Here is a 72089-nt window from a genome sequence, read left to right as displayed (position 1 = left end):
CGGCGATTATGCCATTTCTCGTAAGAAAGAATTCATCTTCTTCATCATCGTCATAAACTCTTCATTTTTAATTGATTTGACAAATTAGATGGATCCATAATTAATGCTGCAGGTGGGGCTTGTGGGTATGGTTCTCTAACCACAAGTTTCAGTAACGGAATGGTCGCTGCTGCTTCTCCTTCCATCTACAAAAAAGGAGCTGGCTGTGGTTCCTGTTTTAATGTGGGTCTGGTGTTTCCCCATTTCCTATATTTGGGTTGGGTAGGGCTTGGATTGATTGTTTTGGTTAATTTGTTTGTGTAGATAAGTTGCAAGAACGCCACTCTGTGTAGTAAACAGGGGACGAAGGTGATAGTGACAGATCTCAACAATGACAAAAACACAGATTTTGTCCTTACCCGTAGTGCTTTTGTCGCCATGGCTAACAAGGGCAAAGAGCGCGATATTCTCCGTCAGGGTATTCTCGATGTCCAATACAGAAGGTTTGAAATCAATCCATTTGACCTGTTTTTTTTTTTTGGTTTTTAATACTTGGTAATAACATACAAAAACCTGGTGTGTATTATTATTTGATGGGAACAGAATACCATGTGAATACAAGAACAAGAACTTGACAATCAATGTGGATGAGAGTAGCCATAGGCCAAGCTATCTCGCCCTCAAATTCATCTTTCAAGGCGGTCAGACAGAGATTGTCGAAGTTGACGTGGCTCAGGTGACTTGAATTGATTCATTCGTTCATGATTTGATTTGAACATAAATATAAATGTGAAATTGGTTGGTTATGCAGGTTGGTTCTTTGGACTGGAGTAGTTTGAACCGGCGAGGCAACGATGCGGTGTGGGCGACGAGCAGAGTCCCAAGCGGCGCATTGCAAATGAGAATGGTGGTGACCTCAGGGTTCGACGGGAAGTGGATTTATACGAAACATAGTGTTCTTCCGGCGAACTGGACACCGGGATCCATGTACGATTCCGGCCTTCAAATAACGGAAATAGCTCGGGAAGGATGCTCACCTTGCGATGAAGAACAAATCTGAAGATGAATATCACCAAACATTAATAATTATTAAGTACAACAACCAGTAAAATTAAAGAGAGGATTTGTCTGATATATTTCTTCTTTTCTGTAAGCTGAAAACACATCATATATAATAATAACATCATTGATTGATGAAGCACCATTATCATCACTAAATTACTGTTTAGTTTGTTTGATTTGGGTTGAAAGTTGAACATACAATAATACCTCAAATATATTATTTATTAATGATGAACAATATTACAATCAATTGTAAAAAAAGAATCATTTGCATTCAATTCAAGCAATAAGATTCGGCCAGAGGAAGGATAGAAGAAATTAATGCCCCTCTCTTTTCTTTTTCAAATTAATAGTCACTCTTTATTATTTAAATATATGTATTTATATTTTTAAAATATATAATAAATATTTATTATTTTAAAATAATATAATTAAAATTGTATTTATAAAATTTATTAATTCTTATCATTTTAGTGTTAGAATTTTATTTTTAAAAAATAATATAATAAATTAGTTTAAATTATGTATTTATAATTTATAAGATAAATCCATTAGTAATTTTAAAATATACATAATAATGAGAAAGAATTTCTAGATGAAAAACGTTTTGCTAAGTGTTTAAGAAAAAAAAGGACAATTATCTTTTTGTCTTTTTAAAGTTTAAGATGTTACACTGGTAAAAATTCGACCTTTACCGACGGTTTTTACCGAAGGTTTTATAAAACTCTCCTAAATACTTCCGAGAGGAACAAATCTTTCGGTATTAAAAATAGATTCCGAGAGGGGTGTAAAACTTTCGGTTTTACTAATTAGTACCGGAAGTTCTTTGTAGAACTTTCGGTTTTTACCTTCCCAAAACCACAAATAATTGTAAGTGTTGGATGTGGGTTAATTGTGAAGGTTTTTAAAAAAACCTTCGGTTTTGCAATTCCTAAGATTTTTAATTGCGAAGGTTATTCAAAGAACTTTTGGTTTTACCTTTTCTGAAATTCTTTGTTGCGAAGGTTTTCCAATAACCTTCGGTTTTGACTTACCCCAAAAAAATGAAAAATAATTCTATGTTTGGTGATGGTTATTTCCGAAGGTTTTTCAATAAACCTTCGGTTTTGACTAATATCAAAACCGAAAGTAATATGAAAACCTTCGGTAACTACCTCTATAAATACAAACTCTAACCCTTCTCTTTTTCATTCGACTCTCTCCTTTCTCTCTCTTCCGCGCCGCAGCCGCCTCCTCCACCGCCTCTTCTCTTCTTTGTCTTCTCGCGTTCAGGTTAGATTGATTTGTTTTTTTTTGTTGTTTATTATTAGATTTAGATTTCTTATAATGTAGTTTATATTATCTAGATTTAGGCTAGTTTAGATTATTTGTTTGGTAGTTTGATTTAGATTTGTTATTGTTTAGATTAGATTTAGGTTAGTTTGTTAAACATATATGATTTTGTTAGATTTATTATTGTGTTTGATTTAAGTTATATTAGATTTAGGTTATGGTTATTTTGTTTAATTAATATATATATATATATATATATATATATATGAAATGCATTTAGGATGGGTGAGTCTTGGCATAATCTTCGGCGTACACCGGAGAAACTATCTCGGTATTACCAGAATTTGCTAGCACAAACAGAAATTGCGGCACGTGAGGAAGAGGTGAGAAATATGACGCTGGAAATGGAGCAAATCCGATTGAGGGATGTGGAAAGAGGCCAATTGCTGTGTGAAATTAAAGCGGACAGGGCTAAAATGACACAGAAATTGGAGAATCACATCAACTTGAATTGTTGAGGAGTCGACAGAATCAACCACCCCCTCCTCCCCCATCTAATAATTTCTAGATTATATCGTTTGATTAATTATGTGTTTTCTTTTCCGTACGAACGATGACATTTTGATGTCTTTTGTTTTCATAATTATGAATTATTATTATTATCTTTGGTTTGGTTTTTAATATGTTGTTCATGAATTATTTTCTTTTAGTTTGCTTTTCACCTTTTTTTAAAACAGCATGGCCAAAACCGAAGGTTTTCAATTAAACCTTCGGTTTTGACACTTGTTTAAAAAAACAGAACAAATTCTAAGTGTTGGGAAGGGTCAAAACCGAAGATTTTCAAATGAACCTTCGGTTTTGACCATTGTTTACAAAAACAGAAAAAATCCAAATATGGGTAAGGGTAACAACCGAAGATTTATTTGAAAACCTTCGGTTTTGACCCTTGTTTAAAAAAACAGAAAAATTCCAAATATGAGTAAGGGTAAAACCGAAGGTTTATTTGAAAACCTTCGGTTTTGACCCTTATTTAAAAAAAATAGAAAAAATTCTAAGTATGGGTAAGGGTAAAAATCGAAGGTTTATTTGAAAACCTTCGGTTTTGACCCTTGTTTAAAAAAAACAGAAAAAATTCTAAGTATGGGTAAGGGTAAAAACCGAAGATTTATTTGAAAACCTTCAGTTTTGACCCTTGTTTAAAAAAAACAGAAAAATTCTAAGTATGGGTAAAGGTCAAAACCGAAGGTTTATTTGAAAACCTTCGGTTTTGACCCTTGTTTAAAAAAAATCAGAAAAATTCTAAGTATGAGTAAGGGTCAAAACCGAAGGTTTTCAAATGAACCTTCGGTTTTGACCCTTGTTTAAGAAAAATCAGAAAAAAAATTCTAAGTATGGGTAAGGGTGAAAACCGAAGGTTTATTTGAAAACCTTCGGTTTTGACCCTTGTTTAAAAAAAACAGAAAATTTTCTAAGTGTTGGGAAGGGTCAAAACCGAAGGTTTATTTGAAAACCTTTGGTTTTGACCTTTGTTTAAAAAAAGCAGAAAATTTTCTAAGTGCTGGGAAGGGTAAAAACCGAAGGTTTTCAAATGAACCTTCAGTTTTGACCCTTGTTTAAAAAAACAGAAAAAATTCTAAGTGTTGGGAAGGGTCAAAACCGAAGGTTTTCAAATGAATCTTCGGTTTTGTCCCTTCCCAAAAACATTCTGTTTAAGGTCAGGACCAAGAGGTTTATTCAAAACTTTCGATGAAACCCATTAAAACCGAAAGTTATATTATTAACTTTCGGTGTTACCACTTCATAATTTGGAAAATTAATTGTTTTTTCACCTACTAATCTAGACTCCAAAATAATCTAATCAAGTGTGTGTTGTTTTTTAAAAATTAATATTGTGTTTAATGTTAAAATGTTTATGATTGTGTTTGATTATATAAAGAAGTGTATATATATGTTTGTGTTTGATGATCACATGAATATGTATAAAGTTTGATCATATGGATTACGTAATGTTTTAAGGTTATCAAATGTGTTAAATTAATGTTGTTCAAGGTCATTAGAAGATTAAAAATCAATTAATTTAACAATTTGTGAAATGGTAATTCCGAGAGTTTAGAGTAAAATTTTCGGAAATACCCATAAAAACCGAAAGTTTTACTATTAACTCTCGGAATTACTATTTCACAAATTGTTATATTAATTGGTTTTCTACCTTCCAATCTAGACTCCTAACTAATATTATCAAGTGTGTGTTTTATTTTAAAATTTTAGATTGTGTTTAATGTTAAAATGTTCATGAATGTGTTTGATCATATAGAGAAGTGTATATGAATGTTTATGTAGGATTATCTTATGTATTTGTGTAATGTTTGATCATATGGATTGAAAAATATTTTAAGGATATCAAATGTCTTAAATTAATGTTGTTCAACGTTATTAGAAAGTGAGAAACCAAATAATTTAACAATTTGTAATGTTCTAAAACCGAAAGTTAAATATATAACTTTCGAAAATATGCATAAAAACCGACAGATATACCAAAACCTCTCGGTTTTGTGTATTTAAATTTAATTGTGTAAATGTTAAAAAATAATCAAAACCGAGAGTTATATGAAAACTTTCGGAATTTAAACAATAAAAAACCGAGAGTTTTCATATAACTCTCGGAATTCATTTTGTTAATAAAAACCGAGGGTTATATGAAAACTCTCGGAATTAATTAAATAAAAACCGAGAGTTTTCATATAACTCTCAGGAATCACATATTTAATTAAAAAAAACCTTCTTTCTCTCTTCCCCGTTTCTTTTCCCTAATCACTCTCTCTCCCCGTCGCTTCTTTTCGTCAGCGCTGCCAACAAGAAGACGACGACGCCTCCCGCCATCCGACGACTCCCTCCGGCTAAAGAAGACGACGCCTCCCGTAGAAGACAACACCACCAATACGCCGCCCTCTTGAAGCCGCCAACGCCTTTACGGTTGAAGATCTGCCGCGGATCCGGTTGTAGATCTGCCGCCGTGCCTCCGCCGCTCTCCGCCGCGCCTCAGCCGTGCCTCCGCCGTCCGTCTAATTAAAGGTCAGTTTAAAGCTTTTAGGTTTATTTAGATATATTAGTGTTATACAGGTTAGATTTTAGGGTTAATTTTTAGGAATTGTTAGATTTAGTTTTATTAATGTTATTATTGAATCTGATTGAATCAATTCAACTTGGTATGATTGAATTTGTTTGAATGATTGATTTCCTGAAGTATTAGATTATTATTATAAGTGTGTTTAGGAAAGTTATGTTATTGTTTTAAATTTATCTTCTTTATTAGTATTTGATTGAGATTAGGTTTTAATTCTATAAATAGGGTCATAGTTCCTTGATGATCGAATGCTTGATAAATATGAAGGAAGTTTATCTAAGTATTGATTAATGTTATATATGTTAGATTTGGTTTGGAATTGTTAAATTTAGGTTGATTAATGTTATATATGGTTTTGTTTGATTTATGTTAGGATTATGGTTTGATTTGGTTTGATTTTGGTTTGATTTAGGTTGATTAATGTTATATATATTTTTGTTTGATTTATGTTAGATTGGTTTGATTTTGGTTTGATTTAGGTTAGAAGTTGTTTAATTTAGGTTTTTGTTTTGATTTTGGTTTGATTGAGGTTTTATTGTAGTTTGTTTTTGGTTATATTGAGTTTGATTTATGTACAATATGTTATATATTGAGTTTGATTATATTTATTGTTATTAGGTTTCATCCACCGTCTATTGAAGATCGTCGAGCTTCCTCCACCTACAGCCGCCTCCTCCACCGTCGCCGCGCCTCTCCACTGTCGTCGCCGGCACAACTGCTAAATAAGGTAAGTTTTAAATGTTTTTAATAATATTAGAATTATATTATTATGTTGTTAGGATTATATTGGATTTTAGTTATGAATTGAATCACGTTGATTATGTTGAATTATATTTAATTATGTTAGATTTGGTTTATGTATGAATGCATTAGATTTTAGGTTAGAATTAAATTGTTCTGATTGAATTTTAGGTATAAATTGAATTGTGTATGATTGAAATAGTGTTGGATTAGATTTGATTTTAAGTTAGATTTTGTTTATGTATGAATGGATTAGATTTTAGGTTAGAATTGCATTGTTTTGATTAGATTGGATTTTAGGTATTAATTGTGTATGATTGAAATAGTGTTGGATTATATTTGATTTTAAGTTAGATTTGGTTTATGTATGAATAAATTATATTTTAGGTTAGAATTGAATTGTTTGGATTAGATTGGATTTTAGGTATAAATTGAATTGTTTGAATTGTGTATGATTGAAATAGTGTTGGATTAGATTTGATTTTATGTTAGATTTGGTTTATGTATGAATAAATTATATTTTAGGTTAGAATTGCATTGTTTTGATTAGATTGGATTTTAGGTATGAATTATGTATGATTGAAATATTGTTGGATTAGATTTGATTTTAGGTTAGATTTATTATAAGATAAATATAAGTCTAATTAAGTAAATAATAATGCGGGTTGTTTTCCATTTTATTAGAAATATGGAAGTACACGATAAAAGCTGGATGACCTAACGTCGAGATCATCCAGATTACGAGAAAGGTGTTGACAAATTCCTCGAGTTTGCTGTTAGGAGTACATCCCGAAAAACCGTGAAATGTCCTTGCATGAAATGCTTGAACACGCCGATTATGGAAATAGACGAAGTGAAGACTCACCTCATCATTTATGGAATAAATGTTCATTATGAGTACTGGTATTTTCATGGAGAAAAGAGGCGTACTACTCAAGTGGTTAATGACGATGTCGATGAAGATGCCGATGACTTCGATGATGATGATGATGATGATGATGATGATGATGATGATGATCAGTCGGAGGATGCCGTGTCGGAAATCAACGATGCGAGACCGGAGATGAATAATATAGTTAATGAAGAGGTCAATGAAGAACGTTATATGCACGAATTTATAAACGATATATTCTCCAACGTTAATGAGGTCCCGAACAACCATGAACCAGTCGAAGATGTGCATAGATTTTATAAATTGTTTGATGATTGCAAACGGCCATTGTATGAAGGTGCTCGAATAACGAAATCATCAACACTACTGAAACTACTTCACATAAAAAATGTATGTCAATGGACAAATTCTTCTTTCGATATGTTGCTGCGTCTGTTTAAAGACTACATATTACCGATTGACGCTCAATTGCCAAACTCATACTACGAAAGTAAAAAATTCATTACTGATATCGGGCTTAAATATGACAAGATAGACGCATGTAAGAACAACTGTATGCTATTTTGGAAAGATGACAAAAATGAAGATTTTTGCAGAGTTTGCGGTCTTTCAAGATGGAAAGTCGACCAAACAAGTGGGGTAGTTCGAGAGAAGCAAAATGGGAAATTCATTCCAAAAAGGTGTTGAGATATTTAATACCAAGACAGCAAAGACTATACATATCCTCAAAAACGGCTCCAATGATGAGATGACATAAAGAAGGAAGAGTTGATAGTGATACGTTGAAACATCCCGCTGATTCCTTAACTTGGAAAACGTTTGATGAAAATTATAAAGATTTTACGTCGGAATCTCGAAACGTAAGACTAGGTTTATCAAACGATGGATTTCAATCATTTGCAAATGGGAAAAAATCATATAGTGTTTGGCCGGTTATTCTCGTTCCTTATAATGTGTCACCCACTACTTGTATGGATTCTAGCAATTTTATTTTATCTATGTTAATTCCGGGTCCAAAGAGTCTTGGAGATGCAATTGACATATTTTTCCAGCCATTGATCGACGAGTTGACTGAACTGTGGCAAACTGGTGTGAAAACGTTTGATGCACACAGCTCGCAATACTTTAACATGCGAGCGACGTTGTTGTGAACCATTAACGACTTTTCCGCCTACGCGAATTTATCAGGCTGGAGTACGAAAGGTAAATTCGCTTGTCCTTGTTGTAACAACGACACGGTATCTCTTCGATTGGTTCATGGTTCCAAACAATGTTACATGGGTCATAGACGCTTCCTTCAACCAAAGCACAAATACAGAAGGGATAAAGAGTCGTTTGATGGTCGAACTGATTATAGAGAGCCCCCTAGATTGTTAACGGGGCAAGAAAGTTACGAGCAAGCGCGAGACCTAGAAGACATAATTCTTAGTACGAATCTGAGCAAGAAAACCAAGATATATCATGAAACGCGGGGAGACAATTGGAACAAACTTAGCATTTTCTTCCTTTTGCCTTATTAGAAATCACTATTATTGAGACATAATTTGGATGTGATGCATATTGAGAAAAATATTTGTGATAGCGTGTTGGGAACAATAATGAATGTGAAAGAGAAGACTAAGGATGGTCCTAAAGCCCGTAAAGACTTACAACTCTTAGCCATAAAATCATGGTTACATCCTATAAATGATGAAGGAGTTGTTCATTATCCAGAAGCGCCTTTCACTTTGACATCCGAAAATAAAAAACATCTTTGTAACTTCTTGAAGATCTCAAGTTGCCTGATGGTTTTTGCTCAAATATCGGCGGTTGTGTAAATTTGAAGAGAAAAAGATTTCAGGATTAAAGAGTCATGATTGTCACATTTTATTGGAATATCTTATTCCTTTAACAACCCGTGGATTACCTCTAGATAATGTGTATGATGCGTTAGTAAATTTGTCTCGTTTCTTTCGGTTGTTGTGCTTCAAATAGTTGATTCAAGAGGACCTCGAACAATTGTACATGGATATTACATTGACACTTTGCAAATTTGAAATGATTTTTCCGCTGTCAATCTTCGACATCATGATGCATCTCCCGGTTCACTTGTCATTTGAGGCTTTGCTTGGGGGACCTGTTCAGTATCGATGGATGTATCCGTTTGAACATTACATGGGTACAATGAAAAGATATTTGCGGAATAATAACCACTCCGAAGCCTCTATAAGCGAGAGCTATCTTGTTAATGAGAGTATTAGTTTATGTGCCAGGTATATGGAGGAAGAAGAGCAAGAAAATGCACAAGCTGAAATCTCAGGCATTTCAATATTTGCATTGTTGGAAGACCTATCTAACGGAAAAATATACAACTTGGATTATATCGATCGAGTGACAGCTCATTCTTACATTTTGAAAAATTGCCCCGAAGTAGAACCTTTTTACATGTAAGATTCTATGTTGCTGTTACTGATTAGCATTAAAGAGTGTGCTATTTAATATTCGATCTATTTGCAAAGATTATATGCAGTATTGCAATAACAACGAGTCCAGTGGAGAAACTTTTGCCGCCTATTTCAAGCATCGAGTGAGTAAATTATAAACCATATATCCTAACTCTTTTTATTCATTTTAACAACTTCATTTCGGGTATATATATAGGTCGCCCATTCAGCAGAATTTAACAACATATCAAGAGACCTCAAGATCTTAGGAGAAGGTCCAAGTATGTACTCGTCTATGTATGTTTGGTGTAAAGTAAACGGATACAAATTCTGTACAGAAAAACACGACGAATGTTTGACCACTCAAAATAGTGGGGTGGTTGTTGAGGGGTACAACGGGTCTGAAACTATGTCATACTACGGAGTTTTAACGGATATAATCGAAATACAATACTTTTCTCACAAACGAGTTGTTTTATTCAAGTGTAAGTGGTTTAATACACACTCGGGGGAACTAGGAGTAAAAGTGGATAAATATGGCTTCGTAAGTGTAAATGTAAACCGAATTTTGAAAACCCAAAGTCAAGACTCGTATATATTGGCGAGTCAAGCAAAACAAGTATTCTACGCCCCTGATATGTCAGCCCGACCCTGTTGGAAGATTGTGACAAAAATAAAATCACGGTTTACAAACATATAGTTCAGATTAATTAATTAGGTAGATTTATATTTTTACTTTATATTCGTTCTTATTACTACTTTATTTCAATTATTCGCTCATTTATTAATGGTATGCATTAAGAATGTCTGAAGGTCGTAAAGAAACTTGGAAGAGTATGAGGAAAACACCCAGCAAATTGTTAAAGCCATACCAGAACTTATTTGCCTAATCAGAGAACTTAAGGCTCCGAGGATCGTCTTCTAGAGACGAACCACCTATTGATGTGGTCCCGATAGCTACTGCTCCCCCAACAGACGAGGATGTTGAGGCTACGGAGGCCGAAGAGTTTATAGAGAGCACATTTGCTGATATGGTGGATGACGATGAGGCTGAAGACGAGGGTCTCGAGGAGCCTAACGAGGAGGATGATGAGGAGGAGCACGGTTCCACTCCCAACCCATCATCGATAGGTAACTTGTTTACAAATTAGTTATTGTTTGAATTGATTCACATATCTAATTATGAATTTGATAATTTTGAAGAATCTTCTGCCCGCAAGAGACGGGGGAAGAACAAGAATATTGCGATATCTAAGAGGGTAGTGGGGACAAGGATTCCTCTTACTTTTAGAGAGGTAGATGGGATGTCAGGCGGTGCTGACGTGGGAAGAACACGGTGGTCTAGACATGTGGGGTCGATTATCCGGGACCCCGCAGCCGTCTCACACCGTCTTCTAAAGTGGAAGGCATTAAGTGCGGACCAATTGGATTCACTTTGGACTGCTATCAAGGTAATAATTATTACTTAATTATACATTATTCATTAAATAATTATTTTTAACATTTGAATGTTTTTATTTTCAGGATCCGTTCGAAGCTACTAATTGTTTTATTGATTCATTTCGAAAGACCGGATTGGGACACGCCAAGCAGATATGGGATAGATGGTGGTCGGATTTGAACAACTCATATATCTGCGTCCACAAAGGAGACGAGGCGGCGTTACTGGCTAATCCTCCACCAGACTACGATCGAGATGATTGGGAGTTTGTGTGTCGCAACCATTTCTTCACGGAAAAATTTAAGGCGCGGTTTCATAATTCAAATAAAAGTTGATATTAATTAATCTAACTTCATTTTTTATTTCAAATACAGTAAAACAGTCGTACAAATATAATTAACAGGAAGAAGCTGAAATTCCCACATCATACGGGAAGTAGACCATTTGCACAAATTGAAGAAGAATTGGTAAATACATTGTTTGTAATAACTTAATCTAAAGATTGTTATTAATTATATAAATCATTTATTTCAACAGACGATTGAAATGGGACGGGCACCGCCTGTTATTGAAGTATTCAAGAGGACCCGTACCCCAAAACCGACAAAAGAAAACCCAACACCCGTCCCGGACGAACACGTGCAAGAGAAAATTGTAAGTGAATTGAATATGCCTAGTTTTTTATTATAGAAATTATACTTTATTTCAATTGTGCAGGTTGATATGGAGGAGGTTCTTAGTAACGAACCTGAAATATCTAATTTTGAATTGACGAAGAGGGTGTTTGGACAACAAAAACACGGGGGAGTGTTCGGAATGGGATCAGGCGTCCGACCCACACACTTTCGTGAGGATCGTCGAAGTGGAAACAGTTCACAACAAAACAATGAGCGATGTATGAAGAGAATCAAAGAATGACGCTCAAGCTGGAGGAACTGGAGAAGAGGGATGAAGAAAGAATGCGCACAATTCAAGAAATGCAAGCGGAAAAAGAAGAAATTGTGACAAGAATGGAGAGGGAGAAGTTAGAAATGAATGCAAGAATGGAGAGAATCGAATTGTTTATGAGGCAACAACCACCTCCTCCCCCCACAAGCTAATTCTAGTACGTTTTCATTGGTTGTTTCGATTCAAAACATGTTTTCATTAGTAGTTGTTTCGATTTGAATTTATAACAGATTGTTCGGATAATTAGTTTGGTTGTGAATTTTGTAATGATAATGATCATTTAATGTATGTGTCATTTCTTTTATTATTGATATATTGGTTTGGCTGAACAGGTTTTGGTTGTGAGCAAAATAATCAGCATATTTTTAAAATTTTACACGAAAAAACCGAAAGTAATATTGAAATCTTTCGGTTTTCCTCAAATGGAAAAACCGAGAGTTATATGAAAACTTTCGATTTTTTCATTAGAAGAAAACCGAGAGTTAATTAGAAAACTCTCGGTTTTTCCCGTAGAAGTATAACCAAAAGTTTTCTAATTAACTCTCGGTTTTTCCATTTGAGGAAAACCGAGAGTTAATTAGAAAACTTTCGGTTTTTCCCTCATGAGTAAAACCGAAAGTTTTCTAATTAATTTTCGGTTTTAAAAATGAAGAAAACCGAGAGTTAATTAGAAAACTTTCAGTTTTACTCATAAAGGAAAAACCGAAAGTTTTCTAATAAACTCTCGGTTTTTTATTTCAAGAAACCCGAGAGTTAATTGAAAAACCTTCGGTTTTTTCCTAAGGAGTAAAACCGAGAGTTATTTGTAAAACTTTCGGTTTTTCTCTTAGTGGAAAAACCGAAAGTTTTTCAATTAACTTTCGGTTTTACTCTAGGGTATCTAAACCGAAAACTTTACGATATCTCTCGGTAAATGCCCAATTGTTTTTAACGAAAGAGTCAATACCGAGTGATGGCGAGAGTTACCAAAACTTTCGGTAATGTGTCTATATCGAAAGTTATAGGGTCAAAACCGAGAGTTTTTACTCTCGTTTTTTACCTCTTTTTCACCAGTGTTAGAAGAGATTCTAGTAGATAATCTAGAGTTTGTGCAGTCACATTATCGTTTAAATAAGTTGCGATTATGAAGATTTTTATAATAGAACTACTGCTATATTTAATGTTTAATGCAAAAATTAAGACTGAAATTCCTTAATGAAGAGTTTTGATATAACGAATAAAATAAGATCGTTATTTTAACATTTGTAGGGACAAAGTTGGATCAAAAGTGGCCTGCCAGACTTTACTATTTTCTGAACATTAACGAATTGGGGTACCACAGTTTCCGACAACAAATAGAACATTTATTTTAGGTTTGATGATTTATTTGGGTATAATCACTTTCTTCCTTTGTGTCTTTTGGTTAAGTTGCATGAAATTTCTATTTAATTTCGTCCTCTTCATTTCTATCACGTTTTTGTTAGATTAGCATCTTTGATATTTTGATTATTGTTTACTTTACAAATAACTTTTCAGTTGAACCGTCTATTATATTTATATGAATTTTATTTTTTTGAGAACAATTTATTTTAACCATATATATTTTTTTATGTTTATTTCCATGATATATTGCTTCTACAGGCTAGTAATATTAATGTCATCCGGACTAAGCCTTCCCTAAAGAGTGTTTGGCCATGAGTTCTTGATAAATGTGAGTGTAGTTCTTTTTATTCTTAAATCCTATAATTTAACTACTCTATTGTTTTTTTAAATCTTAGTTTCAATTAAGATAGGAATACATGAAGATGATCAAGATGAGGGAAATCACTTGGGAATATGGTTGAACCACATCATTTAATGAACATATTTGGATGTATAGAATTGGGCATAGGGTTTTGAGACCCAATTTTATGTGCCTCAATGTTAGGTACGAAAAGGAAGGAAGATATGTGCGATTATTTGTTGGATTCAAAAAAGCATAAAATCACATAATGGTGAAGATGTCAATCAAATTGTATTATTACGGAAATGTCAACTAAATCACCACGAGATCATATAATGGTAAAGATATCAAAGATATCACATTATCTTTACCCTAATTATGAATTATAAGATCTTATATATATATATTATAAACGAGAAGAGAGTGAGATTATAAACGTAGAACAAATAGGGAGAGTTATAGTTTGTAATCTTTAATATAACTCTATTGAATCAATTCTCCGAAAGTAAGACGTAAGAAATTGTTGGTCCAAGCGGCGCATTGCAAATGAGAATGGAGGTGACCTCAGGGTTCGACGGGAAGTGGATTTATACGAAACATAGTGTTCTTCCAGCGAAATGGACACCGGGATACATGTACGATTCCGGCCTTCAAAAACGGAAATAGCTCAGGAAGGATGCTCACCTTGCGATGAAGAACAAATCTGAAGATGATCACCAAACATTAATAATTATTAAGTACAACAACTACTAGTAAAATTAAAGAGAGGATTTGTCTGATATATTTCTTCTTTTTTATAAGTTGAAAACACATCATATATAATAATAACACCAATGATGAAGCACCATTATCATCACTAAATTACTGTTTGGTTTGGGTTGAAAGTTGAACATACAATAATACCTCAAATATATATATATTATTTATTAAAGAGAGGATTTGTCTGATATATTTCTTCTTTTTTGTAAGCTGAAAACACATCATATATAATAATAACATCATTGATGAAGCACTATTATTCTCAGAATTGAAATTGGGACTGTGGTAAACGTTTGCATGTCCTGCCAGGGACGGATCCAGGATTTCGAACTGGGGTGGGCTTGAAAAAAAATTTAGGGTGGCTTAAAATAATAACAAGAAAATTTTGAAAAAAACAAGTATAAAAAAGTAATGTTTTACCATTTCTTTAATAATTAGATAAAAAACAATAAATTACATTAAATTTTTTAAAGAAATTAAGGGTAATGTCATATTTTTACCGTAAAAAAAAATTTCGGGGTGGGCTTCAGCTCACCCGAGCTCCTACATAGATTCGTCCCTGTGTCCTGCTAGTCTTTGCATAGTGTTACCTACCACAAAAAAGAGTCGTTTCTAATGATATTCAAATAAACAGTTCATCCTTCATCTTTTATATGAAGATGATCGAGACATTCTATATGAAATGCAGATAAAATGGTAGAGGATGATGAATCAATGGAATATCGGCCAAAATGACATTTACTTACCTCTTGGGTTGTCCAAGCCGGAGGACCAGCAAAAGTGAGAAGTTTCCCATTGATCTTCTCGTTTCTTAAAGCTATTTATGTCAATTGAGCTATATCCTAGAAATAGAAAAGGTGGAGATGATGCCTAAATATATATCATACATGCATTTGTTGTATAATCAAATCATCACTATTTTCTTATTTCAGCAAAAAAGACATGTCTGGTCAGCAAAAAGACTTGTTTGAGTAGGCTATGCGGGTAGGCACATTTGTTCCCACACATATTTTTCTTCTAGTATGGGGACGACATACTGCCTAAATTATATGCCTAAATTAAGGATCATACAAAGATAATGGAGATCATTTGTATTTGTAAATGTTAATGCTACTTCTTTACAACTTTGAAGACTAGAGGAAATCTCAAGAATTAATAAACAATCATGAACAAGGTAATAAAATTACAACAAAATATGCATACATAATCGTCAACACTTAGGCAAAAATCACCAAGCTAAAATTTATTTTTATCTCAAAGTAAAAATTTATTAATATTTTGAGTCAACTAAATATAAATTCATTATCAATATTAAATTAATTAAATATAATTAATACTTTATAAAATAAAATAAATAAAATTTTTAAAGAAATAATATAATAAATTAGTTTAAATCATGTATTTATAATTTATAAGTTGAAATCCATTAGTAATTTTAAAATATACAAAATAAGAAAGAACTTCTAGATGAAAAACATTTGTCGAATTAAGCTACGAGTTTCACAAAAAAATGACAATTACAGTAAAAACTCGATAAATTAATACTCGATTATTTAATAAACTCTCTAAAATAATATTTTTTGCCGGTCCCGACTCGGGATAGGGTGCTAAATTAATAATTCGCTAAGATTATAAGATAATACATTTTTGATAATTTCTTTAGACCTCATATAAAATATAAATTAATAATTCCTTATATATAGCATATTATATGAATGATTTATCACGATTTCTTGAAAAATGACTCAATTGTCTTTTTTTTGTTGAAATCAATTTCCCCTTGAATGTCGTCTCTAATTTTCATTAGCATGGTAAGAACTTCTGGTGTTGTTTTCTCATAGCTCAACAAGAAATTGTTCAATGTGATTGTCATTTTAATAGCTTCGTTTCGCGAAGGGGTTCAATTGTAGAACTTTCATCATCTTTTTCATCGATATCATCTTTATTAATTCCAATAATGCTTTCAATAATTTCTTCATCAGTCAACAACTGTGCAACTACATTTTCTTTTGGGTAAGTTAGAACATCTTCGACATCCATTGCATTGCGATAACCCAACTCTTTGATCAAATTTTGGAGTTCTTGAGTGCTTTCACCACCTTCATCCGAGTTCTCAAAAGTCACGTTATTTGTTGATCGAAGTTTACAATGACGAAAGCAGTTCGCAATTGTATTTGATATTGTCGCTTAACTCACTTGCAAACCATAGTTATTATGAACCCATTTTTGCAATTGTTTTTGAGTGAGACTTGGATTATCCTTGTTGTGCTTGCATAATACTCTTCGAATCTTGTCTGTCATTGTTGTTTTTTCAAACCTTTAAAATGGGAAGACATATTGTGTGTATGATTTGTTTGTGTTAACCTACAGTATTTTGATATTGTTTATATAGAAAATATTTTTAATATACATAAAGTGATACATTGAACACCAGAAGCATAATAATGTGGGAAATTGAAAGTTTCTTTCAAATTGAATCATTCATTTGATATACAGTACATGCATTGTATACAATAATTAAGTGGAAGCTTAAAGGTGTTTGTAAACTAAGTATTTTACTATAAATTAATAAAAATATTAATTAATATATAAATTAATATTTAATAATTTATCGATTAATTAATAACTATTTTAAGGTTCGGTATAAATGAGATCGATTATTTGATCCTGAAGAAAAACCGATTCTCCTCGAAACCAGAGAGTTTACCGGGCGGTAGTTGTTCAATCAGAAATAGTTGATCGGTTCACCGATTTACTTAAGTAGTTCGGTTTTGTTTACACTTATTTCGGTAGAATGGTTTTACCGATGCAGAATGAGGCAGTTGACCGATTTTGTCTGTCTGAGACTTTTCCTTCTAAGTTTATGCAATAAGAGATAAATGTAAATATCCGACCGGTTTTGAAAAATACTGAAATTTGAAGGAGCCGATTGGTTTTATGAAAATACAGAAATCATGGTTTTTCTATTAAAATGACATGTTTTTGAAGTGAGACCTTCTCCCTAAGATCATGCCCGGTTTTTCATGAGTGCATAGAGCAAGATGTTCTTCTTTTTGAGAAAGTTTCGCCCTAAGTGCATGCAGGAAAATTTTATTCAATAACAGCAAGACCCAAAATATTTCTAAAGTGAGTAAACATAGCCTCTTGGAGTGGCTTGGTGAAGATATCGACAACTTGTTGCTCGGTTGACACATATTCCAGCCGAATGTGTTTCTGCGTCACATGCTCTCGGATGAAATAATATCGGATATCGATATGTTTTGTCCTTGAGTGCAGCACTAGATTATATGTGATTGCAATGGCGCTCGTGTTGTCATAGAATATTGGGGACTCCTCAGTTGTAATGCCGAAATCCCTTAGCTGTTGTTGGATCTAGAGAAGTTGAGCACAACAGCTACCGGTTGCAAGGTACTCTGCTTCTCTCACAATATCAGTTAACAACTTTCCATTTCTTGTCATGTGCTTTGAGCATCCACTGTCCAAATACCATTCCGAGTCCTCCATGCATTTAATCTGTTTGCCCTACAAAATAAATCTATTTATACCCTTTTGGTACCCACATTTAATTGGGTCCACGGTTAATTAGTCCCTTGGGAATCCATACTCGAATTATTCGAATGAGTCTCCCTAAGATAGTTTTAATAGTTATACTTATATCAGGCTTGATATCTCTGTCTTCCTTTGAATACCTCATTGTGTTGTGGTGATGATCTTTGATGAAACTTTTGTGACCTTCTATCATGTTCTTGCATGACTAATCGGTTGGCTTTCCTTCTCTCAGGGTTAGGTCATCGTTACTTATCGGTTGGACCTACATATGTTGGTTCCTTTGCCAGTTTTGAATCGTGACTTGCTTCATTATCGGTTAATGTACTCTTGACGAAGCTTATATATGGAAGTTTGTCTTTATTGAGTTTCAACTCTTTGCAGTTAGAATAACTAGACTTATCTGGATTGTTGTTGTCGTAGCCTAAACCGAACTTTCAATTATAAGGTCTTTGATGACACGTCATCTGGCTCACAACATCTCCAGATTTCTTTCATGCAGCAATCACATATTTAGTTCTTTCATTTTCTTCAGTCAACGATTGGACTGTCTCTTGAGCTTCTCATTCTCAGAGGATAGTTCAATCGTTCCACTAGTCTGAGCATTTAGCTTATTTGGTACGAGATTAGATAGGTTCATGTACTCAATGACCATGTCATTGAGTACAAAAATCAAATCTTCTCGGGTGAATTCCTCAAAGGTAAAGTCGAATACATCTTCGTTGTTCGCCATAAGACATCTGATTCCTTCATCATCGTTGTTCGAGTCGCTATGTTCCCACTGGCTTCCACCATCATTAACTAGTAATGCCTTTTGAATCTCCTTGCCTTGACTGTTTGACTGGTGATCTTCCCTTTGGTTCTGATCGGTTGGCTTTCTATCGTCCTTTCTTGGCTTCCAACATTCCGACATGTAGTGACCTAAGGCATCACAATTAAAACAGCGAACGTTAGCTTTGTTACCATTAGAGTAGTTGTAGTTGTAGGAGTTGGTGGGTTGGTTCTTCTTCATGAACTTTCCGAACTTCCTGGCAAGCATGGTCATTGCATCATCGTTGAACTGTTTAGTTGATTTAATAGGTACTGGAGCTCTCGGTTCCACATAGGTCACCAGAGCTTTGGTAGCTATTGAAGCTGAGGTTTCATCTTCATTTCTTGATTTCATTTTGAACTCATATGCTTTCAGATCTTCAAAGACATCATGTAACTTCATCATATGAAGACCTTTTGATTCTCTCATCACCATGGTTTTGATATCCCAAGCACTAGAAAGTGATCTTAGAGCTTTGTCAATCGTCTCTTTGTTGTTGTATTTCTTTCCAATAAGTGAGAGTTCATTTACAATACTTGTGAAACGGTCACCAAATTCCTTTATTGTTTCATCTAGGCGCATCTTGATATTTTCAAACTTTTGAGTAGCCACCATGATTTTATTTTCCTTGGTTCGCTCATTTCCTTCGTGAATCTAAATGACTGTCTACCATACTTCTTTTGCAATAGTGCATCCTCTGATCTTAGCGAACGTGTTCCTGTCCAAGGTTTTGTAGATGGCATTTCTGCCGAGATTGTCAAGGTTATTCCTTCTTCTGTCCTCAGCTGTCCATTCGCTCCTTTCCTTGTCAATCTTTATTGGACCATCAAAGATGATGATAATCATTTCATCTTCTATGGTGGTTAGGTGCAACTGCATGCGTAACTTCGAATCAATGAAGTCTTCGCTTTCGAGTAGTGGAGCATTTTCGTTGTGAGACATGCTGATGTCTGGTTTCTTGAGTATAGAGATTAGATGCTCTGATACCACCTGTTAGGATCAGGATCGCCGAAGGAGACTAGGGTCTCACTAGGGTGAACGCTTACACACACGCCGATTGATAATAACCCTGTTAGAGGTTAGTATTGGTCTCTATACTTCGCAAGTTGTCACAAACTCTTGAACTGAGTTCAAGCACGAAAGTGTCTGATTCAACTTGAAACAACAAAATCAATGTTTAGTCAGCAATAATAAAACACAAAGTAAGAAGAGAACAAGACACAAGATTTATGGATGTTCAGAGATAAAGCTCCTACATCACTCATTCTTCTTAAACGTTGAGAAGGATATTCACTCAGAATATTCAGATCGTTTACAATGCTTACGTCGAACACCCGAGGCTTATTTACTGCTCGTTTTCGACTTCTTACTAAGCTCTCTCTGTTGAACAAAAATAGATTCTGTCAACTTACAATACTCACTACTCACACAGAATAGATGAACTTATAATACACTTGAGATTCTAACACACACTAGTTTAAAAGCTTGAGCAGTTTGGTAGCAATAAAAAATAGTAAGCACACTTGTGGAGTTTGTCAATAGGATTTCTATATATGCTGGGTTCAAAGATATTTTCTAAGGTTCTAAAAAGGTGGTTAATCGGTTGAGTCTAGCTTTCTTAAATAGAGAATATGGAAACGGTCATATTTTTCTTCAACGGATATTTTTCCTTGATGGTACTTCGTTCCTTGAATCTGATTGGTTGAAGATCGGTATAGTACAACTTTAGGATATCTTATGATCTTGTTTGATAATAAGTCAACATGACATTAATTTGATAATGATTTTAGAGGAGCAGATCAGCATGCAGATTTGTCTTCTACTAATTTGGCTTCTCTGGGTAATGTCATAACTATCTGCTCCAAATTGACTATATTGGACTTATACCGAAAAGGTGGTCTGAGTTCATTTGGCAGACTTCTACTTCCAAAGGGGATTCATCAGACTTATACTAAAAAGGCAATAATACAGCATGGACATGTGAATACTCCCCTCTATAATTACCGAAATTGTTCTTCCTAGCACTAAAAGGGAAATTGTCGGTTGTAGTTAGTGTAAGACTGTCTTAGCATAAAACCGGTTCCGCTTTTTGAATCTGACCGGTCAAACTACCGATCGGATTACCGATTTCGCCCTTCGTGAATAACCGGTCAAGTTACCATTAGATGGATATTACTGGTTCCGTTTCTTAGAGTAAAACCGGTCAACTTACCGATTTCGTATAATACCGGATAAATTACCGGGCAGACTACCGATTGCGCCGTCTTTATAACACCGAAGATACTACCGGTTAAACTACTGGTCGGTTTACCAGTTCCACTTCATAACACATAACCGATAAATTTATCGATCAGCTTGCTGAGCGGTAAAACTGTTTTTCACTACCGAACCGATTCATTATCGGTTCTGGTTCTTTGACATATTACCGATAATTTTACCAAACAACTTTCTAAGCGGTAGAACCGATTTCTTATACTGAACCGATCCACTATCAGTTCCGTATCTTGTATAAATAGCCGAATATAAAGTCAATCAGATAATACCGATTTACTCCATCTTTATAACACCGATGCAATATTACCGGTTGCAATTCTTTTTGTAGATGATTGGACGGATAACTAATCATAAATTAAAGATAATATCGATCAATTGGCTGAGCAGTAAAACCGATTTCCATTACCGAACCGAACACATAACCGGGTACTCCTCTTTGAGAAATAACCGAACATAATGTCGATTTGCGTCGTCATTATAAAACCAAAGGAGTAAACTACGGGTTGCGGTTTTACCAAATTCTGCATTTGTCCTGCACAAATGATGAATTTGGTTAAGTTCTTTAAATAACTAATTACTTACTAATTAGTTATCTAATTTATCTAAAATATATTAAAATAAAATAAATTATATAAATATTAAAATAAAATATATTAAATAAATATTAACATATTTTATCTTTATTTAATTTTATAAATATAATATGTATAATTAAAATTAAACATATTAATTTAAACATTTCAAATAAATATTATACATTAAAATAAATTATATTACATTAATTTTATAAATATATTATATTTAATTTTATTATAAGACATGAATTCTTTTTAGATGTTTAGGACATAATTCAAATTTATTATACAACTTAATTTATCTTTGTACATTTTATTTTAATATTCATATAATTTATATTTATTTAAATTAATTATTTTTATTTAATTATTAGAAAATGTCTGAGGTAATTATGAGTTTAAAGAATATGAATATTTTGATAAAATGAAAAGAAAATTGCGTATAATAAAAAAAATGATTATTACGATGAATAGACAGGAAACAGTTCAATTTATGCTTATGCCCGTTGTCTTTCTTTTCTTTCTCTCTTATTAGTAAAAGAATATGAGTCAATTTTCAAATAATTTAAAAACTTGATTTTTCCACAAACAACTTTTAAATGTTTGGTTTATCATATTTTTACTTTCTTTATTATTTTACTTTGTTTTAAATATTTAGTGTAATTAAATAATATAAATTTTATGTAATTATGATTATGTTATTAAATAACTTAGTTTGATGTACAATTTGTTTGAAAAGTTGATTAGTAAAATATTTGTTATTTGACTCATCATTAAATATTTTATTTGCATCCCAATATTATAAAAAAAAAACAACTTTTTAATGTTTGATTTATCCTATTTTTACTTTCTATATTATTTTGTTTTGTTTTAAATAATTCAAATAAATATTATATATTAAAATAAAATATATTACATAAAAGATAAAATTAAAATATAACTTTATTTATTTTTATACATCTTATTTTTTTATTACAACTTTATTTTATCTTTAAACATTATATATAATATATTTATTTGAATTATTCATTTTTATTTTACTTAATTTTATAAATATATTATATTTAATTTTAATATAAGACATGAATTCTTTTAGATGGTTAGGACATAATTCAATTTTATTATAAAATTTAATTTATTTTTGTACATTTTATTTTAATATTTATATAATTTTTATTTATTTAAATTAGTTATTTTTATTTAATTTTATAAATATAATATATATAATTAAAATTAAATTTATGCAATTTAAAATTTATAACTAGTCAATTAATTAAGAATAATAAATTAAATAATTTAAATAAATATTATAATCTAAAATCTATCGTAGATGAAAATTAAAATAAAATGTGTATTTTATCTATGTAGTTTAATTTTATTTATATAACTTTATTTTAATATAGTGGATATATATATTTAAATTATTTAATTTAACAAATATAAAATTAAGTAAAGATAAAATATGTGTGTAATTTTAATATTTATATAATATATATTTTAATTTAATTTATAATAGTTAAATTTATTTAATTTAAATTGATTAAATATTATTAATTTAATTATATAGGTAAAATATATTAATATTTATTTGAGATTTTTAATTATTAGAAGACGTGTAATAAATGAGTTAATTATGAGTTTAGAGAGAATATAAAAATTTTGATAAAATGAAAAGAAAATTAGGTATAATAAAAAAAATGATTATAATGTGAATAGACAGGAAAATAGTTCAATTTATGCTTATGCTTGTGGTCTTTCTTTCTCTCTCAGCTCATTAGTAAAAGAATACAGGTCAGTTTTCAAATAATTTAAAAACTTAGATTTTTCCACGAACAACTTTTAAATGTTTGATTTAACATATTTCTACTTTCTTTATTATTTTACTTTGTTTTAAATATTTAGTGTAATTAAATAATATAAATTTTATGTAATTATAATTATGTTATTAAATAACTTAGACTGATGTACAATTTGTTTAAAAAGTTGATTAGTAAAATAGAGAAATGATTAGATGAGGGAATTTGGTGAGAAAATGACTTGGCATAATCTTATTCACTGAAAAAATCAAATAATTTCTCTCTTTCCTCTCACTTTTACATTTTCCAACTAATATAATATGAAGGTGATACCAAGTCATTCCCTCACCAAATTCTCTAATTAAATTCCCTCTCTCTATCACTCCCAATATTATAAAAAAAACAACTTTTTAATGTTTGGTTTATCCTATTTTTACTTTCTATATTATTTTGCTTTGTTTTAAATAATTCAAATAAATATTATACATTAAAATAAAATATATTACATAAAAGATAAAATTAAAATATAACTTTATTTATCTTTATACATCTTATTTTATTATTACAATTTTATTTTATCTTTATACATTATATATAATATATTTATTTGAATTATTCGTTTTTATCTTTACTTAATTTTATAAATATATTATATTTAATTTTATTATATGACATGAATTCTTTTTAGATGATTAGGACATAATTCAATTTTATTATACAACTTAATTTATTTTTGTACATTTTATTTTAATATTTATATAATTTTTTTTATTTAAATATTTAATTTTATTTAATTTTATAAATATAATATGTATATAATTAAAATTAAACTTATGCAATTTAAAATTTTCAACTAATCAATTAATTAAGAATTATAAATTAAATAATTTAAATAAATATTATAAACTAAAATAAAATATCTTAGGTAAACATTAAAATAAAATGTGTATTTTATATATGTAATTTAATTTTATTTATATAATTTTAATTTAATGTAGTATATATATATATATATATATATATATATATATATATATATATATATATATATATATATATATATATATATTTAAATTATTTAATTTAACTTGTTGAATTTTAATCATATAAATTATAATTATAAAATTAAGTAAAGATAAAATATGTTTGTAATTTTAATATTTATATAATATATATTTTATTTTAATTTATAATATTTAAATTTATTTTATTTAAATTGATTAAATATTATTAATTTAATTATATAAATATAATATATTAATATTTGTTTGAGATTTTTAATTATTAGAAAATGTATAATTAATGACTTAATTATAAGTTTAAAAAAAATATAAATATTTTGAGAAAATGAATAAAGACATGAATATATTGAGAAAACATGAATATTATGTGACTGTACTGAAAAATAGTTCTATTTACTAATTTCGGCATTTATTTACTATTTACGCGAATGCTGTTAGCGTTTCTTCCTTTCTTTCTCTCATTAGCAAAAGAATGCGTCAATTCCCAACTAATTTAAAAACTTGATTTTTTCAAGCAAAATAACAACTTTAAAATTTTTGGTTTATCATACTTTACTTTCTTTATTATTTTGTTTTGTTTTAAATATTTAATATAATTAAATAATATAAATTTTATCTAATTATGATTATGTCATTAAATAACTTTGACTGATGTACAATTTGTTTAGAAAGTTGATTAGTAAAATATATTTTACTAATCATTCAATATTAAATTTGTATCCCTATATTATAAAAAAAATAACTTTTTAATGTCTGGTTTATCGTACTTTTACTTTTTATATTATTTTGCTTTGTTTTAAATATTTAATGTAATTAAATAATATAAATTTTATCTAATTATGATTATGTCATTAAATAACTTTGACTGATGTACAATTTATTTAGAAAGTTGATTAGTAAAATATATTTTACTAATCATTCAATATTAAATTTGCATCCCTATATTATAAAAAAAAAACAACTTTTTAATGTTTGGTTTATTATACTTTTACTTTCTATATTATTTTATTTGCTTTGTTTTAAATATTTAATATAATTAAATAATAAAAATTTATATCTAATTATGGTTATGTTATTAAATAACAGACTTATATACAATTTGTTTGGAAAGTTGGTTAGTAAAATATTTGTTATTGGACTCATCATTCAATATTTTACTTATTTTACTTGCATCCCAATATTATAAAAAAAAACATTTTTTACTTAAAAAGTTGGTTGGATGATCAATTTCATAGTAGAAAAAACTTACAGCCAAACGAAAATAAGAGTGTAATGTCAAATAATATGTCTCAAACTTTTGTTCTTACAGTTTTTTATTGTATTTTTATTTATCTTTTATGTGCTTTTTTAAAGAATGATTTATAAATAACTAATTAGAAAGTAAAATGTGTCATTTTGGATGACTTTAATGACACAAATAATATTATTAAATGAAGAACTTTAACGTAAATATTATTTTATTTTCTTTGTAGATGATATTATCAAACAAACAAGCATAATATATATATAGTGCACTATAGACCTTCCTCTCCCACTAAAACCAGACATAATGTATTCTTCAACATATTTTTGTTTCCTCCATTTCTTCTTCGTCCTCATAGTTTCTTCTTCTGCAACTGCGGCATGTGATCGATGCCTGCATAACTCCAAGGTCGCCTACTTCTCCGGCGATTATGCCATTTCTCGTAAGAAAGAATTCATCTTCTTCATCATCGTCATAAACTCTTCATTTTTAATTGATTTGACAAATTAGATGGATCCATAATTAATGCTGCAGGTGGGGCTTGTGGGTATGGTTCTCTAACCACAAGTTTCAGTAACGGAATGGTCGCTGCTGCTTCTCCTTCCATCTACAAAAAAGGAGCTGGCTGTGGTTCCTGTTTTAATGTGGGTCTGGTGTTTCCCCATTTCCTATATTTGGGTTGGGTAGGGCTTGGATTGATTGTTTTGGTTAATTTGTTTGTGTAGATAAGTTGCAAGAACGCCACTCTGTGTAGTAAACAGGGGACGAAGGTGATAGTGACAGATCTCAACAATGACAAAAACACAGAGTTTGTCCTTACCCGTAGTGCTTTTGTCGCCATGGCTAACAAGGGCAAAGAGCGCGATATTCTCCGTCAGGGTATTCTCGATGTCCAATACAGAAGGTTTGAAATCAATCCATTTGACCTGTTTTTTTTTTTTGGTTTTTAATACTTGGTAATAACATACAAAAACCTGGTGTGTATTATTATTTGATGGGAACAGAATACCATGTGAATACAAGAACAAGAACTTGACAATCAATGTGGATGAGAGTAGCCATAGGCCAAGCTATCTCGCCCTCAAATTCATCTTTCAAGGCGGTCAGACAGAGATTGTCGAAGTTGACGTGGCTCAGGTGACTTGAATTGATTCATTCGTTCATGATTTGATTTGAACAAAAATATAAATGTGAACTTGGTTGGTTGTGCAGGTTGGTTCTTTGGACTGGAGTAGTTTGAACCGGCGAGGCAACGATGCGGTGTGGGCGACCAGCAGAGTCCCAAGCGGCGCATTGCAAATGAGAATGGTGGTGACCTCAGGGTTCGACGGGAAGTGGATTTATATGAAACATAGTGTTCTTCCGGCGAACTGGACACCGGGATCCATGTACGATTCCGGCCTTCAAATAACGGAAATAGCTCAGGAAGGATGCTCACCTTGCGATGAAGAACAAATCTGAAGATGAATATTACCAAACATTAATAATTATTAAGTACAACAAGAACTAGTAAAATTAAAGAGAGGATTTGTCTGATATATTTCTTCTTTTCTGTAGGCTGAAAACACATCATATATAATAATAACATCATTGATGAAGCACCATTATCATCACTAAATTACTGTTTGGTTTGGGTTGAAAGTTGAACATACAATAATACCTCAAATATATTATTTATTAATGATGAACAATATTACAATCAATTGTAAAAAAAGAATCATTTGCATTCAATTCAAGCAATAAGATTCGGCCAGAGGAAGGATTGAAGAAATTAATGCCCCTCTCTTTTCTTTTTCAAATTAATAGTCACTCTTTATTATTTAAATATATGTATTTATATTTTTAAAATATATAATAAATATTTATTATTTTAAAATAATATAATTAAAATTGTATTTATAAAATTTATTAATTCTTATCATTTTAGTGTTAGAATTTTATTTTTAAAAAATAATATAATAAATTAGTTTAAATTATGTATTTATAATTTATAAGATGAAATCCATTAGTAATTTTAAAATATACATAATTATGAGAAAGAATTTCTAGATGAAAAACGTTTTGCTAAGTGTTTAAGAAAAAAAAGGACAATTATCTTTTTGTCTTTTTAAAGTTTGAGATGTTACATTGGTAAAAATTCGACTTTTACCGACGGTTTTTACCGAAGGTTTTATAAAACTCTCCTAAATACTTCCGAGAGGAACAAATCTTTCGGTATTAAAAATAGATTCCGAGAGGGGTGTAAAACCTTCGGTTTTACTAATTAGTACCGGAAGTTCTTTGTAGAACTTTTGGTTTTTACCTTCCCAAAACCACAAATAATTGTAAGTGTTGGATGTGGGTTAATTGCGAAGGTTTTTAAAAAAACCTTCGGTTTTGCAATTCCTAAGATTTTTAATTGCGAAGGTTAATCAAAGAACTTTTGGTTTTACCTTTTCTGAAATTCTTTGTTGCGAAGGTTTTCCAATAACCTTCGGTTTTGACTCACCCCAAAAAAATTAAAAATAATTCTATGTTTGGTTATGGTTATTTCCGAAGGTTTTTCAATGAAAACCTTCGGTAACTACCTCTATAAATACAAACTCTAACCCTTCTCTTTTTCATTCGACTCTCTCCTTTCTCTCTCTTCCGCGCCGCAGCCTCCTCCTCCATCGCCGCTTCTCTTCTTTGTCTTCTCGCGTTCAGGTTAGATTGATTTGTTTTTTGTTGTTGTTTATTATTAGATTTAGATTTCTTATAATGTAGTTTATATTATCTAGATTTAGGCTAGTTTAGATTATTTGTTTGGTAGTTTGATTTAGATTTGTTATTGTTTAGATTAGATTTAGGTTATGGTTATTTTGTTTGATTAATATATATATATATATATGTATATATATGAAATGCATTTAGGATGGGTGAGTCATGGCATAGTCTTCGGCGTACACCGGAGAAACTGTCTCGGTATTACCAGAATTTGCTAGCACAAACAGAAATTACGCCACGTGAGGAAGAGGTGAGAAATATGACGCTGGAAATGGAGCAAATCCGATTGAGGGATGTGGAAAGAGGCCAATTGCTGAGTGAAATTAAAGCGGACAAGGCTGAAATGGCACAGAAATTGGAGAATCTCGAACATCAACTTGAATTGTTGAGGAGTCGATAGAATCAACCACCCCCCTCCTCCCCCATCTAATAATTTCGAGATTATATCATTTGATTAATTATGTGTTTTCTTTTCCGTACGAACGATGACATTTTGATGTCTTTTGTTTTCATAATTATGAATTATTATTATTATCTTTGGTTTGGTTTTTAATATGTTGTTCATGAATTATTTTCTTTTGGTTTGCTTTTCACCTCTTTTTTAAAACAACATGGCCAAAACCGAAGGTTTTCAACTAAACCTTCGGTTTTAACACTTGTTTAAAAAACAGAAAAAATTCTAAGTGTTGGGAAGGGTCAAAACCGAAGGTTTTCAAATGAACCTTCGGTTTTGACCCTTCGGTTTTGACCCTTGTTTAAAAAAAACAGAAAAAATTCCAAATATGGGTAAGGGTAAAAACCGAAGGTTTATTTGAAAACCTTCGTTTTGACCCTTGTTTAAAAAAAACAGAAAACATTTTAAGTATGGGTAAGGGTAAAACCGAATGTTTATTTGAAAACCTTCGGTATTGACCCTTGTTTAAAAAAAACATAAAAAATTCTAAGTATGGGTAAGGGTAAAAACCGAATGTTTATTTGAAAACCTTCGGTTTTGACCCTTGTTTAAAAAAAATAGAAAAATTCTAAGTATGGGTAAGGGTCAAAACCGAAGGTTTATTGAAATAAACCTTCGGTTTTGACCTTTGTTTAAAAAAAATCAGAAAAATTCTAAGTATGGGTAAGGGTCAAAACCGAAGGTTTTCAAATGAACCTTCGGTTTTGACCCTTGTTTAAAAAAAATCAGAAAAAATTCTAAGTATGGGTAAGGGTGAAAACCGAAGGTTTATTTGAAAACCTTCGGTTTTGACCCTTGTTTAAAAAAAACATAAAATTTTATAAGTGTTGGGAAGGGTCAAAACCGAAGGTTTATTTGAAAACCTTCGGTTTTGACCCTTATTTAAAAAAAAAACAGAAAATTTTCTAAGTGTTGGGAAGGGTAAAAACCGAAGGTTTTCAAATGAACCTTCGGTTTTGACCCTTGTTTAAAAAAAACAGAAAAAATTCTAAGTGTTGGGAAGGGTCAAAACCGAAGATTTTCAAATGAATCTTCGGTTTTGTCCCTTCCCAAAAACATTCTGTTTAAGGTCAGAACCGAGAGGTTTATTCAAAACTTTCGATGAAACCCATCAGAACCGAAAGTTTTACTTTTAACTTTCGGTGTTACCACTTCATAATTTGGAAAATTAATTGGTTTTTCACCTACTAATCTAAACTCCAAAATAATCTAATCAAGTGTGTGTTGTTTTTTAAAAATTAAGATTGTGTTTAATGTTAAAATGTTTATTATTGTGTTTGATTATATAAAGAAGTGTATATATATATGTTTGTGTTTGATGATCACATGAATGTGTATAAAGTTTGATCATATGGATTATGTAATGTTTTAAGGGTATCAAATGTGTTATATTAATGATGTTCAAGATCATTAGAAGATTAAAAATCAATTAATTTAACAATTTGTGAAATGGTAATTCCGAGAGTTTAGAGTAAAACTTTCGGAAATACCCATAAAACCGAAAGTTTTATTATTAACTCTCGGAATTACTATTTCACAAATTATTATATTAATTGGTTTTCTACCTTCCAATCTAGACTCCTAACTAATATTATCAAGTGTGTGTTTTATTTTAAAATTTTAGATTGTGTTTAATGTTAAAATGTTCATGAATGTGTTTGATCATATAGAGAAGTGTATATGAATGTTTATGTAGGATTATCTTATGTATTTGTGTAATGTTTGATCATATGGATTGAGAAATATTTTAAGGATATCAAATGTGTTAAATTAATGTTGTTCAACGTTATTAGAAAGTGAGAAACCAAATAATTTAACAATTTGTCATGTTTTAAAACCGAAAGTTAAATATATAACTTTCGGAAATATGCATAAAAACCGACAGATATACCAAAACCTCTCGGTTTTGTGTATTTAAATTTAATTGTGTAAATGTCAAGAAATAATCAAAACCGAGAGTTATATGAAAACTTTCGGAATTTAAACAATCAAAAACCGAGAGTTTTCATATAACTCTCGGAATTCATTTTGTTAATAAAAACCGAGGGTTATATGAAAACTCTCAGAATTAATTAAATAAAAACCGAGAGTTTTCATATAACTCTTAGGAATCACCTATTTAATTATAAAAAAAAACCTTCTTTCTCTCTTCCCCGTTTCTTTTCCCTAATCACTCTCTCTCCCAGCCGCTTCTTTTCGCCAGCGCCGCCAACAAGAAGACGACGCCGCCTCCCGCCATCCGACGACTCCCTCCGGCTAAAGAAGACGACGCCTCCCGTAGAAGACAACGCCGCCAAGACGCCGCCCTCTTGTAGCCGCCAACGCCTCTACGGTTGAAGATCTGCCGCGGATCCGGTTGAAGATCTGTCGCGGATCCGGTTGAAGATCTGCCGCCGTGCCTCCGCCGCGCCTCAGCCGTGCCTTCGCCGTCCGTATGATTGAAGGTCAATTTCAAGATTTTAGGTTTATTTAGATATATTAGTGTTATACAGGTTAGATTTTAGGGTTAGTTTTTAGGAATTGTTAGATTTAGTTTTATTAATGTTATTATTGAATCTGATTGAATCAATTCAACTTGGTATGATTGAATCTGTTTGAATGATTGAATTTCTGAAGTATTAGATTATTATAAGTGTGTTTAGGAAAGTTATGTTATTGTTTTAAATTTATCTTCTTTATTAGTATTTGATTGAGATTAGGTTTTAATTCTATAAATAGGGTCATAGTTCCTTGATGATCTAATGCTTGATAAATATGAAGGAAGTTTATCTAAGTATTGATTAATGTTATATATGTTAGATTTGGTTTGGAATTGTTAGATTTAGGTTGATTAATGTTATATATGGTTTTGTTTGATTTATGTTAGATTTTGTTTAATTTAGGATTATGGTTTGATTTGGTTTGATTTTGGTTTGATTTAGGTTGATTAATGTTATATATGTTTTTGTTTGATATATGTTAGATTGGTTTGATTTTGGTTTGATTTTGGTTTGATTTAGGTTAGAAGTTGTTTAATTTAGGGTTTTGTTTTGATTTTGGTTTGATTGAGGTTTTATTGTAGTTTGTTTTTGGTTATATTGAGTGTTATTTATGTATAATATGTTATATATTGAGTTTGATTATATTTATTGTTATTAGGTTTCATCCACCGTCTATTGAAGATCGTCGAGCTTCCTCCACCTTCAGCCGCCTCCTCCACCGTCGCCGCGCCTCTCCACCGTCGTCGCGCCTCTCCACCGTCGCCGCCGGCACAACTGCTAAATAAGGTAAGTTTTAAATGCTTTTAATAATATTAGAATTATATTATTATGTTATTAGGATTATATTGGATTTTAGTTATGAATTGAATCATGTTGATTATGTTGAATTATATTTGATTATGTTAGATTTGGTTTATGTATGAATGCATTAGATTTTAGGTTAGAATTGAATTGTTTGGATTGGATTTTAGGTATAAATTGAATTGTTTGAATTGTGAATGATTGAAATAGTGTTGGATTACATTTGATTTTAAGTTAGATTTGGTTTATGTATGAATAAATTAGATTTTAGGTTAGAATTGCATTGTTTTGATTAGATTGGATTTTAGGTATGAATTGTGTATGATTGAAATAGTGTTGGATTAGATTTGATTTTAAGTTAGATTTGACTTATGTATGAATAAATTATATTTTAGGTTAGAATTGAATTGTTTGGATTAGATTGGATTTTAGGTATAAATTGAATTGTTTGAATTGTGTATGATTGAAATAGTGTTGGATTAGATTTGATTTTATGTTAGATTTGGTTTATGTATGAATAAATTATATTTTAGGTTAGAATTGCATTGTTTTGATTAGATTGGATTTTAGGTATGAATTATGTATGATTGAAATATTGTTGGGTTAGATTTGATTTTAGGTTAGATTTATTATAAGATAAATAGAAGTGTAATTAAGTAAATAATAATGCGGGTTGTTTTCCATTTTATTAGAAATATGGAAGTACCCGCTAAAAGCTGGATGACCTTACGTCGAGATCATCTAGATTATGAGAAAGGTGTTAACAAATTCCTCGAGTTTGCTGTTAGGAGTACATCCTGAAAAACCGTGAAATGTCCTTGCGTGAAATGCTTGAACACGCCGTTTATGGAAATAGACGAAGTGAAGACTCGCCTCATCATTTATTTAATAAATGTTCATTATGAGTACTGGTATTTTCATGGAGAAAAGAGGCGTACTACTCAAGTGGTTAATGACGATGTCGATGAAAATGCCGATGACTTCGATGATGATGATGATGACGATGATCAGTCGGAGGACGCCGTGCGGAAATCAACGATGCGAGACCGGAGATGAATAATATAGTTAATGAAGAGGTCAATGAAGAACGTTATATGCACGAATTTATAAACGATATGTTCTCCAACGTTAATGAGGTCCCAAACAACCATGAACTAGTCGAAGATGCGCATAGATTTTATAAATTGCTTGATGATTGCAAACGACCATTGTATGAAGGTGCTCGAATAACGAAATCATCAGCACTACTGAAACTACTTCACATAAAAAATGTATGTCAATGGACAAATTCTTCTTTCGATCATGATGCGTCTGCTTAAAGACTACATATTAACGATTGACGCTCAATTGTCAAACTCATACTACGAAAGTAAAAAATTCATTACTGATATCGGGCTTAAATATGACAAGATAGACGCATGTAAGAACAACTATATGCTATTTTGGAAAGACGACAAAAATGAAGATTTTTGCAGAGTTTGCGGTCTTTCAAGATGGAAAGTCGACCAAACAAGTGGGGCAGTTCGAGAGAAGCAAAATGGGAAATTCATTCCAAAAAAGAAGTTGAGATATTTAATACCAAGACTGCAAGGACTATACATATCCTCAAAAACGGCTCCAATGATGAGATGACATAAAGAAGGAAGAGTTAATAGTGATACGTTGAAACATCCCGCTGATTCCTTAACTTGGAAAACGTTTGATGAAAATTATAAAGATTTTGCGTCGGAATCTCGAAACGTAAGACTAGGTTTATCAAACGATGGGTTTCAACCATTTGCAAATGGGAAAAAATCATACAGTGTTTGACCGGTTATTCTCGTTCCTTATAATGTGTCACCCACTACTTGCATGGATTCTAGAAATTTTATTTTATCTATGTTAAATCCGGGTCCAAAGAGTCTTGGAGATGCAATTGACATATTTTTCCAGCCATTGATCGACGAGTTGACTGAACTGTGGCAAACTGGTGTGAAAACGTTTGATGCACACACCTCGCAATACTTTAACATGCGAGCGACGTTGTTGTGGACCATTAACGACTTTCCCGCCTACGCGAATTTATCAGGCTGGAGTACGAAAGGTAAATTCTCTTGTTCTTGTTGTAACAACGACACGGTATCTCTTCGATTGGTTCATGGTTCCAAACAATGTTACATGGGTCATAGACGCTTCCTTCCACCAAAGAACAAATACAAAAGGGATAAAGAGTCGTTTGATGGTCGAACTGATTATAGAGAGCCCCCTAGATTTTTAACGGGGAAAGAAAGTTACGAGCAAGCACGAGACCTAGAAGACATAATTCTTAGTACGGATCTGAGCAAGAAAACCAAGATATATCATGAAACGCGGGGAGACAATTGGAACAAACTTAGATTTTTCTTCCTTTTGCCTTATTGGAAATCACTATTATTGAGACATAATTTGGATGTGATGCATATTGAGAAAAATATTTGTGATAGCGTGTTGGGAACAATAATGAATGTGAAAGAGAAGACTAAGGATGGTCCTAAAGCCAGTAAAGACTTACAACTCTTAGGCATAAAATCATGGTTACATCCTATAAATGATGAAGGAGTTGTTCATTATCCAAAAGCGCCTTTCACTTTGACATCCGAAAATAAAAAATGTCTTTGTAACTTCTTGAAAGATCTAAAGTTGCCTGATGATTTTTGCTCAAATATCGGCGGTTGTGTAAATTTGAAGAGAAAAAGATTTCAGGATTAAAGAGTCATGATTGTCACATTTTATATGAATATCTTATTCCTTTAGCAACCCGTGGATTACTTCCAGATAATGTGTATGATGGGTTAGTAAATTTGTCTCGTTTCTTTCGGTTGTTGTGCTTCAAATAGTTGATTCAAGAGGACCTCAAACAATTGTACATGGATATTACATTGACACTTTGAAAATTTAAAATGATTTTTCCGTCGTCAATCTTCGACATCATGATGCATCTCCCGGTTCACTTGTCATTTGAGGCTTTGCTTGGGGGACCTGTTTAGTATCGATGGATGTATCCGTTTGAACATTACATGGGTACAATGAAAAGATATTTGCGGAATAATAACCACCTCGAAGCCTCTATAAGCGAGAGCTATCTTGTTAATGAGAGTATTAGTTTATGTGTCAGGTATATGGAGGAAGAAGAGCAAGAAAATGCACAAGCTGAAATCTCGGGCATTTCAATATTTGCATCGTTGGTAGACCTATCTAACGGAAAAATATACAACTTGGAATATATTGATCGAGTGACAACTCATTCTCACATTTTGAAAAATTGCCCCGAAGCAGAACCTTTTTACATATAAGATTCTATGTTGTTGTTACTGATTAGCATTAAAGAGTGTGCTATTTAATATTCGATCTATTTGCAGAGATTATATGCAGTATTGCAATAACAACGAGTCCAGTGGAGAAACGTTTGCCGCCTATTTCAAGCATCGAGTGAGTAAATTATAAATCATATATCCTAACTCTTTTTATTCATTTTAACAACTTCATTTCGGGTATATATATAGGTCGCCCATTTAGCAGAATTTAACGACATATCAAGAGACCTCAAGATCTTAGGAGAAAGTCCAAGTATGTACTCGTCTATGTATGTTTGGTGTAAAGTAAACGGATACAAATTCTGTACAGAAAAACACGACGAAGGTTTGACCACTCAAAATAGTGGGGTGTTTATTGAGGGGTACAACGCGTCTAAAACTATGTCATACTACGGAGTTTTAACGGATATAATCGAAGTACAATACTTTTCTCACAAACGAGTTGTTTTATTCAAGTGTAAGTGGTTTGATACACACTCGGGGGAACTAAGAGTGAAAATAGATAAATATGGCTTCGTAAGTGTAAATGTAAACCGAATTTTGAAAACCCAAAGTCAAGACTCGTATATATTGGCGAGTCAAGCAAAACAAGTATTCTACGCCCCTAACATGTCAGCCCGACCCGGTTGGAAGATTATGACAAAAATAAAACCGCGGTTTACAAACATATAGTTCAGATTAATTAATTAGGTAGATTTATGTTTTTTACTTTATATTCGTTCTTATTACTACTTTATTTCAATTATTCGCTCATTTATTAATGGTATGCATTAAGAATGTCTGAAGGTCGTAAAGAAACTTGGAAGAGTATGAGGAAAACACCAGCAAATTGTTAAAGCCATACCAGAACTTACTTGCCCAATCAGAGAACTTAAGGCTCCGAGGATCGTCTTCTAGAGACGAACCACCTATTGTTGTGGTCCCGATAGCTACTACTCCCCCAACAGACGAAGATGTTGAGGCTACGGAGGCCGAAAAGTTTATAGAGAGCACATTTGCTGATATGGTGGATGACGATGAGGCTGAAGACGAGGGTCTCGAGGAGCCTAACGAGGAGGATGATGAGGAGGAGCACGGTTCCACTCCCGACCCATCATCGATAGGTAACTTGTTTACAAATTAGTTATTGTTTGAATTGATTCACATATCTAATTATGAATTTGATAATTTTAAAGAATATTCTGCCCGCAAGAGACAGGGGAAGAACAAGAATATTGCGATGTCTAAGAGGGTAGCGGGGACAAGGATTCCTCTTACTTTTAGAGAGGTAGATGGGAGGTCAGGCGGTGCTGATGTGGGAAGAACACGGTGGTCTAGACATGTGGGGTCGATTATCCGGGACCCCGCAACCGTCTCACACCGTCTTCTAAAGTGGAAGGCATTAAGTGCGGACCAATTGGATTCACTCTGGACTGCTATCAAGGTAATAATTATTACTTAATTATATATTATTCATTAAATAATTATTTTTAACATTTGAATGTTTTTTTTCAGGATCCGTTCGAAGCTACTAATTGTTCTATTGATTCATTTCGAAAGACCAGATTGGGACACGCCAAGCGGATATGGGATAGATGGAGGTCGGATTTGAACAAGTGATATATCCGTGTCCACAAAGGGGACGAGGCGGCGGTACTGGCTAATCCTCCACCAGACTACGATCGAGATGATTGGGAGTTTGTGTGTCGCAACTATTTCTTCACGGAAAAATTTAAGGTACGGTTTTATAATTCAAATAAAAGTTGATATTAATTAATCTAACTTTATTTTTTATTTCAAATACAGCAAAACAGTCGTACAAATATAATTAACAAGAAGAAGCTGAAATTCCCATATCATACGGGAAGTAGACCGTTTGCACAAATTGAAGAAGAGTTGGTAAGTACATTATTTGTAATAACTTAATCTAAAGATTGTTATTAATTATATATATCATTTATTTCAACAGGCGATTGAAATGAGACGGGCACCGTCTGTCATTGAAGTATTCAAGAGGACCCGTACCCCAAAACCGACAAAAGAAAACCCAACACTCGTCCCGGACGAACACGTGCAAGAGAAAATTGTATGTGAATTGAATATGTCTAGTTTTTTATTATAGAAATGATACTTTATTTCAATTGTGCAGGTTGATATGGAGGAGGTTCTTAGTAACGAACCTGGAATATCTAATTTTGAATTGACGGAGAGGGTGTTCGGACAACAAAAACACGGGGGAGTGTTCGGAATGGGATCAGGCGTCCGACCCACACACTTTCGTGAGGATCGTCGAAGTGGAAACAGTTCACAACGAAACAATGAGCGATTGTATGAAGAGAATCAAAGAATGGCGCTCAAGCTGAAGGAACTGGAGAAAATGGATGAAGAAAGAATGCGCACAATTCAAGAAATGCAAGCGGAAAAAGAAGAAATTGTTACAAGAATGGAGAGGGAAAAGTTAGAAATGAATGCAAGAATGGAGATAATCGAATTGTTTATGAGGCAACAACCACCTCCTCCCCCACAAGCTAATTCTAGTACGTTTTCATTGGTTGCTTCGATTCAAAACATGTTTTCATTAGTAGTTGTTTCGATTTGAATTTATAACAGATTGTTCGGATAATTAGTTTGGTTGCGAATTTTGTAATGATAATGATCATTTAATGTATGTTTCATTTCTTTTATTATTGATATATTGGATTGGCTGAACAAGTTTTGGTTGCAAGCAAAATAATCAGCATATTTTTAAAATTTTATAGGAAAAAACCGAAAGTAATATTGAAATCTTTCGGTTTTCCTCAAATGGAAAAACTGAGAGTTATATGAAAACTTTCAGTTTTTCCATTAGAAGAAAACCGAGAGTTAATTAGAAAACTCTCGGTTTTTCCCGTAGGAGTATAACCGAAAGTTTTCTAATTAACTCTCGGTTTTTCCATTTGAGGAAAATCGAGAGTTAATTAGAAAACTTTCGGTTTTTCCCTCATGAGTAAAACCGAAAGTTTTCTATTTAATTTTCGGTTTTACAAATGAAGAAAACCGAGAGTGAATTAGAAAACTTTCGGTTTTACTCATAAGGGAAAAACCGAAAGTTTTCTAATTAACTCTCGGTTTTCCATTTCAAGAAACCCGAGAGTTAATTGGAAAACCTTCGGTTTTTCCCTAAGGAGTAAAACCGAGAGTTATTTGTAAAACTTTTGGTTTTTCTCTTAGTGGAAAAATCGAAAGTTTTTCAATTAACTTTCGGTTTTACTCTAGGGTATCTAAACCGAAAATTTTACGATATCTCTCGGTAAATGCCCAATTGTTTTTAACGAAAGAGTCAATACCGAGGGATGGCGAGAGTTACCAAAACTTTCGGTAATGTGTCTATATCGAAAGTTATAGGGTCAAAACCGAGAGTTTTTACTCTCGTTTTTTACCCCTTTTTCACCAGTGTTAGAAGAGATTCTAGTAGATAATCTAGAATTTGTGCAGTCACATTATCGTTTAAATGATTTGCGATTATGAAGATTTTTATAATAGAACTACTGCTATATTTAATGTTTAATGCAAAAATTAAAACTGAAATTCCTTAATGAAGAGTTTTGATATAACGAATAAAATAAGATCGTTATTTTAACTTTTGTAGGGACAAAGTTGGATCAAAAGTGGCCTGCCAGATTTTACTATTTTCTGAACATTAACGAATTGGGGTACCACAGTTTCCGACAACAAATAGATCATTTATTTTAGATTTGATGATTTATTTGGGTAAAATCACTTTCTTCGCATGAAATTTCTTTTTTTATTTAATTTCGTCCTCTTCATTTCTATCACGTTTTTGTTAGATTAGCATCTTTGATGTTTTGATTATTGTTTACTTTACAAATAACTTTTCAGTTGAATCGTCTATTATATTTATATGGATTTTATTTTTTTGAGAACAATTTATTTTAACAATATATATTTTTTTATGTTTATTTCCATGATATATTGCTTCTACTGGCTAGTAATATTAATGTCATCCGGACTAAGCCTTCCATAAAGAGTATTTGGCCATGAGTTCTTGATAAATGTGAGTGTAGTTCTTTTTATTCTTAAATCCTATAATTTAACTACTCTATTGTTTTTTTAAAGATTAGTTTCAATTAAGATAGGAAGACATGAAGATGATCAAGAGGAGGGAAATCACTTGGGAATATGGTTGAACCACATGATTTAGTGAACAAATTTGGATGTATAGAATTGGGCATAGGGTTTTGAGACCCAATTTTGTGTGCCTCAATGTTAGGTACGAAAGGGAAGGAAGATATGTGCGATTATTTGTTGGATTCAAAAAAGCATAAAATCACATAATGGTGAAGATGTCAATCAAATTGTATTATTACGGAAATGTCAACTAAATTACCACGAGATCATATAATAGTAAAGATATCAAAGATATCACATTATCTTTACCCTAATTATGAATTCTAAGAGCCTATATATATATATATTATAAACGAGAAGAGAGTGAGATTATAAACGTAGAACAAACAGGGAGAGTTATAGTTTGTAATCTTTAATATAACTCTATTGAATCAATTCTCCGAAAGTAAGACGTAAGAAATTGTTGGTCCAAGCGGCGCATTGCAAATGAGAATGGTGGTGACCTTAGGGTTCGACGGGAAGTGGATTTATACGAAACATAGTGTTCTTCCGGCGAACTGGACACCGGGATACATGTACGATTCCGGCCTTCAAATAACGGAAATAGCTCAGGAAGGATGCTCACCTTGCGATGAAGAACAAATCTGAAGATGATCACCAAACATTAATAATTATTAAGTACAACAACTACTAATAAAATTAAAGAGAGGATTTGTCTGATATATTTCTTCTTTTTTGTAAGCTGAAAACACATCATATATAATAATAACACCATTGATGAAGCACCATTATCATCACTAAATTACTGTTTGGTTTGGGTTGAAAGTTGAACATACAATAATACCTCAAATATATATATTATTTATTAAAGAGAGGATTTGTCTGATATATTTCTTCTTTTTTGTAAGCTGAAAACACATCATATATAATAATAACATCATTGATGAAGCACTATTATTAGGGGTGAGCATAATATGGGTTTACCCAAACCCAACCCTAACCCAAACCCAAAATATTAATTTGGGTTGGTTAATATGGGTTGGGTTGAGTATGGGCTGGGTTGAGTATGAGTTGAGTTTAATTTGGGTTGGGTTAAGGTTACCCAAATTACCCAAATTATATAAATTTAGTTTAATTCTCTATTATTAATCCAATATAAACTAATCATATTCCAACTTTAAGTCGAACACGTTTTTGACATGTTTAACATATTTTTCATACGTTTAACACGTTTTCCACACATTAACACGTTTTTAATATTTTTAACACGTTTCACTTATAACATGTTTTTCAGACGTTTAACACGTTTAACACGTTTTCACATTTTTGACACGTTTTCACGTTTTTGACACGTTTAACACATTTTTGACATGTTTAACACATTTTCACACTAACAACACGTTTTTCACGTTTTTGTCACGTTGAACATGTTTTTGACATGTTTAATACGTTTAACGCGTTTTGACAAGTTTAACACGTTTTTGACACGTTTTTTACGTTTTTGGTACGTTTAACACGTTTTAACATATTTAACACGTTAACACGTTTTTGATAAGTTTAACTATATTTTCACGTTTTTGGCACGTTTAACACATTTTAAACATATTTAACACGTTTTTGATAAGTTTAACACAATTTTCACGTTTTTGGTACGTTTAACACGTTTTTAACATTTTAACACGTTTTTGATATGTTTAACACGTTTTCACATTTTGACACGTTTTCACATTTTTGACACGTTTAACACGTTTTTGACATGTTTAACACATTTTCACACTAATAACACGTTTTTCACGTTTTTGTCACATTGAACACGTTTATGACATGTTTAATACGTTTAACGCGTTTTTAACAAGTTTAACACGTTTTTTTTACATTTTTGGCACGTTTAACACGTTTTTAACATATTCAACACGTTAACACATATTTGATAAGTTTAACATGATTTTCACGTTTTTGGCACGTTTAACATGTTTTTGACATTTTAACACGTTTTACAAATTTAACATATTTTTGACATGTTTAACATATTGTTTTGCACGTTAACACGTTTTGATAAGTTTTAACACGTTTTTGTCACATTTAACCCGTTTTTGGCATTTTTGACACGTTTAATATGTTTTTTACACGTTTGACATCAAACGTGTGAAAACGTATTAAACGTGTCAAATATATGAAAAACATGTTAAATTTGTCAAAAACGTGTTAAACGTATCAAAATATTCCAAAACATGGAAAACGTGTTAAACGTGCCAAAAACGTGGAAAATGTGTCAAAACGTGTTAAACGTGTCAAAAACGTGAAAAACGTGTGATAAACATGATAAACATGTTACAAACATGTTAAACGTGTTAATAATGTGAAAAACATGAAAAACATGTTAAACATGTCAAAACGTGTTAAACGTGCCAAAAACGTGAAAAATGTGTCAAAACGTGTTAAACGTGCCAAAAACGTGAAAAATGTGTCAAAATGTGTTAAATATGTTGTAATCGTGAAAAATGTGTCAAACGTGTTAAAAACGTGTTAAACATGTCAAAACATTAAAATAGTGTCTAACGTGTCAAATGTGTTAAACGTGTTAAATGTGTGAAAAACGTATTAAACGTGTCGAAAACATGAAAAACGTGTTAAACGTCTCAAAATGTGTTAAACGTGTCAAAACGTGTTAAAAGTGCCAAAAATGTGAAAAACATGTGAAACGTGTCCGTAATGTGAAAAATGTATTAAACGTGATGAAAACGTGAAAACGTGTCAAAACGTGCCAAAAACGTGTGAAACGTGTCAAAAATGTGAAAACATGTTAAACGTGTCAAAACGTGTTAAACGTGCCAAAAATATGTCAAAATGTGTTAAACGCGTCGAAAACGTGAAAAAACGTGTCAAACGTGTCAAAAACGTGTTAAACATGTTAAAAACGTGTTAAACATGCCAAAAATATGAAAAACGTGTTCAACATGTCAAAAATGTGTTAAACGTGTGAAAAACGTATTAAAAATGTAAAAAATGTGAAAAACGTGTTAAACGAATAAAAATATGTTAAATAAGTCAAATAAATGATAAATGAAAAAATAAAAATAAAATAATTTGGGTTACCCAACCCATATTAGTAAATAATATGGGTTGAATTATGGGTTGGGTAAAATTAATTTGGGTTGAATATGAGTTGAGTAATACGGGTTGGGTTTACCCGTTTGCTCACCCCTAACTATTATTCTTAGAATTGAAACTGGGACTGTGGTAAACGTTTGCATGTCCTGCCAGGGACGGATCCAGGATTTCGAACTGCGGTGGGCTTGAAAAAAATTTAGGGTGGCTTAAAATAATAACAAGAAAATTTAAAAAAAAAAAAGTATAAAAAAGTAAAGTTTTACAATTATTTTTATAATTAGATAAAAAAAACAATAAATTATATTAAATTTTTTTAAGAAATTAAGGGTAATGGGGTGCATAGCCGGTCATCATCCTATCTGAAGAGATTATTTTCTTCAAATTGTCGAAGATCACCTTCGACAAAATTATGGGAATTTCTTTTGTGATAGAAATCATCATCTCAAAGGTCTTTTTACGGAAAAGATTGGTTTATTCCTTGGCCAGAATATTTTTGTCAATGATCTCACTAAGGATCTGGAATTCGGTTTTTAGGAGCGACTTAGCTCCGTGAGTTTCGATTTGGTTTTAGCGAGTGAAAAAAATAGTGAAGCATTTCATTGATGACTTCACTTGAGAATGAGAAATTAGATAGACCTTCATATGGAAGCTCACAACTTTGTGCAAGGTCTTTTTCACTAAAGACGAATTGCTTGCCTTGGACTGTAGCTAGGATAAGGTCTTCACCTTGGCGTTCTTGAAAAATTCAAGAACTACCTTGTTATTTATAGAATATCGATCCTCAAGAAATGGTCTTAGACCAGTTGCTTCAAGGGATCTAAACATAAAGGAGATCACTTAATCTCCACCAGATAGAACTAATTCAAAGTCTACAAGGAGAGTGTTATTGGAAAGAGCTAGATTCATCTTTTCGAGAGTGATCTTTTGAGATATGATAATTTAAAGATTGTGAGTTATTCGGTGTTGTGGGAACATCATTATAGAGAAGAGTGGCAGCTTGGAATACGTCCTAGATATCGTTGGATAATAGGGGATTTCATCTAAATGAGAAAATGATGTATTCGTTTTATTTCCAGAAAAGTGATTATTACTAGGATGTTAGTCTTTCCAATTTAAACAATGATAGACATAAGTCTTCACGTTATTTGAGGAATGACTATTTACTTTTTCACAAGGAATATTTTCAAACATATACATATAAACACTAGCCAGCTGTCCAATTTTTTGAATGGAAAATGAGACTATCAAAATATTCATGTAACAAGCCGATCGGCTATCCGTAAGTTCGGTATAAATGAGATCGATTATTTGATCCTGAAGAAAAACCGATTCTCCTCGAAACCAGAGAGTTTACCGGGCGGTAATTGTTCAATCAAAAATAGTCGATCGGTTCATCGATTTACTTAAGCAGTTCGGTTTTGTTTACACTTATTTCGGTAGAATGATTTTACCAATTTCAGAATGAGGCAGTTGACCAATTTTGTTTGTCTAAGACTTTTCCTTCTAAGTTTATGCAATAAGAGATAGATGTAAATATCCGACCGGTTTTGAAAAATACCGAAATTTGAAGGAGCCGATTGGTTTTATGAAAATACAGAAATCATGGTTCTTTATTAAAATGACATGTTTTTGAAGTGAGACATTCTCCCTAAGATCATGCCCGGTGTTTCATGAGTGCATAGAGCAAAATGTTCTTCTTTTTGAGAAAGTTTCGCCCTAAGTGCATGTAGGTGTTTCAAAGGAAAAGTTTATTCAATAACAGCAAGACCCAAAATATTTCTAAAGTGAGTAAACTTAGCCTCTTGGAGTGGCTTGGTGAAGATATTGGCAACTTGTTGCTCGGTTGACACATATTCCAGCCGAATGTGTTTCTGCGTCACATGCTCTCGGATGAAATAATATCGGATATCGATATGTTTTGTCCTTGAGTGCAGCACTAGATTATATGTGACTGCAATGGCGCTCGTGTTGTCACAGAATATTGGGGACTCCTCAGTTGTAATGCCGAAATCCCTTAGTTGTTGTTGGATCCAGAGAAGTTGAGCACAACAGCTACCGGTTGCAATGTACTCTGCTTCTACCGTTGAAGTTGCAACAGACATTTGCTTCTTGATGTACCAGCATACGAGCCGATCACCTAAGAACTGGCACTCTTTTGGTCTACTTTGCATCCTGTGTAATCTGCATCAAAATAACTTGTTAAATTTAAACTAGAATTCTTCGGATACCATAGTCCCACATCTTTAGTGCCTTTAAGATATTTCAATATTATTTTAGCAGCAATGTAATGATATTGTTTAAGATTAGCCTGAAATCTCCCGCAAACTCTAATTGCAAATAGAATGTCCGGTCGGCTTGTTGTTAAATAGAGAAGAGATCCAATGATTCCACGATATGCTGTGATGTCAACACTTTGACCATCTACATCCTTATCTAGTTTAATCGAGGAGGTCATTGGGGTTGAGGCAACAGAACAACTTTCCATGCCAAATTTCTTTAGTAGCTCTTTTGTGTTTTTGGGTTGATTGATGAAGGTTCCTCCTTCAATCTGCCGAACCTGAAGGCCTAAGAAAAAGCTCAACTCTCCTATCATAATCATTTCAATTTTGTCAGTCATCATTTTGGAGAATTTATCACACAGTTTTGGATTAGTTGAACCGAAAATAATATCATCTACATAGATCTGTACAAGTAATATGTGCTCATTTTTCTCAAATTTGAATAAGGTTTTGTCTACAGATCATATAGTGAAATCATGATAAAATAAGAACTTCATTAGTGTATCGTACCATGCTCTAGGAGTTTGTTTAAACCATAGAGTGCCTTGTCCAATCTTTAAACATGACTAATTAAAGTAGGAATTTTAAAACCGGGAGGTTGTTCAACGTATACCTATTCACTTAATTCACCGTTAAGGAAAGCACTTTTGACATCCATTTGAAAAACTTTAAAACTTTTGAATGCAGCAAATGCAAGAAAGATTCTAATAGCCTCTAGTCTGGAAAAAAGAGAAAATGATTCTTCAAAATTATACTTTCTTCCTATTTGTATCCTTGGGCCACTAGTCTAGCCTTGTTCCTCGTAACCAAACTGTTCTCATTGAGTTTATTTCGAAAGACACATCTAGTTCTAATGACAGATTGATTAGTTGGTCTTGGAACTATATGCCAAACTTTGTTTCTCTTAAACTGGATTAGTTTATCTTGCATTGCTAAAATCTAATCGGGATCCAACAATGCTTCATCCACCTTTTTCGGTTAAATCTGTGAGATGAATGTAGAGTTTGCATATTCTTCTAACAGTTGATGCCTAGTTCTGATGGGTGCAGATGGGTTATCTATAATTAGCTCAGGAATATGATCTTTGTTCCATTTTAAAATTCGGTCCTAAGATGTTTTCTAACTGACCGGTTATTTTTTCAAGGTTAGACATACTGGTAGGTTGAGCAGTGTCAGACCGACAAGTTTCCTTAGCAATTTCTGATGCGTCAACTTCCTAATGTGAAGTAATTTGATCTTGCTAAACTTTAGCATTGTTAACCGGTTGATCATAAACAAATCTTCGATAGACTAGAACTTCATCATCACTATCATATTTAATATTCATATTTTTCAATCTGTTAGATAGATCAATGGTTGTGAAAGTATTATTTTCAATAGATTCATCAAATACAACATGGGATGATTCTTCAACAGTAAGAGTCCTCTTGTTATAAACTCTATATGCTTTACTAACTTCATAATATTCTTACATGAAGCCAACATCCGGTTTAACGTCAAAAGCAGTCAAATAATTTTTATTGTTGTTGTGGATATAACACTTACAGCAAAAAATCCTAAAATACCGGATATTAGGAACCTTGTCATGGTAAACCTCAAAAGGCATTTTATAAAAAGACGTTTATTTATTATGGACCAATTTTGAGTATAACATGCATTATTGATAGCCTCTGCCCAAAGTTTTTGAGTGACACCCGAATCGGCTATCATGGATCTTGCAGCTTTCTTGAGGGTTCAGTTTCTCCTCTCGGCTAGTCCATTTTGTTGGGGAGTTCTAGCACTAGAAAACTCGTGTTTAATACCGGATTCCTCAAGATATGCAGTTAGAATCATTTTAGTAAATTCGGTGCCTCTATCAATTCGGATTTTGTTAACACGTACAGATTTTTCATTTTGTACTCTTTTAAGCATCTTAATCAGATTTGGAGTAGCTTGATTTTTGGAAACTAAAAAAATAACTCAAGTATATCTAGAATAATCATCTATAATTACCATAATATAGGTCTTTCCTCCTAGGCTGGTTACGCTAATCAGTCCGAAAAGATCCATGTGAAGAAGTTCTAAGCATCTGATGGATTGAATGTTTCCCTTACTTTTAAAAGTTGATTTAATTTGTTTACCCATTTGACAAGCAGAGCATACTTTATCTTTTGAAAATTTCATATTAAGAATGCCTTGAATTAGTTCCTTAGTGCAAATATAATTGATTGTTTTAAAGTTTAAGTGATTTAATCTTTTATGCCACAGCCAGTTTTGATCATTTTTAGCAATCATGCATACAAAGTTAGAACATTTAACTTTTCAGTCTACTTTGTAAATATTTCCTATCCTATGCCCTGTTAATAAAATACCACCTTGTTGATTCTTAACTAAACATGCTTGTTTGTGAAATTCGACGGTGTATCATGTATCACACATTTGACTAATACTAAGCAGGTTAAAATATAGGTTTTCAACAAGTAGCACATCATTTATAGTTAAGTTGCCATGAACAATCTTACCCCTGCCCGCAGCCTTACCCTTAGAGTTATCACCGAAGATAATCTTTTAATCGGATTATCTCACAATATTAGTTAACAGCTTGCCATTTCCTGTCATGTGCTTTGAGCATCCGCTGTCCAAATACCATTCCGAGTCCTCCAAGCATTTAATTTGTCTGCCCTGCAAAATAAATCTATTTATACCCTTTTGGTACCCACATTTAATTGGGTCCACGGTTAATTAGTCCATTGGGAATCCATACTCGAATTATTCGAATGAGTCTCCCTAAGATAGTTTTAATAGTTCTACTTATATCAGGCTTGATATCTCTGTCTGCCTTTGAATACCTCATTTTGTTGTGGTGATGATCTTTGATGAAACTTTTGTGACCTTTGATCATGTTCTTGCATGACCGACCGGTTGGCTTTCCTTCTCTCAGGGTTAGGTCATCGTTACCTATCGGTTGGTCCTACATATGTTGGTTCCTTTGCCAGTTTTGAATCGTGACTTGCTTCATTATCGGTTGATGTACTCTTGACAAAGCTTATAAATAGAAGCTTGTCTTTACTGAGTTTCAACTCTTTGCAGTTAGAAGAACTAGACTCATCTAGATTGTTGTTGTCGTAGCCTAAACCGAACTTTCAATTATAAGGTCTTTGATGACTCATCATCTGGCTCACAACATCTCCAGATTTCTTTCATGCAGCAATCACATATTTAGTTCTTTCATTTTCTTCAGTCAACGATTGGACTGTCTCCTTGAGCTTCTCATTCTCAGAGGATAGTTCAATCGTTCCACTAGTCTGAGCATTTAGCTTATTTGGTACGAGATTAGATAGGTTCATGTACTCAATGACCATGTCATTGAGTACAAAAATCAAATTTTCTCGGGTGAATTCCTCAAAGGCAAAGTCGAATACATCTTCGTTGTTCGCCATAAGACATTTGATTCCTTAATCATCGTTGTTCGAGTCGCTATGTTCCCACTGGCTTCCACCATCATTAACTAGTAATGCCTTTTGAATCTCCTTCCCTTGACTATTTGACTGGTGATCTTCCCTTTGGTTCTGATCGGTTGACTTTCTATCGTCTCTTCTTGGCTTCCAACATTCCGACATGTAGTGACCTAAGGCATCACAATTAAAATAGCGAACGTTAGCTTTGTTACCATTAGAGTAGTTGTAGTTGTAGGAGTTGGTGGGTTGGTTCTTCTTCATGAACTTTCCGAACTTCTTGGCAAGAATGGTCATTGCATCATCGCTGAACTGTTCAGTTGATTTAATAGGTACTGGAGCTTTCAGTTCCACATATGTCACCAGAGCTTTGGTAGATATTAAAGCTGAGATTTCATCTTCATTTCTTGATTTCATTTTGAACTCATATGCTTTCAAATCTTCAAAGACATCATGTAACTTCATCTTGTGAAGACCTTTTGATTCTCTCATCAACATGGTTTTGATATCGAAGCACTAGGAAGCGATCTTAGAGCTTTGACAATCGTCTCTTTGTTGTCGTATTTCTTTCCAATAAGTGAGAATTCATTTACAATACTTGTGAAACGGTCACCAAATTCCTTTATTGTTTCATCTAGACGCATCTTGATATTTTCAAACTTTTGAGTAGCCACCATGATTTTGTTTTTCTTAGTTCGCTCATTTCCTACGTGAATCTGAATGACTGTCTACCATACATCTTTTGTAATAGTGCATCCTCTAATCTTAGCGAACGTGTTCCTGTCCAAGGTTTTGTAGATGGCATTTCTGCTGGGATTGTCAAGGTTATTCCTTCTTTTGTCCTCAGCTGTCCATTCGCTCCTTTCCTTGTCAATCTTTATTGGACCATCAAAGATGATGATAATCATTTCATCGTCTATGGTGGTTAGGTGCAGCTGCATGCGTAGCTTCGAATCAACAAAGTCTTCGCTTTCGAGAAGTGGAGAATTTTCGCTGTGAGACATGCTGATGTCTGGTTGCTTGAGTATAGAGATTAGATGCTCTGATACCACTTGTTAGGATCAGGATCGCCGAAGGAGACTAGGGTCTCACTAGGGTGAACGCTTACACACACGCCGATTGATAATAACCCTGTTAGAGGTTAGTATTGGTCTCTATACTTCGCAAGTTGTCACAAACTCTTGAACTGAGTTCAAGCACGGAAGTGTCTGATTCAACTTGAAACAACAAAAGCAAAGTTTAGTCAGCGATAATAGAACACAAAGTAAGAAGAGAACAAGACACAAGATTTATGGATGTTCAGAGATAAAGCTCCTACATCACCCATTATTCTTAAACGTTGAGAAGGATATTCACTCAGAATATTCAAATCGTTTACAATGCTTACGTCGAACACCCGAGGCTTATTTACTACTCGTTTTCGACTTCTTATTAAGCTCTCTCTATTGAACAGAAATAGATTCGGTCAACTTACAACACTCACTACTCACACAGAATAGATGAACTTGTAATACACTTGATATTCTAACACACACTAGTTTAAAAGTTTGAGCAGTTTGGTAGCAATGAAAAATAGTAAGCACACTTGTGGAGTTTGTCAATAGGATTGTTATATATGCCAGGTTCAAAGATGTTTTTCTAAGGTTCTCAAAGGTGGTTAATCGGTTGAGTCTTGCTTTCTTAAATAAAGAATATGGAAACGGTCATATTCTTCTTCAACGGATATATTTTCTTGATGGTACTTCGTTCCTTGAATCTGATTGGTTGAAGATCGGTATAGTACAACTTTGGGATATCTTATGATCTTGTTTGATAATAAGTCAACATGACATTAATTTGATAATGATTTTAGAGGAGCAGATCAACATGCAAATTTGTCTTCTACTAATTTGGCTTGTCTGGGATAATGTCATAACTATCTGCTCCAAATTGACTATATTGGACTTATACCGGAAAGGTGGTCTGAGTTCATTTGGCAGACTTCTGCTTCCCAAGGGGATTCATCAGACTTATACTAAAAAGGCAATAATACAGCCTGGACATGTGAAGACTCCCTCTATAAATACCGAAATTGTTCTTCCTAGCACTAAAAGGGAAATTATCGGTTGTAGTTAGTGTAAGGTTGTCTTAGCATAAAATCGGTTCCGCTTTTTGAATCTGACCGGTCAAACTACCGATCGGATTACCGATTTCGCCCTTCGTGAATAACCGGTCAAGTTACCATTAGATGGATATTACCGGTTCCGCTTCTTGGAGTAAAACCGGTCAACTTACCGATTTCGTATAATACCGGATAAATTACCGGGCAGACTACCGATTGCGTCGTCTTTATAACACCGAAGATACTACCGGTTAAACTACTGGTCGGTTTACCAGTTCCACTTCATAACACATAACCGATAAATTTATCGATCAGCTTGCTGAGCGGTAAAACTGTTTTTCACTACCGAACCGATTCATTATCGGTTCTGGTTCTTTGACATATTACCGATAATTTTACCAAACAACTTTCTAAGCGGTAGAACCGATTTCTTATACTGAACTGATCCACTACCGGTTCCGTATCTTGTATAAATAGCCGAATATAAAGTCAATCAGATAATACCGATTTGCACCGTCTTTATAACACCGATGCAATATTACCGGTTGCAATTCTTTAAATAGATGATTGGACGGATAACTAATCATAAATTAAAGATAATACCGGTCAATTGGCTGAGCAGTAAAACCGATTTCCATTACCGAACCGAACATATAACCGGTTACTCCTCTTTGAGAAATAACCGAACATAATATCGATTTGCGTCGTCATTATAAAAACAAAGGAGTAAACTACGGGTTGCGGTTTTACCAAATTCTGCATTTGTCCTGCACAAATGATGAATTTGGTTAAGTTCTTTAAATAACTAATTACTTACTAATTAATTATCTAATTTATCTAAAATATATTAAAATAAAATATATTATATAAATATTAAAATAAAATATATTAAATAAATATTAACATATTTTATCTTTATTTAATTTTATAAATATAATATGTATAATTAAAATTAAACATATTAATTTAAATATTTCAAATAAATATTATACATTAAAATAAAATATATTACATTAATTTTATAAATATATAATATTCAATTTTATTATAAGACATGAATTTTTTTTAGATGGTTAGGACATAATTCAATTTTATTATACAACTTAATTTAATTTTGTACATTTTATTTTAATATTTATATAATTTATATTTATTTAAATTAGTTATTTTTATTTAATTATTAGAAAATGTCTAATAAATGAGTTAATTATGAGTTTAGAAAATATGAATATTTTGATAAAATGAAAAGAAAATGGGTATAATAAAAAAAATGATTATTAGGACAGGGAAATACTTCAATTTATGCTTAGTAAAAGAATACGGGTCAATTTTCAAATAATTTAAAAACTTGATTTTTCCACAAACAACTTTAAATGTTTGGTTTATCATATTTCTACTTTCTTTATTATTTTACTTTGATTTAAATATTTAATGTAATTAAATAATATAAATTTTATGTAATTATGATTATGTTATTAAATAACTTCGTCGATGTACAATTTGTTTGGAAAGTTGATTAGTAAAATATTTGTTATTGACTCATCATTAAATATTTTATTTGCATCCCAATATTATAAAAAAAACAACTTTTTAATGTTTGGTTTATCCTATTTTTACTTTCTATATTATTTTGCTTTGTTTTAAATAATTTAAATAAATATTATATATTAAAATAAATTAAATTACATAAAAGATAAAATTAAAATATAACTTTATTTATCTTTATACATCTTATTTTATTATTACAACCTTATTTTATCTTTATACATTATATATAATATATTTATTTGAATTATTCATTTTTATTTTACTTAATTTTATAAATATATTATATTTAATTTTATTATAAGACATGAATTCTTTTTAGATGGTTAGGATATAGTTAAATTTTATTATACAACATAATTTATTTTTGTAAATTTTATTTTAATATTTATATAATTTTTATTTATTTAAATTAGTTATTTTTATTTAATTTTATAAATATAATATATATAATTAAAATTAAATTTATGCAATTTAAAATTTCTAACTAGTCAATTAATTAAGAATGATAAATTAAATAATTTAAATAAATATTATAATTTAAAATTTATCTTAGATAAAAATTAAAATAAAATGTGTATTTTATCTATGTAGTTTAATTTTATTTATATAACTTTATTTTAATATAGTAGATAATATATTTAAATTATTTAATTTAACAAATATAAAATTATGTAAAGATAAAATATGTGTGTAATTTTAATATTTATATAATATATATTTTAATTTAATTTATAATAGTTAAATTTATTTTATTTAAATTGATTAAATATTATTAATTTAATTATATAGATAAAATATATTAATATTTATTTGAAAATTTTAATTATTAGAAAATGTGTAATAAATGAGTTAATTATGAGTTTAGAGAGAATATGAATATTTTGATAAAATAAAAAGAAAATTGAGTATAATAAAAAAATATTATTACGTGAATAGACAGGGAAATAGTTCAATTTATGCTTATGCCCGTGATCTTTCTTCTCTCTCATTAGTAAAAGAGTACGTGTCAATTTTTAAATAATTTAAAAACTTAGATTTTTCCATAAACAACTTTTAAATGTTTGGTTTAACATATTTATATTTTCTTTATTATTTTACTTTGTTTTAAATATTTAGTGTAATTAAATAATATAAATTTTATGTAATTATGATTATTTTATGTAATTATGATTATGTTATTAAATAACTTAGTCTGTTGTACAATTTGTTTGGAAAGTTGATTAGTAAAATATTTGTTATTTGACTCATCATTAAATATTTTATTTGCATCCCAATATTATAAAAAAAAATAACTTTATAATGTTTGGTTTATTCTATTTTTACTTTTTATATTATTTTTCTTTGTTTTAAATAATTCAAATAAATATTAGAGGAGTGATAGAGTGAGGGAATTTAGTGAGAGAATTTGGTGAGGGAATGACGTGTCATCACCTTGTAAAATGTAAAAGTGGAGGAAAGAGAGAAAATAGAGAAATTATTTGATTTTTTCAGCAAATAAGATTATGGCACGTCATTCCCTCACCAAATTCTCTCACCAAATTCCCTCACATAATCATTTCTCTTATTTTAATATATAATATTTAGAGGAGTGATAGAGTGAGGGAATTTGGTGAGGGAATGACGTGCATCACTTCATTGGTTGGAAAATATAAAAGTGAGAGGAAAGAGAGAAAATAGAGAAATTATTTGATTTTTTCAGCGAATAAGATTATGCCACGTCATTCCCTCACCAAATTCCCTCACCAAATTCCCTCACCTAATCATTTCTCTAAAATAAAATATATTACATAAAAGATAAAATTAAAATATAATTTTATTTATCTTTATACATCTTATTTTATTATTACAACTTTTTTTTATCTTTATACATTATATATAATATATTTATTTGAATTATTCAATTTTATCTTTACTTAATTTTATAAATATATTATATTTAATTTTATTATAAGACATGAATTATTTTTAGATAGTTAGGACATAATTCAATTTTATTATACAACTTAATTTATTTTTGTACATTTTATTTTAATATTTATATAATTTTTATTTGATTTTATAAATATAATATGTATATAATTAAAATTAAACTTATGCAATTTAAAGTTTCCAACTAGTAAATTAATTAAGAATGATAAATTAAATAATTTAAATAAATATTATAAACTAAAATAAAATATCTTAGGTAAACATTAAAATAAAATGTGTATTTTATCTATGTAATTTAATTTTATTTATATAACTTTAATTTAATGTAGTGTATATATATATTTAAATTATTTAATTTAACTTGTTGAATTTTAATCATATAAATTATAATTATAAAATTAAGTAAAGATAAAATATGTTTGTAATTTTAATATTTATATAATATATATTTTATTTTAATTTATAATATTTAAATTTATTTTATTTAAATTGATTAAATATTATTAATTTAATTATATAGATATAATATATTAATATTTGTTTGAGATTTTTAATTATTAAAAAATATGTAATTAATGAGTTAATTATAAGTTTATAAGGAATATAAATATTTTGAGAAAACAAATAGAGATGTGAATATATTGAGAAAACATGAATTCTACGTGACTGGACTGAAAAATAGTTCTATTTACTAATTACGGCATTTATTTACTATTTAAGCGAATGCTGTTGGCCTTTCTTTCTCTCTCATTAGTAAAAGAATGCATGTCAATTCCAAATAATTTAAAAACTTGATTTTTCCAAGCAAAACAATAATTTTAAAATTTTTGGTTTATCATACTTTACTTTCTTTATTATTTTGCTTTGTTTTAAATATTTAATGTAATTAAATAATATAAATTTTATCTAATTATGATTATGTTATTAAATAACTTTGACTGATGTACAATTTATTTAGAAAGTTGATTAGATTCAATATTAAATTTGCATCCCTATATTATAAAAAAACAACTTTTTAATGTTTACTTTCTTTATTATTTTAATTTGTTTTAAATATTTAGTGTAATTAAATAATATAAATTTTATGTAATTATGATTATGTTATTAAATTGTACAATTTGTTTGGAAAGTTGGTTAGTAAAATATTTGTTATTTGACTCATCATTAAATATTTTATTTGCATTCCAATATTATAAAAAAACAACTTTTTAATGTTTGGTTTATCATACTTTTACTTTCTTTATTATTTTGCTTTGTTTTAAATATTTTATGTAATTAAATAATATAATTTTTATCTAATTATGATTATGTCATTAAATAACTTTGACTGATGTACAATTTATTTAGAAAGTTGATTAGTAAAATATATTTTACTAATCATTCAATATTAAATTTGCATCCCTATATTATAAAAAAAACAACTTTTTAATGTTTGGTTTATTATACTTTTACTTTCTATATTATTTTGCTTTGTTTTAAATATTTAATATAATTAAATAATAAAAATTTATGTCTAATTATGGTTATGTTATTAAATAACAGACTTATATACAATTTGTTTGGAAAGTTGGTTAGTAAAATATTTGTTATTGGACTCATCATTCAATATTTTACTTATTTTACTTGCATCCCAATATTATAAAAAAAAAAAACATTTTTTACTTAAAAAGTTGGTTGGATGATCAATTTCATAGTAGAAAAAACTTACAGCCAAACGAAAATAAGAGTGTAATGTCAAATAATATGTCTCAAACTGTTGTTCTTACAGTTTTTTATTGTATTTTTATTTATCTTTTATGTGCTTTTTTAAAGAATGATTTATAAATAACTAATTAGAAAGTAAAATGTGTCATTTTGGATGACTTTAATGACACAAATAATATTATTAAATGAAGAACTTTAACGTAAATATTATTTTATTTTCTTTGTAGATGATATTATCAAACAAACAAGCATAATATATATATAGTGCACTATAGACCTTCCTCTCCCACTAAAACCAGACATAATGTATTCTTCAACATATTTTTGTTTCCTCCATTTCTTCTTCGTCCTCATAGTTTCTTCTTCTGCAACTGCGGCATGTGATCGATGCCTGCATAACTCCAAGGTCGCCTACTTCTCCGGCGATTATGCCATTTCTCGTAAGAAAGAATTCATCTTCTTCATCATCGTCATAAACTCTTCATTTTTAATTGATTTGACAAATTAGATGGATCCATAATTAATGCTGCAGGTGGGGCTTGTGGGTATGGTTCTCTAACCACAAGTTTCAGTAACGGAATGGTCGCTGCTGCTTCTCCTTCCATCTACAAAAAAGGAGCTGGCTGTGGTTCCTGTTTTAATGTGGGTCTGGTGTTTCCCCATTTCCTATATTTGGGTTGGGTAGGGCTTGGATTGATTGTTTTGGTTAATTTGTTTGTTTGTGTAGATAAGTTGCAAGAACGCCACTCTGTGTAGTAAACAGGGGACGAAGGTGATAGTGACAGATCTCAACAATGACAAAAACACAGATTTTGTCCTTACCCGTAGTGCTTTTGTCGCCATGGCTAGCAAGGGCAAAGAGCGCGATATTCTCCGTCAGGGTATTCTCGATGTCCAATACAGAAGGTTTGAAATCAATCCATTTGACCTGTTTTTTTTTTTTGGTTTTTAATACTTGGTAATAACATACAAAAACCTGGTGTGTATTATTATTTGATGGGAACAGAATACCATGTGAATACAAGAACAAGAACTTGACAATCAATGTGGATGAGAGTAGCCATAGGCCAAGCTATCTCGCCCTCAAATTCATCTTTCAAGGCGGTCAGACAGAGATTGTCGAAGTTGACGTGGCTCAGGTGACTTGAATTGATTCATTCGTTCATGATTTGATTTGAACATAAATATAAATGTGAAATTGGTTGGTTGTGCAGGTTGGTTCTTTGGACTGGAGTAGTTTGAACCGGCGAGGCAACGATGCGGTGTGGGCGACGAGCAGAGTCCCAAGCGGCGCATTGCAAATGAGAATGGTGGTGACCTCAGGGTTCGACGGGAAGTGGATTTATACGAAACATAGTGTTCTTCCGGCGAACTGGACACCGGGATCCATGTACGATTCCGGCCTTCAAATAACGGAAATAGCTCGGGAAGGATGCTCACCTTGCGATGAAGAACAAATCTGAAGATGAATATCACCAAACATTAATAATTGTTAAGTACAACAACTAGTAAAAGTAAAAGAGAGGATTTGTCTGATATATGTCTTCTTTTTTTGTAAGCTGAAAACACATCATATATAATAATAACATCATTGATGAAGCACTTGTGGTAGCGTTTGCATTTTCTGCCAGGGGCTTAAAATAATAACTAGAAATTTTTGGAAAAAACAAGTATAAAAATTGATGTTTTTTTATTTTTTTTTAATAATTAAATAAAACAATAATGAATTATATTAATTTTTTTTAAGAAATTAAGGTTAATGTCATATTTCTACCGTAAAAAAAATAAATTCGGAATGGGCTTCAGCCCCCCCGAGCCCCTACATAGATTCGTCCCTGTGTCCTGCTAGTCTTTGCATAGTGTTACCTACCACAAAAAAGAGTCATTTCTAATGATATTCAAATAAACAGTTCATCCTTCATCTTTTATATGAAGATGATCGAGACATTCTATATGAAATGCAGATAAAAAGGTAGAGGATGATGAATCAATGGAATATCGGCCAGAATGACATTTACTTACCTCTTGGGTTGTCCAAGCCGGAGGACCAGCAAAAGTGAGAAGTTTTTCATTGATTTTCTCGTTTCTTAAAGCTATTAATGTCAATTGAGCTATATCCTAGAAATAGAAAAGGATTAGATGATGCCTAAATATATATCATACATGCATTTGTTGTATAATCAAATCATCACTATTTTCATATTTCAGCAAAAAAAAGACTTGTCTAGGGCAGCAAAAAGACTTGTCACACATATTTTTCTTCTAGTATGTGGACGGCATACTGCCTAAATTAAGGATCATACAAAGTTAGTGGAGATCATTTGTATTTGTAAATGTTAATGCTACTTCTTTACAACTTTGAAGACTAGAGGAAATCTCAAGAATAAATAAACAAACATGAACAAGGTAATAACACACTACAACAAAATATGCATACATAATCGTCAACACTTAGGCAAAAATCACCAAGCTAAAATTTATTTTTATCTCAAAGTTAAAATTTATTAATATTTTGAGTTAACTAAATATAAATTCATTATCAATATTAAATTAATTAAATATAATTAATACTTTATAAAATAAATAAAGATTTTAATGAAATAATATAATAAATTAGTTTAAATCATGTATTTATAATTTATAAGTTGAAATCCATTAGTAATTTTAAAATATACAGAATAAGAAAGAACTTCTAGATGAAAAACATTTGTCGAATTAAGCTACGAGTTTCACAAAAAAAAATGACAATTACAGTAAAAACTCGATAAATTAATACTCGATTATTTAATAAACTCTCTAAGATAATATTTTTTGCCGGTCCCGACTCGGGATAGGGTGATAAATTAATAATTCGCTAAAATTATAAGATAATACATTTTTGATAATTTCTTTAGACCTCATATAAAATATAAATTAATAATTCCTTATATATAGCATATTATATGAATGATTTATCATGATTTCTTGAAAAATGACTCAATTGTCTTTTTTTTTTGTTGAAATCAATTTCCTCTTGAATGTCGTCTTTAATTTTCCTTAGCATGGTAAGAACTTCTGGTGTTGTTTTCTCATAGCTCAACAAGAAATTGTTCAATGTGATTGTCATTTTAATAGCTTAATTTCGCGAAGGGGGCTCCATTGTAGAACTTTCATCATCTTTTTCATCGATATCATCTTTATTAATTCCAATAATGCTTTTAATAATTTCTTCATCAGTCAACAACTGTGCAACTACATTTTCTTCTGGGTAAGTCTGAACATCTTCGACATCCATTGCATTGCGATAACCCAACTCTTTGATCAAATTTTGGAGTTCTTGAGTGCTTTCACCACCTTCATCTGAGTTCCTAAAAGTCACGTTATTTGTTGATCGAAGTTTACAATGACGAAAGTAGTTCGCAATTGTATTTGATATTGTCGCTTAACTCACCTGCAAACCATAGTTACTATGAACCCATTTTTGCAATTGTTTTTGAGTGAGACTTGGATTATCCTTGTTGTGCTTGCATAATACTCTTCGAATCTCGTCTGTCATTGTTATTTTTTCACACCTTTAAGATGGGAATACATATTGTGTGTATGATTTGTTTGTGTTAACCTACAGTATTTTGATCTTGTTTATATAGAAAATATTTTTAATGTCCATAAAGTGATACATTGAACACAAGAAACATAATAAGGTGGGAGATTGAAGGTTTCTTTCAAATTGGATCATTCATTTGATATACAGTACATGCATTGTATGTTGGGCCTTTTGAGTCCAGCACAATTAGGCAGTTAATTAAATGAGCAAAACCTAAAAAAATGTTGCTCATTCTATCACTTCTAGAGAGAGAAGATATTCTGCAAATAAGAGAAGAAACAGAGGAGAAAAACAGAGGAAGAAGAAGAGAATGAGGAAGTAGATCTCTTACATTTTCACCTTCAGGTTCCAATTTCTTGTTGTCTCATATCTAGACTTGCTTGAGTCTGAATGAAATTGGGTTTTTCTATTTGTATACCTCAACTTTGGGTTTATAGTTGAGAAGAACATTTGTATCTGTTTCTTGCTTATAGTGAAATTTGCTGGTTGGCCCCGTGGTTTTTTACCCTCCAGGTTGAGAGGGTTTTCCACGTAAATATGGTGTTATTTTGTTCTGTATTTGATCTTCTATTTTAGACTTGGATAATTTGTGCATCTACCCATCTTACATTGCTAGATTACAGTATAAAAGTAATCTTCATTTCAAAATTCCCAACAAGTGGTATAAGAGCTATTAGGTTTATTTTTGAAGAGTGCTTGTGTAGGTTGAGATGGAAGGCAATAGCACAATGATCAGGTTGACAAATAATAACTGGTAGATTTGGAAATCCAAGATGAAGGATATCCTTTACTGTAAAGACTTGTATGAGTCGGTTGAAGGAGATAGTGCGAAGCCAAAAGATATGTCTGACGGTGATTGGACAAAATTGAATAGGAAAGCAGTTGGCACAATCAGACAGTGGCTTGATGATATCGTGTACCACCATGTAGCAAGTGAGAAGAGTGCACATGAGTTGTGGAAGAAGCTAGAGTCATTGTATGAGTAGAAAACAGCAGGTAACAAAGCGTTTCTGATTCGAAAGTTAGTAAATCTGAAATTCAGAGAAGGTGCAGGTGTTGCTGAGCATTTAAATGAGTTCCAGAGCTTGATTAATCAATTGTTAGTGATGGAGATGACCTTAGAAGATGAGTTGCAAGCTTTATTGCTCTTGGGATCATTTCCCGACAGTTGGGAGACATTGGTTGTGACAGTCAGTAATGCAGCTCCGAATGGTGTTCTTACTATGAGTATAGTTACTAGCAGCTTGTTCAATGAGGAGACAAGAAGGAAGTCAACTAATACAAATAGTGCACAGGCCCTTGTCACAGAGAACAGAGGAAGAGCTGAATACCGACAACAATCAAGAGGCCATAGCAAGTCTAGAGGCAGATCAAAATCTAAGGGAAGACAGTGTTATCACTGTGGTAAAGAAGGTCACATAAAGAAAAATTGTAGAGCCTGGAAAAGACTTCAGAATGAAGACAAAAATCAGAAGAAAGATGATGAGATCAGAAATACCACAGCCACAGTAACTGCAGATGATGTAGTAATTCTTTCTTGTGAAAAAGAACAATATCTACATGTAGAAAGTCACCAAGGAGTTGAGTGAATAGTAGATACAGGTTCTTGCTATCATGCTACACCAAATAGAGAGTTCTTCATGACTTACAAGGCTGGAGATCTTGGTACAGTGAAGATGGGTAATACTAGTCACTCGAGCATTGTGGGTATTGGTGATATTTGTTTGCAGACAGATCTGGGACATCAGTTAACACTGAAAGATGTGCGACATATTCCTGATTTGCGTTTAAACTTGATATCAGGTGATGCATTGGACAAAGATGGATTCAAGCATTATCTTGGTAGTGGAGAATGGAAGCTCAGTAAGGGATCAATGAGTGTAGCAAAAGGGAAGTCATGGCACTCCTTATACATAACCCATTTGAAGATACTCAAGAATGGGTTGAATGCAGTACAAGCTGAAAGTTCTTTAAATCTGTGGCATCAACGTCTCGGCCACATGAGTGAGAAAGGGTTACGAATTCTGGTGAGAAAGCTTCACATCCCCTCAACCAAAGATGAGGTTCTGGATCTATGCGACTACTGCCCATTTGGTAAGCAACACAGAGTCTCTTTTAGTCAAACATCAAAAAGGAAACAGAATGTGCTGGACTTGGTTTATTCTGATGTGTGTGGTCCTTTTGAGGAGGAGTCATTGGGTGGCAATCAATACTTTCTAACATTTATTGATGATGCATCTAGAAAGGTGTGGGTTTATTTCATGAGAACGAAAGACCAGGTATTTAATTACTTTCAAGAGTTCCATGTCATGGTAGAAAGAGAGAAAGGCAATAAACTGAAATGTCTTCGCTCTGATAACGGGGGAGAGTATACCTCCAAGGAGTTTAAAGCATATTATGTAAAATATGGAATTCGACATGAGAAAACAGTGCCTAGAACTCCACAACACAATGGTGTGGCTGAGAGAATGAATCGCACCATTGTAGAAAAGGTGAGATGCATGCTTAAGATGACAAAGTTGCCAAAACAGTTTTGGGCAGAAGTAGTTCGCACAGTTTGCTATCTCATAAACAGGTCACCCTCTGTTCCTTTGAAGTTTGAAATACCAGAAAGTGTATGGTCTAAGAAGAATATTTCATACTCGCATCTAAGAGTGTTTGGATGCAAAGCATATGTGCATATTTCAAAGGAGCAAAGATCCAAGTTGGATGATAAAGCAATTCCATGTATTTTTCTTGGGTATGGAAATGAGGAATTTGGGTACAGATTATGGGACCCAGAAAATAAGAGAATTGTTAGATGCAGAGATATTGTGTTCTTCGAGGGTCAGAATGGGATAAATCCAGAAATCATTGAGAAGTCAGAGAGAGTTGATGAGTCCATAGAACTCATACCAATTCCTTCACATGTATAGTCAACAGTAACAGATGAAGATGAACATAATGAAGAAGCCATTGAGGAAACCTCTGACATTAATGGTAGTAATGATGATGAGATTGTTTATGATGTTCCTGAGCAGGGGGAGCAACATCATCAAGAGAAGCCAGAAGAGCCCCCATTAAGAAGGTCTGAGAGAGAGAACAAACCTTCTAAAAGGTACCCTTCTTCAGATTATATTCTATTGACAGAAGAAGGAGAGCCAAAATGTTTTCAGGAGGCACAAATTCATAAAGACAAAGTTAAGTGGCAGAATGCAATGAAAGATGAGATGAAGTCATTGCAAGAAATGAGCACATATGAGCTGGTGGAACTTCTTAAGGGCCGAAAGGCATTGAGAAACAAATGGGTGTTCAAGATAAAGAGAGATGAAAATGGAGAAATTATGAAGTACAAAGCTCGACTTGTTGTAAAGGGTTTTGGACAGAAACAGGGCATCGACTTTGAGGAGATTTTCTCACCAGTTGTAAAGATGACTTCCATTCGTACAGTGTTAGGTCTAGTAGCTAACTTAGACCTTGAGCTTGAGCAACTTGATGTAAAAACTGCATTTCTTCATGGTAACTTGGAAGAAGAGATCTACATGGTGTAACCAGAGGGTTTTGAAGTGAAAGAAAAGGAGAACATGGTTTGCAAATTGAAGAAGAGTCTATACGGTTTGAAACAAGCTCCGAGACAGTGGTACAAGAAATTTGACTCTTTTATGATGAGTCATGAGTACCAGAGAACCAAGGTATCCGTGTGTTTACTTCAAAAGATTTTCTAATGGAAATTTTCTGATCCTTTTACTTTATGTTGATGATATGTTGATTGTAGGACATGATGCTGAGAAAATAGCAATGTTGAAGAAAGAGATGTCCAAAACATTTTATATGAAGGACATGGGCCAAGCACGTCAGATATTGGGAATGCAGATTACTCGTGACAGAAAGGCTAAGAGACTTTGGTTGTCACAAGAGAAGTACATTGAAAGGGTGCTTGAAAGATTCAACATGCAAGGAGCAAAGGAAGTAAGCTGTCCACTTCCTAGTCATTTTAAATTGAGCAAGAAGATGTGTCCATCAACAGAGAAAGAAAATGATGAAATGTCAAGTGTACCATACTCCTCAACTGTAGGGAGTTTGATGTATGCAATGATTTGCACTAGGCCAGATATAGCGCATGCAGTCGGTGTGGTAAGTAGGTTCCTCTCTAATCTAGGAAAACAACATTGGGAAGCAGTGAAGTGGATTCTTATATATCTAAGAGGCACTTCCAATTTGTGTTCGAGTTTTGGAAATGGTGAAGCTGTGTTAGAAGGTTACACAGATGCTGATATGGCTGGAGATCTAGATCACAGAAAATCCACTTCGGGTTATGTGTTTACTTTTGCAGGGGGAGTCGTGTCATGACAATCCAAGTTGCAGAAATGTGTGGCTTTATCACCAACAGAAGCAAAATACATTGCAGCAACTGAAGCTGGTAAGGAGTTATTGTGGATGATTAGATTTTTCCTAGAGCTTGGTATGCAATAAGAAGATGCAACTGTTTTCTGTGATAGCCAGAGTGCCAAGATTTGAGCAAGAATGCTACATATCATTCCAGAACTAAGCATATTGATGTGAGGTTTCATTAGTTAAGAGATGTAATAGAAAACCAACAGATGAAGCTGAAGAAAATCCACACGGATAAGAACCCATCAGACATGTTTACGAAGATTGTTCCAAAAGACAAGTTCGAGCTCTGTTGTCGGCTTATCGGTATGAATACCAAGTGATGACCTAAAAAAATGTTGCTCATTCTATCACTTCTAGAGAGAGAAGATATTCTGCAAAAAAGAGAAAAAACAGAGGAGAAGAAACAGAGGAAGAAGAAGAGAAGAAGGAAGTAAATTTCTTACATTTTCACCTTCAGGTTCCAATTTCTTGTTGTCTCATATTTAGACTAGCTTGAGTCTGAATGAAATTGGGTTTTTCTGTTTGTATACCTCAACTTTGAGTTTAAAGTTGAGAAGAACCTTTGTATCTATTTCTTGCTTATAGTGAAATTTGCTGGTTGGCCCCGTGGTGTTTTACCCTCCAGGTTGAGAGGGTTTTCCACGTAAATATGGTGTTGTTTTGTTCTGTATTTGATCTTCTGTTTTAGATTTGGATAATTTGTGCATCTACCCATCTTACATTGCTAGATTACAGTATAAAAGTAATCTTCATTTCAAAATTTAATGTTCAATGCAAAAAATATAAGAATGAAATTCCTTAATGGAGGGTTTTGATATAACGAATAATTGTCAATGAGATCGTTATTTTAACTTTTATAGGGACATAGTTGGATCAAAAATGGCCTACCAGATTTTACTATTTCCCAAGCATCAGTGGATTGGGGTACCAAAGTTCCCTACGATAGCAAATAGATCATTTTTATGCTTTATTTGGGTATAGTCAATTCCTTCCTTTGTGTCTCTTTTTGTCAATTTGCATGAAATTTTTATTTATATTTAATTTCGTCATCTTCATTTCAATCACGTTTTTATTATATTAGAATCTTTAATGTTTGGATTATTGTTTACTTCTAAAATAACTTTTCAATTAAACAATGTATTTTATTTATATGAAATTTTATTTTTTTAGAATAGTTTATTTTAACCATTTATTTTCTCAATATTTATTTGGGTATAATCACTTTCTTCTTTTGTGTCTTTTTTGGTCAAGTTGCATGAAATTTCTATTTCTATTTAATTTCGTCCTCTTTATTTTTTCACGTTTTTGTTAGATTAGCATCTTTGATGTTTTGATTATTGTTTACTTTATAAATAATTTTTTAATTGAACCGTGTATTCTATTTATATGAAATTTTATTTTTTTTAGAACAGTTTATTTTGAATATCTATTTTCTCGATGTTTATTTGCATGATATATTACTTCTACTAGCTAGTAATATTAATTTCATCCGGATTAAGCTTTCCCTAAAGAGTGTTTGGCCATAAGTTCTTGATAAATGTGATTGTAGTTCTTTTCATTCTTATATCCTATAATTTAACTATTTTATTATTTTTTTAAAGATTAGTTTCAGTCATGATAGGAAGATGATGAAGATGAGGGAAACCACTTGGGAATATGATTGAACCACATGATTTGGTGAAGAAATTTGGATATATAAAATTGGGCATAGGGTTTTGAGGACCAATTTTATGTGCCTTGATGTTAGGTAAAAAAAGGGAAGAAAGATATGTGCGATTATTTATTTAATTAAAAAGGGCATGAAATAACATTATGGAAATGTCAACCAAATTACCTTGAGATCATATCATGATAGAGATATCAAAAATATCACATTATCTTTACCCTAATTATGAATTCTAAAAGCATATATATATTGTAAACGAGAAGAGAGTGAGACTAAAACCTATAACAAACAGAGAGAGTTAGAGTTTGTAATCTCTATTATAACTCTATTGAATCAATTCTCCGAAAGCAGGACGTAGAAATTGTTGGTCCAAACCTGTGTAAGATTTTTGTGTTGTTATTTTTGTTCTTTCTTACATTTACGCTATTGTTCTGCATTCCACTACGGTTGTTATTATTCCTCTTACATTCTTAGGGTAATAGTTTTTCACCACAAACTAGTATTAGAGCCAAATTTTGCTAAGGCGGTCGCAGTTTGATTTTTTTGGTAATTTTTCTTGACTCGGTCAATTATTTTAAATATTTAAGATGGGTTCAACTTCTAAGGTTAATATGGAGAAGTTTGATGGGATGGAGGACTTTGGGTTATGAAAGATAGAGATGAGGGCACACTTAGACAACATGAGAGTTGCTAAAACACTTGAGGGGGAATTGCAATTACCGACCTCAATGAGCACGGAGAAAAATATGGAGGTGTTAAAAATGACATATAACACCTTGATTCTTAGTCTTAGTGATAAGGTGCTACGAGAGATTGTTGGCTTCAGTTGGAGTCTTTGTATATAACTAAGACACTATCGTCTCAAATCTATATCAAGTAGAGATTCTTCAAGTTTAGAATGGCTGAGGTGAAGGACTTGCAGACGCATCTCGACGATTATTTCAAGATTCTCCTTGATTTGGAAAATATTGGGGAGAAATATAAGGATAAGGATAAGGCACTGATATTTTTGAATTATTTACCGAAATCGTATAATACATTTGTAGACACACTAAACATGGGAGGGAGGAGCTTACCTTCAATAATGCGATGAGTGCATTGAGATCAAAGGACCAAAAGAAGAAGAATAAAGAGGGCAATGTAAGTGGATGGACTCTTGGTTCGAGGGAGAACCGAGAGGAGAGACAATACAAGCAAGAAGAAGAGATGTTCAAAGTCTCTCGAAATGAAATCTACTTAGTGCTACAATTGTGACAAGGATGGACACTTTAAGCAAGATTGTCCAGATTTGAGTCAAGACGGGAAGAAGGGCGGGGAAGTGGCGGTTGTTCGAGAGGTTGAGAATGGGTACGAAAGTGCAGATGTTCTCGTTGTCTCCACTAATTATTCCAACAAGCGTTGTATTATAGATTCCAAGTGTTCATTCCATATGACACCTAACGAGAGTTGGTTCGAGACCTACGAGAAGACGTGGGCGAGGTTTTGTTAGGTAACAATAAGTCTTGAATGGTGATGGAGATTGGAATAGTGCGTTTGAAGACGCGTGATGGAATCGAGAGTATATTGACGGACATACAACACGTCCTAAACCTTCAAAGGAATTTAATCTCTATCGACTCACTAGACAACCTTGGTTTTGCATGGAAGGGTGAAAATAACATATTAAGGGTCACAAAAGGGTCGCTAGTGGTAATGAGAGGCGTAGAAGAGAAGAGTATTTGCGTCTTTCATGGTAGTACCTTAGTTGGTGATATGGTGGTAGTGGTAGAGCCTCGAGATGTATCGTCCATGAGTCTATGACATAAGAGATTGAGACACTTGAGTATGAGGGGTTTGAAGGAGTTGAGTAAAATAATCTATTTTGGCAAGGAGAAATTTCATGATTTTGAGTTTTACGAGAACTACATATACGGTAAATTTATGAGGGTGAAGTTTGGGAGGTCGGTTAAGGTAACTCAGGAGATACTCAGTGATGTTCACTCAAACTTGTGGGGTCGACAATGACAGCAACTCTATGTGTAGGTCGGTACTTTATCACTTTCATTGATGATTGTTTGTGCAAGGTTTGGGTATGTATTTGTTAAGTTCAAGGAGTGGAAGAAGATGGTAGAGACTTACACCGGGAAGAATGTTAAAAAGCTCTGTACGGATAACAGTTTGGAGTACTTATGCGAGGAGTTCAATCAATTTATCTAGGAAGAATGGATAGTTCGTCACAAAACTGTCTGAAAAACAACGCAAAAGAATGTCTTGGCGGAGCGAATGAACAAAATTCTACTTGAGCGTGTCCGATATATGTTGTTTGAGGTCGGTCTACCGAAGTGATTTTGGGGTAAGGCGGTTAACACTACGATTTATCTTATCAATTGTTGTTCATCAACGACATTAGAATGCAAGACACCGAAATAAGTTTGGGATGATACTCCTCCAAAACTCAAAAACTTGAAGGTATTTGGGGTGTGTGTCTTATATGCACCAACGGGATGGAAAGCTTGATCAAAGAGAGAAGAAGTGTATGTTCGTTAGATACCCTGAGGGAATAAATTGCTAGAAACTATTTTATAGGGATGGGGAGATGACCAAGTGCATTATTAGTCCTGACATGATCTTTAAGGAAACCGAGTCCTCTTATGGAGCAATACAGTTAGTTGAATATAGCGAAGTCACTAAAGAGAGGACTGAATTTGAGGTGGAGTTCATATGAGAGATTACTGAAGAATCAATAGACACGGGGGAGGCTATTGAAGAAGATAAAACATATAGTTAGGTATAGGAGGAAGGTATGAATCCAGAAATGAACCTTAGCTCCTACTAGTTAGCGTGATATAGAGACCGTAGGACAACCCTAGATCTAGAGAGATTTGACTACTCCGATTTGAAGGTTTTTGCATTCCTCATGGCATATGAGGTACAAGATTTAATGCCGAGATCGATTGGAGAAGCGATGGAGAGCATGGAGAGAACTGAATGGAAGCATGTTAGCAGAGGAGATGGTATTAGGGGTGTAAACGAGTCGAGCCGAGCTTGAACTAGCCCTGACTTGAGTTTGACTCGATTATTTTTTATTGGCTCGGCTCGAGATCGAGCTCGATCGATCTTTAAATATTAAGCTTGAACTCGACTCGATCATATAAACATAAGTTCGAGTTCGGCTCGAAAGGCTCGAATTTAAATATATATATATATATATATATATATATATATAAAATAACCGTTAATCCTTAATTAATGTTCTTACAAATATCATGTATTAACTTCATCTTAAAGAACCGTTTTAAGCGTGCCAATTTAAAGACATTTAAAGACAATATATATTAAATGCAATTTTGTAGGAAATAGCTTCATTTAATAAAATACCGATTCAAGAACATAACCGGTTTTGGGGGCAAAATAACTGATTTACATTGAAACTTAGGCTAAGATAACTTAAAGAAATTAAAAGGTCCTAGAAATACCAAAATTTAATTTTAATATATTTGTAACTTTACTTTACTTTTGTAAATTTTTAATTATATTTTAATAATATAGTCTATTAATTATTTAAATCAAATTAAATATTTAATTTTATTGAAAGCCAAAATGTATTAATATTTTGAGTCAATTAAATATAAATTCATTATTAATATTAAATTAATTAAATAGAATTAATACTATGAAATAAAATAAATAAATAATTTAAATAAATAATAAAATAAATTAGTTATTAAATAATTTATTTATAATTTGCAAGTTGAAGTCCTTTAATAATTTTAAAATATGCAGAATGAGAAAGAACTTTTGGATGGAAAGCGTTGTCTTGTGCACCTTAATTCACGAAAAAAAATATAATTATATGTTTGCCCTTTAAAAAACTAGGAGAGGTTGGAAGAGACTTTAGTAGAGAATCTAGAGTTTGTGTAGTCACATTATCGTTTAAATGAGGTGCGATTATGAAGATTTTTAGAATAAAAGTATGGCTATATTTAACGTTCAATCAAAAAATAAGAATGAAATTCCTTAATGGAGAATTTTGATATTACGAATAAGTGCCAATGAGATTGTTATTTTAACTTTTATAGGGACACAGTTATATCAAAAATGGCATACTAGATTTTACTATTTCCCGAACATCAGTGTGGGAACCAAAGTTCCCGACGATAGCAAATAAATCATTTTTTATACTTTGTTTGAGTTTTTGTTAGATTAGCATTTTTGAGGTTTAGATTATTGTTTACTTTACAAATAACTTTTCAATTGAATAGTGTATTCTATTTATATGAAATTTTATTTTTTTGAGAACAAATTATTTTCACCATTTATGTTCTCGATGTTTATTTGCATGATATATTACGTCTAATGGCCAACAATATTATTGTCATCCAGACTAAGCCTCCCTAAAGAGTGTTTGGCCATGAGTTCTTGTTATGTGAGCGTAGTTCTTTTCAATATTAACTCTTATTCATTTCATTCTTAAATCCTATAATTTAACTACTTTATTGTTTTTTTAATGATTAGTTTCATAAGATGACATGATGATGAGGGAAATTACTTGAGAATATGATTGAACAACGTGATTTGGTTAAGGGTGTAAGCGATTCAGTTTGGTCGATTTTTTCAATTAGATAAATTAGATAGTTAATTAATAATTAATTAATTATCTAAAGATCTTATTCAAACTCAACCTTTTGTGCAGGAAAAGTCGGGAGCGGTCACATTCTCAAATTGGCCGGTCAAACCGATATCTTAAAAGCGGCACAAACCAGAACTCCCAAATTGATCTATCTTCTCAACATCAGTAAAAGACCGATTCAACTCAACTTTAGAATCGGTGAAACATCTTTCTCAGAGATCGGTCGCTACTCTTCAAAATCAAGACCGGTCAAACAACAAACTGATATGATGTCCGGTTGGTTCAATTTCTGGAAAATCCTAAGCCACCGTACAATCCTAACGGGAAGATTAATCAAGATCAAATAAAAGATATGAAACTGTTGGAATTTTTCATTTTGATGCAATAGGTTCAATTTGGAAATAGGCAGAAGGAGATTTTCAAATATACAGACTGTGCTATTTCCTATTTGATACAAGTCTGTTGATAGATTGTAAACTTAGAAGACTGCCAAGTGAACAAATATACCTACTTTGGTATAAGTCCAAATGCAGCCTCCAAGGAGCAGAGATCTGTCCAACCGACCATCTGTTAAACTCAATAGAAGACAAACTGGTCGGCTATATTGTTTCTTAGGAAGCATCAACCACATTTAATGCATTAAAACTCCTTTTAACCAACCAATTAGATTCAAGGATTACCATGCAGGTATCCGTTGAAAGAGAAATATGATCGTTGTCATATTTCTACTATATAAGGAGAAGCTAAAGAACAAAAGTAATAGTTACAAGAGTTGAAGTTACAATACATTTCTTTTGAGTCACAAGAACAACAATAGAACATCCTTTTAGAGAATTACAAAAAGAGTCAAGAAGCTATCAATCCTATTGTTCTTACAATCTGTCCAAAAAGTTTCAAAGTGTATTACAATTCTATTCATTCTGTGTGAGAGTTTTAAGTCAATAATGAGCAATAAATAAGCCTCGATTATTTAACATATTGTAAAGTGTGATTGAATATTCTTAATGAATATCCTTCTCAAAGTTTGAGAAGAAGGGGTGACGTAGGAGTTTTATCTCCGAACATCCATAAAATCTTGTGTTGTGTTCTTTCTTCATTCCATTCATTATTATTATCAAATCCGTATGTGTTGCTTCAAGTTGAAACAAACTACTTCTGCACTTGAACTCGATTCAAGAGTTTGTGACAACTTGTGTAGTGTTAAGACCGATATTAATCTCTAATCGGATTAGTACCAACCGTTGTGAGTGTGTAAGCGTTCTCCTTTAGCCGGACCCCGGTCCTCCATCGGTGATCCCGATCCTATCCTTTTCATAAAAAAATTTAGCCCAGTCGTTGGTGTCGGTTTTTCCAAATCTTCATCCGTCGGTTGACGGTTAAATGTCAGTTCGGTTTGATTGGTTATAAAATATGTTCAGTCAGTTTATCAATTTAATCGTTAAAAATAAAATATACATATATATAATATATAATATAATAAAATAGAGAATGAAAAAATAACAAATATATATATAATAAACTAAAAGAATGAAAAATTGATCGAGAAACTATTTATGAATAAAATTTCTATATAACACTAGAAAGACATACCACTGGGCTAGAAAGACATATATTTTTTTTAAATATCAAAACACATATATATATATGGTTGATCGGTTTATCTGTCGGCTTATTAATATATAAACCCTAACTGAACCAACCATGGTCGGTATAAAAAATTATAAACCGATCAAAACTCGATTCGGTCGGTTTATAATTATTTTGGTCAGTTTTATGACGATTCAATTCATTTGTTCTTATTTTTCTTACACCCCTATATTTAGTAAATAGTTTTGTACTAAATGTTGTTCGATACTTCTTCTTTAGATTGAAAATAATAGAAATATTATATTATTTTAGTATACAATTTTTTTTATAGTTAAATTACTTTTTAAATTATTAAAACTAGTAATATTTTGGTAGTGATTTTTTTATTTGACAATGATAATTTTATGAGATAATATTTATATATAAATAATAACATTATATAATTTTTTTAATAATAATCACTAATTTCATTTTTTTATATAGATTTTTTATCTTTCTTAATTAACTAATTTTGTATTTTATCTCTCATTATATATATATATATATATATATATATATATATATATATATATATATTCTTTCTTTATTCTTAATTAATTTTCTAACGCCCGAAAAACTATTAGTCTCGGAAAAGC

The 72089-nt window shown here is 31.9% G+C and overlaps 3 protein-coding genes across 3 annotated transcripts in view; all 3 read left to right on the top strand.

Annotated features, from left to right (window-relative positions):
- The window catches only part of LOC124930376 (expansin-like A2), a 1155-nt gene extending 116 nt beyond the window's left edge, over positions 1-1039 (top strand). The window contains exons 1-5 of the mRNA XM_047470727.1: positions 1-20; positions 113-261; positions 304-482; positions 583-715; positions 791-1039. The exon at positions 1-20 is cut by the window's left edge and continues 116 nt beyond it. Coding sequence (XP_047326683.1) covers positions 1-20; positions 113-261; positions 304-482; positions 583-715; positions 791-1039 — 730 coding nt within the window. The remainder of the gene's footprint in view (positions 21-112; positions 262-303; positions 483-582; positions 716-790) is intronic.
- Positions 1040-25916: 24877 nt separating this feature from the next.
- Positions 25917-27071, top strand: LOC124930375 (expansin-like A2). The gene is made up of 5 exons (XM_047470726.1): positions 25917-26052; positions 26145-26293; positions 26336-26514; positions 26615-26747; positions 26823-27071. Exons 1-5 carry the CDS (start codon positions 25917-25919, stop codon positions 27069-27071), a joined length of 846 nt encoding a protein of 281 aa, XP_047326682.1.
- A 28868-nt stretch (positions 27072-55939) lies between these two features.
- On the top strand, positions 55940-57098 carry LOC124930374 (expansin-like A2). Its single transcript, XM_047470725.1, has 5 exons — positions 55940-56075; positions 56168-56316; positions 56363-56541; positions 56642-56774; positions 56850-57098. Exons 1-5 carry the CDS (start codon positions 55940-55942, stop codon positions 57096-57098), a joined length of 846 nt encoding a protein of 281 aa, XP_047326681.1.
- Positions 57099-72089: the final 14991 nt, after the last annotated feature.

The sequence above is a fragment of the Impatiens glandulifera genome, chromosome 3, assembly GCF_907164915.1.
Source record: "Impatiens glandulifera chromosome 3, dImpGla2.1, whole genome shotgun sequence".
Taxonomy (NCBI): domain Eukaryota; kingdom Viridiplantae; phylum Streptophyta; class Magnoliopsida; order Ericales; family Balsaminaceae; genus Impatiens; species Impatiens glandulifera.
The sequence above is the reverse complement of the archived record's forward strand: the minus strand, read 5'-3'. Positions and strand labels throughout refer to the sequence as shown.

Excerpts from the sequence above, each read along its gene's own strand:
- LOC124930375 (XM_047470726.1), top strand. The coding sequence starts at position 25,917 with ATGTATTCTTCAACATATTTTTGTTTCCTCCATTTCTTCTTCGTCCTC. Across the intron at positions 26,294-26,335 it reads ATTTCCTATATTTGGGTTGG|ATAAGTTGCAAGAACGCCAC; the intron begins GTAGGGCTTGGA and ends TTGTTTGTGTAG. Across the intron at positions 26,515-26,614 it reads CTCGATGTCCAATACAGAAG|AATACCATGTGAATACAAGA; the intron begins GTTTGAAATCAA and ends TGATGGGAACAG.
- LOC124930374 (XM_047470725.1), top strand. The coding sequence starts at position 55,940 with ATGTATTCTTCAACATATTTTTGTTTCCTCCATTTCTTCTTCGTCCTC. Across the intron at positions 56,076-56,167 it reads CGGCGATTATGCCATTTCTC|GTGGGGCTTGTGGGTATGGT; the intron begins GTAAGAAAGAAT and ends TTAATGCTGCAG. Across the intron at positions 56,775-56,849 it reads TCGAAGTTGACGTGGCTCAG|GTTGGTTCTTTGGACTGGAG; the intron begins GTGACTTGAATT and ends TTGGTTGTGCAG.